The following is a 72,089-nucleotide window of genomic DNA, read 5'->3' as shown; positions in this document are numbered from 1 at the left end:
GCCCTGCTGTCTGTGACCCTATCAGAATAAACCTGTGACCCATTTTTGGTTTGTGACCCACCAGCTGAAAACCTCTGCTCTATTTTCAGACAAACAGAGGAAATGCATTTTAAACATTGTCTGTCTACAATGTGCTGCTTCACTGTCATAGAAGCCCCCTGCATGGCTCCTGGACGGGCCCTTGACGCAGGACCCACGCATACAGGAGGTTGTTAGGAAGTTCCTCTCAATTAGCATGCTTTTTGTCACTGTGGACTGACCTTAAGCTGACTGTTGTGCTTTCCTTGTTCCTTCAGTCAATGTAAACATTAATGTCCTCTTCATTTGAAGCCCTGCCACTGAGCCAAGTGTAAAAACATTGTTCATGGGATATATGTGAAAGACGTGTGTTCTGTGTAGGTGTGTTGTGAAGAAGGGGAATGTGGCGACTGTAACAACATGTTCTATTTGTTTCCTCTTATGCGTTAGACTGCAAAATCCTCTTTGAAAACAAGAGCGCATTGACTCCAGAATGGAATTTGACTTTGTTGTAACTGTCTTGCATGTAGAGGTGGTTCACGATGGTTGACTAGTCAACTACAGAGTTTTTTTTTTTTTTTTTGGAAGGGATGCATGATATATCTGTACCATATTGGTTATCGGCCAATATGGGATATTTTGGAATATTAAAATGTACCAGTTTATATTGGATATTTTTATTTGTGCATATTTTTACATTTACATTTTAATTACATTTGCCGTCATGTAACATCTGCTTAAAGGTAATCTTAAAAAATGCCCTGTTAACTGTCAGTGTCCCGGTAGCAGGACACTTGGTGTGCTTATTTTTTTGCCTTTTTACCATATGACATAATTTAGTTTAAAGGTCCCGTTCTTCGTGATCCCATGTTTCAAACTTTAGTTAGTGTGTAATGTTGTTGTTAGAGTATAAATAAAATCTGTAAAATTTTAAAGCTCAAAGTTCAATGCCAAGCGAGATATTTTATTTAACAGAAGTCGCCTACATCGAACGGCCAGTTTGGACTACATCCCTCTACTTCCTTCTTTAATGACGTCACTAAAACAGTTTTTTGACTAACCTCCGCCCACAGGAGTACACAAGAGTTGCGTTTGTAGAGTGTGTTTGTCGCCATGTCGTCGAAACGCTGTTATTTTCATCCCGCAGTCCAATCACCGGGTCTGATTCCGGCTCAAATTGATAGGGTAAAATTAAAGACATGTTTACAATAACACTGAGCGCGTGCATCTCCACGTTATGGTAAGAGGCGTGACCTTTCCGGGCAAGGTTCGCTAAACTGCTGTCGAATCACAACACAGGAACCGCTGGCACAATCAGAACTCGTTGCGTATTTCTGAAGGAGGGACTTCATAGAACAAGGAAGTCATCAGCCCGTTTTTATGACAGTGGAAACAGCGGTATACAGATAAGTAAATTATGTGAAAAATACTGTGTTTTTTTACACGCGAAACATGAACACATGTTATATTGCACACTATAAACACAATCAAAGCTTCAAAAAAAACCATGAAAAACGGGACCTTTAATCGTCATAAAGCAGTGTTGGGGTAACTCATTACCAGTAACTTGAGTTACCTAATCAGATTACTTTTTCAAGTAACTAGTAAAGTAACACATTACTTTTTCAATTTACAATAAAATATCTGAGTTACTTTTTCAAATAAGTAACGCAAGTTATTTTTTCACTTTTATTGACTGACAGCTCTCCTGTCTCCATGTTGAGAAAAAAAGTGCAGAGGTGTTGTGTGTGCTGTGTAAACATGATGGTTATTATAGTTATAGACTAAATGTGAACATGCATTTACTCATCTCACTTGCACGAAAACATTCAGTATTTATCAGAATGAATAAAAATGAAATGCAATCTCAGCATTTTATGCAAACCTGTAATAATTAACTATTAAATTACACAAATATACTGTATTTATTTAATCATACTTTGTTAACCAATGTCTTTGCTGCTGACCTTCAGTGATTCAATTCAACTATACTAATAAGCAAAAATAACCTTAGACTAGATTTAGAAATAAGAGTGTTGTTGAACTTCCTCTCCTGTATCCTATTCTTCTTTAATCCAGAATGGCAGCACAGCTGAAAGGTTTGTTTGAGCTGTGCCCTCTCCTGTACAGGCATAAATATGCATTTCCTTCAGCCTGAGGCTTATTAATTTCACTTTTGGTGTGAAAGGGCTTTTACATTTGCCGAAAATATAACTTTTTTTGATGTTATTAAAAAAGCAAGCAAGCCCAGCCCAGATGAGAAAAAGTAACGCAAAAGTAATGTAATGCATTACTTTTTAAATAAAAAGTAACTAAGTAACGCAATAAGTTGTAATGCATTACTTTTAAAAGTAACTTTCCCCAACACTGTCATAAAGTATGTATCATTTGAAAGCTAAACACTCAAAATTTATCCCATTAAGATAATTTGAAATTGAACAGTGCCTTGGAAACAGTTCTTTAAAACTGAACTAAACATACTGTATCTGAGCAAGTTGTGTTCCAAATTTGAAGTTGATATCACAAAATTTAGCCTACTATTAATAATATTGTAATGTTTTTAGTGGGCTAAATTTTGTGATATCAACTTCAAATTTGGAACACAACTTACTCAGATATACAGGCTTTGATTTTAACAATTTTACAGTCTGAATTATTTCGTAAAATATATGTTTTGTATAAAATATAAAATGTTTAGTTCAGCACATTTACTTTACAGTAAACTTAAGCTTCTATAACTTTTTTACACTTTCTTTTTTTAAGGGCATTTTTACATCTATGCTTGGGGGGGGGGGGGTGGATACAGTTATCAAGTTAATTTAATAACAGTGTTAATATTAATCTTTAGCAAATCTCTTAATGAATATCTATTTTTCACTGTACCTTATATGTTGTGATGTCTAAATTTACCTGAATCATTTATAATGATTGTTTTTATTTTATTTTTTTATTATTATTATTTTACTAAATGTTGTGCTGTGCTTTAGCAAGCTAACAGTAAAAGTTGTGTCTCTAAATTCATTGTGGCACTACAGCCAACAAAGCCCCTCTTTTATAACATTAATGCCTGTTAGACAGACTTTACACAAACTTGGTATGCTTTTAAAAATGCTTTATATGCATGGTGAAATTGTTCACTTTTCATATACCGTATGTTAACACATTTTCAACACATCAACCAGCACCAAAGTGAAATATTTCAATGATATCAATGAAGTGAATTCAAAATTGTAGTATTCACTCACCACACACTCACAGTTACTCACTTATATCCATGGCATCAGTACACATCATGTCTTCTTCTACACACACACACACACGCTCTGTCAGGGGTCATCCCCTGCTCATGCTGAGTGTGTGTGAACCCCATTAGCACATTCCCAGATAGTGGCCAGGGTACTCTTATCTCTCTCCACCCATTAATTACACTTTGTTCCCCTAAGTGATCTATTTCTGCTCCTCCCCGCCCCCGCGGCCCACTCCAGGACTATCTCCTACACCTCCACACAGCCTCACAACACACACATACACACACACACCAGATAAGAGTGCTAATGTGAGGCAAGCAAGGTCAGCCTGCCTTCCTCGCTGATGTGAAGTGTGGGTCCCGTGCATTAGCCGCTAGCCTGTCTGCCACCCGCTTTGCATGGGGCCGCTCTGAAGATGCCCCCGTAATTACAGATGACAGCACAGCGAGAGGCTGATCGCCCTCCTTTGCCTCCACTCGGGCTGGAGGAGACAGCCTTCTGAAAGCTCCACCTGGAAAGTATGTCATGGAGCACTCTTGCGATGCTAAACACATGTGAATGCTGTGTACTTAGTTTTGATGCAAGTAATCCAGCTTCAGATCACACTTCCAAGTCCACTGTGTTAGTGAGCGACGCCAACTGCAAACTATGCCAGCTAGTCAGCGAGGGGTGCTTCAACGACCTCTGCAATCACTGCTAGATGTTTTTGGGATGGACTTTAAAGACTGTACTGCCGTACTAAATCATTTTACAATTCTCAATAATATTTGGCATCAGTGATGATGCGTGAGGAAATTTTTGATGGGACCTTATATGTAAATCAGTATTGATTAAAACAAATGCAAAAAAACAAAAAACTTTAAAAAATAAAATAAATAAAAATAAAAAAATAAATATAATAATAATAAATAATAAATATAATTAAAAAAAATAAAAAATAAATATGTGTCTATATATATATATATATATATATATATATATATATATATATATATATATATATACATTTTTTTTTTTTTTTTTTCCCACATTCCCAGACGACAATGGGCTGCCCCATCAAAGTTTGGTTCCTCTCAAGGTTTCCTGTTCACCTGAATATCTTATGATTTTTTTTTTTTTTTTTTCCTCGCCAAAGTTGCCTTTGGCTCACAGGGTGCATTAAGAATCGCTTCTCCATTAAGTTTTTTTCTAAAAAAAAATATGAATTATGAAAAGCACAACACAGACCTTGAATTGGGTCACAGCGTCCACCTTGAAATGTTTTTTTTTTTTCTGAACAAAAAAAAGCTTTGAACTTGAGCCGGTGCAGTGTACATATAATAAATCTTTGCTAAATCAGTTTCCTCAATTATCGTCCTGCTGCGTAGTGTGCTTGACTCAATCACTGCATTAGCCTGTAGTTTGATTTACACTCTGTTGCATCATCCCACATGCGCTCATACCTTCCAACTAAACTGAGGCTTGAAATATGTCCAGCACAAAAATCAATTTCATGAATTAGTCTACAAACACACCCATTTCATAGACCTATCTCACTGTTAGCAGAAACAAGAAGAATCCATTGTCTTCTTTAGTTTACATTGTCTTCTTTTAGTTTCCTTAGTTGGTATAGATGATATGTGACTGCTGAACTCTCTTCGGTCCCTGACTCCTGCTGCTCCTTAAGTAAACACACTCAAACACTGTGTTCTTATTTATGTATTGATTCGCCATTGATTTCCTGTATTTCCTCACATCCCTTCTCACTCTCACTTTCTCAGTCACTGTTATCAAGGTAACAGCACCTGTAGGGTTCAGCTGAAGTGAAGATGCTCATCTAGTGTGGAGGTCTCAGTATTGGGAAGTGAAGAAATCTAGGTTGGAGAGTTACTCAAGTGTAAAATAATATTATTTTGTCATCAATTAGGTATCTTTGATTATATGGTGTGAGTTAGACCAACTGAGGTCGCTAGAGGCCTATTCAAAACAAAGACGTAGCTTGATGACGCCAAGTTTGAGGAATCCTGGGACATGTGGTCTTCACTTCACAGCCGGTGCAAAAGAATAGGGATATGACTTGGGAAGAAATCATGTTCATGGATGCGATTATTAATGTTACTGTAGTATGGAGCAGAGCAGGACCGAGTGTTGTGGGAGCTGAACGAGGCCGCTTGAGCGATTGCGCAACACACGCCTCACGAGCAGCGGAACTTTTATTATGACACCGGCGCCACTTTCGCTTTTCCGGTCATGAGTATGAGGTAACGCAGCTCTGTTTATCATATTAGATACATTTGAGAGTGTTGAAAATGTTATAATGTTACTCTGTGCGTTTGCTCGGCGGCTGCTGTGAGACACTTGTGAGAGACACACTGCAGTAAGATAGATCGATTTTAGAATATCATATTAAATGCTGGATGCGTTAATAAAACGTATTGTATGATGGAGAAAATTCTGTATTACTGTTACTAAAAATAAAGCTGCGTCTGATTATGCTATGTTAGCTGCTTGACAAAATAGTGTTTTTCTCTGAGGCATGGTAAAGCATGGTACTCGCAAAAAATCAAGAAAATTAGATTTAAACAATAAGACTAAATGTTTTGAGCTATATAACAATAATTAGTTTTCTGTCTATAAACATAACCAAACAGTTGTTCCCTTGCCTATTAAAAAACGTAATATATTAAAGCGTCTTTGGTGTTTCTATGGTTTCTACAAAATAAAACCAGAAACTGAGGATAACGCGGGTATGATGCAATTGACAGGCGACTCCTCACACGTCCCGGAGCCTTTACAAATAGTTGCAAACATTTGGGATATTGTAAGTACTCAAGTGAACAAAATATAACACTGGCCTAGTGGTTTTTGGATATTTTACTGCAAAAAAAATTTACATAAATATTGCACCTTTAAATTGATCTAAAGTGACAGTAAATACATTTTTAATGGTACTAAAGTTTTCTATTTCAAATAAATGTTGTTCTTTTGAACTTTCTATTCATCAAAGGATCCTGAAAAAATGTATCATGTTTCCACAAAAATATTAAGCAGCACAACGGTTTTCAACATTGATAATAATAAGAAATATGATTTCTGAAGGATCATGTGACACTGAAAACTGGAGAAATTCAGCATATTATGGGAATAAATTACATTTAAAAAAAAATAAAATATAAAGCATTTACTTTAAATTGTAATAACATTTTACAGCATAGTATACATATATACATATTTTTAACAGTTGTGCACTTTCCCTAACATTGCGTCGTACCCAGGTACTGTAAAGACAAGTGGCATTTTGTTGGTCATTTGGTTTTTGTCATTCTGGGCAGGCAAATCTCAGTGGTCCAAAATCCTGCTCCACATAGCTATACGTATATTAAAACACATGCAGCATTTTTATTCTTGGTGTGATTAGAAATATTACTTTTCACTTACATCTGGTTTGGACACAGTATACCGGTTTAAGGGGAAAAACACCGGAAGAAGGTTGTTGCAGGTAGGGGGTTGCCTTTTCTAAGGATTGCTATTGTTTTCTTTTTATTTTATCTGATTTGTAGCATCTTCTCATGTCTTTTTAGCCTTATGTAAATAGAGATCAAAGCCGCTTCCCGTTAGACTTTTAAATATACTGTTTTGCGCATACCTTGTCCATATTCTCAAAAAAAAAAAAAAAAAATGAAATTGACCAGAGAGTTGTGTCAAATGATGCACATGCGGTGATGTTTTAATGTTGTCAATAATTTCAGGGGAAATGTGCAAATGTTCATGCGGTCACCATCGCTAATGTCCCTATGTACTGAATCCAAATGCATTGACGGTTTTTGGAGGGCTTTTGTCTGCAGTGCCAATTTCATCAAACAGTATCTAACACCTCTCATCTCTGTATGTGCAATTTTGCAAGTGATGTGCTGTGTTATTGTACACTCTTGACACGCTGTCTTGTGCTGGTGCTAAAGCCTGTGTGAATTAACCCTCTGTGTACCTGCACAGTGTTGATCACAGATCCTCATTAATCCTCAGTTCATTTGCAGCAGTTCTTATTCCACCCTTTTTCTCCCCAATTTGTGAAATCAAACGCTCATTCATCCACTCTGTTCATTTTTTTTTTTTTTTTTTTTTTGAAGGTGAAGGTGATAGACTTAGAATTGTGATTATTTTTGATTATATTTTTGCCCAAACAGTATATTGGCCATGTGAGTATTTATAAGTAATAAAACACACAATGGTTATACCATTTTATTTTATTTTATTTTTGACAAGGGTTTCATGAAATAAAATACAGCAACCTTTTTTGAAAAATAATTAAAAAAAATAAAAAAGTTTTAAAATAGTCTAAAATAAATTTAGGGTTTGGGGGAGTTTATTTATTTATTCAAAATGAATTCTGTTTTATCTTGTACAACAAGAACTCCGATTTATTTCACATGACTGCATTATTTTTAAGTATTTTTCATTTGTATTTTTTAAGTAAATATATAGAAAAATAATGTGTTTAACTTATTTGAAAATGTAGCTTGTAGATTCCTGTGTAAAATTATAAAGCAATGTGTTAATTTGCAAATTACTTGAAAAAAGTAACCTTATTTTGTAGCATGCATTACTTGATGCACTCAATATTGAAGGCAAACATCAAAGTACCATAATGTACTTCTTTGTAAGTGCTGCGAACACGTCAGTGCTAAAGCAGAGTTCATTTATTGGTTTTATCTGAACCGTAAGGCTTCGGTCACTCTTCCACAGACCACTTAATGAATATTCTAGTACTGTAATGATGAGCAACTGGGGTTTAGGAGTTGTTTGCACTCCGGGTCTCTCCGACATTCCTGTTTATTTTTCGTTTTCCCCTCTGGAGTCGGCTCTGACATCTGCCGGCATTTTTATCAGCGGCTAACTTAATTATGCTACTGTGGACTTAGGCTATTTGACTTGCTAACAAATTAGCCCTCAAATTAGCCTTGCTATCTGTGTTTCTGCTCCGCTGTCAGGGATATGGTTTGTCATTTCTGAATTCCTCTGTGATTCTTGATTTGCTTTATTACAGGCTATTTTATAGAGGAGCAAACAGACTGGGCACAGTCAGGTTGGATAATGAAGCGCTAGTCTTCTTGCAAAGCACTAGCCTGGGCTAATGACTAGCTTTATTCAGACTGGTAAAATGGATTCAGACACCCAAGCGCCATCATTAGATTTTCTCTCCTGAATACTCACAAAGTTGCAACAGAATAAGCCACTGGCAATAGTTATGGGTGCCTTTGGTGGGTACAGTACCTGCGGTATGATTTGACTTAGTGTCCCCCAGAGTCTCAAACACTTGCGCTACACATCCCACACTGGCCCCTGCTCTCCGGTTATCTCGTAAAGACTCCATTCCAGCTCTATAAAACTTGGCGTCTTTATTACAGCTAAGTCGAGGCGCCCACTCTCAAATAAAAAAAAAAAAAGAAAAAAAAAAGAAAAAAAAAGTACCGCTGCAAGGGAGGAGCAGCTCAGGGACAAAAATGTGTTCTGGAGCTCATTCTCTTGCAGTCTTTCCTCCTTTCCAAGCTTGAATAATGTGAAAAGAGAGGAATGAAACTTCATTTCATAGCATTCGTCTTCCTCTCTCCATTCACTCACTCAGTCTTTACCCCCTCTCGCTTTGTTTCCAACTTTATAAGTGAATTGTAGGTTCTCTCAGCAGGCCCTGAAGCCACACGTTCGCTTTCTCATTTATGGATGTGTAATGAGTTCTGCCTCTGTTTGCTCTTACAACAATAACAAGTAAAGTAATTAAAAGAGGCAGAGGAGGGGGGAATAAGGGGAACCCAACGCCAGACAGGTCCTGCATTCGGGCAATTGACAGAGAGACTTTTTGATGAAACCGTAGGTGTGCGTGCATATTTTTTCCCTTTTCTATTTGCAATTTTAAGTGCTTTTTTTTTTTTTTTTCAAATGCATTAATTTAATTAGATATAATGCAAACAAAGCACGCTCTAGTTACAACGGTAATATTCGCTCTTGGCATCTAACGTTGAAGAGGGATGAGCCATGTTCTCGGAGGGCAGCGGGTTTATGCGTTGGGGGAATGATGGGTGGGGGTTGGCTATAGAGTATATTTAGATTTAATTAGTTGTGTCACGAATCGTAGCGTCTCCATCACGGAGAGCCACGTTAACACGGCGTGCTAGAACGTTGACACCTGTTCTGGCCTCGTTTGTCCTCGAGCCGACTCTCTCAGATCGCCTCTCAGATGTTCAGGCATGCATGGCGAAACCGCCAAACCGCTAGAGCATAGAGCAAACAAATATCAGAGAGCATTGGGACTGGAAATCTAACCCTTATGCCAACAGGGACACAGGTAGCAAATAGACTCTCCAGCCTCGTGCAAAGTATAGTTTCGCCCTGCTTGTGTTACTCTGACTAGTTCATTCTAGTTTGGAGTAAAAGTATAAGCACACTGTGTGTTGAACAAGTCAAGGATACAATTGTGCTGATGTGCATGTATATAAGGAAGACACACACACACACACACACACACACACACATAAAGCTACCATAGCTGCAAACAATCACGCTAAAACAATTAGAGGTTGAAATATTTTAATTACTAGAATATCAGATACTGTAATTTTTCAACAACTGTGTAATTACAACACGTAAAATGTCTGGCAATGAAATCAAATAATTTTGACAAATAAATAGAATATGCCAGTTGTGCTCAATCAATTAGGAGGCGCGATTGAATGCCACGCTACAGATGGAGACCAATTACAATCAGCACACTTTGATACTTTTTACTCTCTCCGAGTGTTACTCGCGGCGGTGCTTTGACTGCTCATTCACTCGAGCATCGTTCACTCATGAGCATTTTACCATCACACACGATTACCATTTGTAACGCTTTTGGTGAGGGGAGAAAAAGGAATTGCCGATAGCTAAAGCCTGTCTTCCTTGATTTATTGTTGACATGAATGTTGAAAGAGTGCTTGTGTTTGTGTGTGTCTGAGTATGTGTGTGTGTAAAGGAGAGAGAGAGAGAGAGAGAGAGAGAGAGAGTGTGTATGCTTGTCACTGGGACACTGTTTCAAACACTATTTGTCACAGTGAGATCAAAGAACTACTAAATTACCCTCAAAGGTATCCAGCTGAATCATGTAATGGTTCATTATAAAGATTTGGATCTGCATCTGGAAGACGTCTTAACGGGGTAGTGAAATATGAAGCTTCATTATTACAAATGCAGTGGTCAAATGGAGTCGTATGAAGTAACAGTGGCCTGGTGTGAGCGCCGGTGTGTTTGTGCTCATACTGTGAGGTGCATTGTTAAAGATGAGGATATCATAACATAGAGTGTGTATACATGAGCATTTTTGTAGGCATGAGTATGTTGTGAGGGATGTCAGGGTCGTGTGGGTGACAGCCTGCCTGCAGGAGAGTTTACACTGAAACTAGTTCAAAAGGTGCAACTCTTTCTCTAATTGCACAATTACACATGTAGAATTCATAATTATGATGCTCACAGAAAGCACAGCAAAAAAAATATACAGTCAAACCCAAATCTATTCAGACACCTTGAACATTTAATTCAATAATACAGTTTATTCACTATAGTTTAAAAAAATGGAGTTAGATCTCAGAGTTGTGTGTGTTTTGTTATGTGATATGTGAATGTATAGTATTGTCTGTTAGGATGTATTTTCTATGCCACTGTCAAAGATGAATTTCGGTTCAGGAACTAAACAAAACTCTGTCAGAAAAAAAATCATCTTAATTATGTTAGATAACACTTAAGCAAAACATGGTCAGGTCAAAGTGTCTGAATAATTTTTGGTTCCAAATTGTTATCAGTTTTACTGGTAGTCCACTGTATGAAGAGTTTTTGGGTATAAGATGTCACAGTTTACTTTATTTTGCTATCCTCACTTACATAAATGAACTATAGTGAAACCCACTAGTAAAAATATATCAAAAATATAAAAAATGTCTGAATAATGTTTGGTTTGACTGTATAAATTAGTTGTTTTAAAATATATAAATATAATTGTTCATTTTAAATCTAAAACATGCAAAAATATTTATTTACTAGCCAATGCATTTTGGTAAATAAAATGTAATTCGACAACTGAAAAACTGATTAATAAAATTTTATCGGTAACACTTTAGTATAGGGAACACATATTCACTATTAACTGTCTACGACTTCTTATTAATAGTTAGTAAGGTAGTTGTTATGTTTAGGTATTGGGTAGGATTAAGAATGCAGAATAAGGTCATGTAGAATAAGGCATTAATATGTACTTAATAAGTACTAATAAACAGCTAACATTCTAGCAATATGCATGTGAATAAGCAACTAGTTAAAAAGCCCTAAAATAAAGTGTTACCATGTTATGATAGAAAATATATCAAAGAATTTTATGTAATTAAGTTATTCTGTTGTCATAATTTCCATGTATTGTAATTGCAGCATAAAAGTTTTGTCATTGCTTTAATAATCTATTTCCCAATTGCATATTAATGGATTTTGAATAGTAGCGTGCCGTTATTTATAAGACATGAAAGAAATTATAAGCCTTGTTCCTCTTACTTTTAAGAACTCAAGAAAAAGAAAAAATCCCCCATACGAACAGAAAAGCCTGTGAAAGAAAAACAAAAAACTAAGGGAAAACCAGAACAAGAGACTTTTCCTACTTCTATGCGCTAGACATTGCTCTCTTTATTGAAAGATGACATTTAATCAATGGCCACCTCTTTAAATGGCATTCATTTAATTTGTGGGCTAGCCAGGCACGGCTGTCCTCTTCCCCATTCTTTGTGTGTCTATCCGAGCCAATGACGTAACCGTGATGCCGCGGCACACATACACTATTGATTACACTCAACACATCTTGGCAATTAAGAGATGGCAAGGTAGAGTAATAAAGGGTCATTAGTGAGGCATGCTTGTGAACCCTCATCAAAGGTGATGTCGCCGGCAGGGGCGGAGCTCCCGCAGGGTCGCCACGGGGGCTTGCCGCATTTGCATATCTGCTCGGAGACGCACTGTGGCTGACCCCGTGGCTGGGATCAGCATGAGACGCTCTCGTCGATCAGGGGTTCACCACAGGTTCAAGGTAACAAAAAGTGAACCCTTCGCCATTAATTGGTCCTGCAAAAAAAAAACAGAGAAAGAGAGACAAATAAAAAGGTTAGTTGGGAAAGGTGAGGGGGCCTGGAAGTGAAGGGAAAGTAAAGGCTGTGTGCTCCAAATTGGGTATGAATTATAAATAAGAGCAGTGGAGGCAATGTCCTCTCCTCTAGAATGGTGTTGTGCCAGGACCTACACCACTAAAGAGATTGTTTGGGCAGCAGGTATCGACTCGTTGATCGTCAGCTTGGTAAACTTGACCTGAGGCACTGATCATTGGCCGAGCTAGAAAGACTCGACCGTTCTGATACACACACACACACACCTCTTTCCCATCTCACCACAGCTATCTTCATCAATACTGCCCAGACAGGGGTCAATGTAATAAACATGGAGGTCAATATCATGGCCATCTGAGTACACTTTTGGCATGGGCCTTAAAGTTGGTCTTTAATTGGATCCCTCCGGGCAAGTTCATGCACCAGTTGCAATGCGGAGGGAAAAGAATGAAAATCGTGATTGAGGGGGAAAAGCACATCAATCTGATCCTCTTTGTTCCACACAAACTGATGCAGACGTATATCAAGGCAGTCGAACGCTTTAAGCTACGTACATTGTGAATGGTTCAAAGTGGAATTAATCTAGCCGAAGTTCTATTCAACATTTCTCACAAATAGCACAATAAATAAACAGACCAAATGTACTTCTTTGGTGCTTCCGCGCCAGGCGCTACCTGTCTGAGAGTGCTTCATTATGAGGGCTGTGAAAGGCTCTTGTGGGACTTTGAAAGGTCTGATGAGGACTTAAGGTGTGCATGTCACTTCACCTGGATCCAATGACCCAAACATGGGAATTCTTTAACCTGCTGCCACAGAGGGAAAACTGAGCCGTTTTGTGGATTAACTGATAGGTGTATCGAAGTCAAGAGAGAGAAAATTTAATCTTCCATGGATAGTGGCCATTCCATCCATTGTCCTTAAGTGCACAGTATCTTAATAGATGGAAAACGTTGTGTCAGAACACATAGCACACGACACCGAGTCCAAAGTTTTTGCTTGGCAACAGACGTACTAAACTATTTAGAGTATGAACGGTCCTCACATATCACTCTCTTAATCTAAGTGCCCTAGAGACCTCAGTAGGAAGTGTTAAAGGTTTAGTTCGGCCAAAAATTCTGTCATCATTTACTCACCCTCATCTCATTCCAAACCTGAATGACTTCCTTTCTTAGGCAGAACATTAAAGGAGATATTTTTCTTAAATGTCTTAAAAAGTGTGCAAAAATTCCACCTTTATGGGTACAACAGCTTGTCACTGAGGCAGACCCTTAAAAGGGCAACTTTTTGACCCCTAAAAGGTTCATAGGAGTAAGGGTTCTAGTTTAGGTACTAATATGCACCTATTTGGGGTACAAAGTTGTCCCTTGAGGGTACTTTCTGACAGTGTACAAAGAATGGTTAGGGTTAGATTTCAAAATCTTCTTTTGTGTTAAGGAGAAGAAATAAAGTCATACAAAGTGAGTAAATGCAACCAGAGCTCACGGCAATTCATACGTATGCTAAGAGGTGGCTAATTCATACAATATCATATGTCCTCACTCGTACGAATTCATGTTTTTTGCTAAATCGTACGTATTTTACGAGTTGACAAATTCGTATGAATTCATACGGATGACCTACCCCAAACCCCGCCCCTAAACCTACCCGTCACTGGGATTTAGACAAATTATACGAATTCATACGAATAAGGTCGTACGAATTCATACGAATTAGTCACCTCATAAAATACATACGAAATGGTCGTGAGATAGCATTAGTAAGTGATGACAGAGTTTTCGTTTTTGTGTGGACTATCTCTTTAAAATATAAATGTGATTATAAACACTGTTATGTCTGTATGTTTTCCACATCCACCCTGATGTTCTGTGTTTTGCAGGTACCGAGAAGCACGAGTTAACATCATGGAATAGCTTCCACTCCATCTTCAAGTTCTTCAGCAATGCTCTTAAGGACCAGGAGGATGAGTCCTCCTCCAGCCCGGTCACCACACGCAGCTCCCACCGTACAAAACATGAAGACTTATAGAGGGCTCACAGATCCCAACCCAGAGCCCAGCTTTGTCAACCTCTTAGTTGCTTTTCTCCACTGTTCTTTTTATGAAAGATATTCCTCCTTGAAGCCCTCCTCCCAGTGTATTGTATAACTCTGAGGAGTTCAGGGTCAGCCTGTATACATCAGAATAGCGTTTTGCATTACTTCTGGATGAGTGCAACTGTCAAAGCAATATGGCTTCACTGCTTGTGCCTCCTGTGGGCCGCTGTGTGGATTTGGTGGTGGCCTATCGGTGGCCAGATTAAGGCTGACAGGCGGCGCCGCACACCGCCTCTTGATGCACCTCTAATTATCCTGACATTGTCCTGAACTGAGCTAATGCCTGGGAAGCACCTGCACACACATGTCTGGCAGGTCCTAGTGCCTGCCTTACGAAGTCTTTGTATCTCTCTTTGATTTCCCCCCGTCGTTTCTTTTTGACCGGGGTCTTGCTTGCATTTAAAATACTGGAGCGCTTAGGAACTTTGTATATCAGATGCTAAAGGCTTACGGGTTGTTTGCTTCAAACTTATAACACTTTAACAGAAAAAAGCAACTTGCAGACTCACACATCTATTCAATGGCTATCTTAAGACTAGATTAAGAATGAACACAATGAAGTAAGCCATTGACAGCATGACAGATTTAAAGAATCCTCCTCTGTTTTTAAATCCCTTAAAACCTTGTGCGAGCATGAGGAATATCTCCCATTAACGGAGCAGATATGTCAGTCTGGGAATATCTTCCTATGTGTCAGGATCAGGAAGATTTAATGCTATCTAAAGTACAGAAGCCATTCCTTAAGATGTTTGCCGATGTAACCTGCCCTTTTTGCAGAGTCCATGACTATTCGGACTGTTTTAACACCTCGTTGTCATCCTTTGCTAAAGCATATGTTATGTTACTGTCTCAGCCAAGACAAGAAACATTGTCTTCTGGACAATGTGGTATTAGCAGAGGCTTAAAGATATGTCGCTCAGGCATGTCAACAGATCACTCTGCTTTAGCTTGAAATTGAAACTCTCAGTAAAAGGCCTCTCTGGTCTCATTACTTTTTAGAAATAGAATTTTTAAGTTCAGATTGCTGAAGTAATGTAAATAGTGCTTTATGCATATTTCATATATTATTTTTATCCAAAACAGAGATGTAACTACAACATAGAAATGCAAGTCCCCACATGCTTTCATGTTTTGAAACTATTTTTACAAAGAATTAAACTTTTAATATACCTGCAAATATTCATTAGATGCCACCGATCAACTGCAAGTTGCTTATACTGTCTAGTTAAAATGATCCCAATATTGTTGCCTTAGAAATACACACACAAAGTTCATCTTTCATTTTATTTTATTTTCCAAGCGTAGACTGACAAGCCATATGTGAATGTCACTCGCGTAAAGTGCAGCCTTAAACCAAATCGAAAACCTAATTGGTTTGTAAATTAGGACTCATTTTAAACATTAATATTTTAATCGACGAGATTCTACGTTTTATTGAAACATTCTAGTCACTCTGAGTCTGAAGAATTGTGCTGTTTGCTCCACAAGTGAAATTGTTTTAAGAAGTTTTTTTTTTTTTTTTAATTCGCTTTCGATGGGAATGCATTACATTAAAACATGATCATAGCTACTTTAACTTCACTTTTCATAAATCGTTAAAATATGTTAGACTTTCGTCTTTGAATTGATGGCAGTTTTGTGCCCTGATTACTTCGTTTCCATATCATTTGAGTGTAACAATGATCTCCATACATGCTGTAATTAAATAAAATTCTTTATAAAATTATGCTTGGCGATCTTTGATTTTGATTGTTACACTAATGAAATGTTTCATTTTTATCTATTTCTTTTTTTTTTTTTTTTTTTTTTTTTTTTTTTTACTGCATAAAACAAGCATGCAGAATAACCTGCACCTTTGCTAGCGGTTTGATAGACATATCTCACTTTGCACTTAAAGACACCAATGCACAGGGTACTCTTATTTACAACGTAATGATCGTAAAGGCATCACTTTCAACCCAAGAAGTTGTCGGGTTAAAGTTCAACCTGACGGGGGAAAGATCCTCGGAGCCCGATAAAGCCTGTTGCTCCAGCGGCTCTCCTCTCAGCTCTGTTCCCAGGGAAGGTGAGCCTGCTCGGAGAATGACTCGCTCTTCTCACGTATCAGCTGTGGAACTCTATCACGAAAGCTGATATTTGTGTCTAGATCGAGCCCAGGCCTTTACAATGAGACCAATGTTAACCAAAATAAGTGTCAGTCAAAGACAGAGAAGTATCGGATGAAGCCATGTCTATAGCACCTAGTTTTTTTTTTTTGTTTTTTTTTTTAATGTTCCAACTGCTTGTTTTAGACCTTAACTCATGAAACCCGCGGAAATTATGGCATAAGAGAGGTACAGTCACAACAAAGCAGTAATGCTGACTCAAAACTGACAACTGTACTGCGAAAATAAATAAGCCGAATGCCATGCTGTTAAATGATTTGATGATTAATTATCCTCAGGAAACAAAAAAGTTCAATGTTTGCAGGTCTGCTTTCAGTTTCTGTAGGCTATAGATCAACGAAAAATAAGGATAGAAGGAGAAATCTTTAGAGATTAAATGCGCGGTTCGTTTCATACTTCAAAGAAATGGTATAAAAAAACTTTTATATCTTTTACTATATAGATATATATATTAAAATATATATTTAAAGACTATTACAAGTGGTGTAAACGTAAAGAACGTTTCATGGTACTTTTTACAAAAATAAAAATGTCAAAATATGTGATTTGTTTTTAAACAAATGTAATGGCTTTGACTCAGTCGTGTACAAAGGGGTGTTTTTTTTCTTATAACATGACAACAAAATGGCTTCTTGCATGTTTTGTTACGCCACATTGAGTTTTGGGGAAAGGTTTTCACATATGAATATATATTTCACACACACACATATATATATATATATATATATATATATATATATATATATATATATATATATATATATATATATGATATATGATAATTTCTTTCGCAAGAATTCCAGTTACACCAAATATATTTTTTCCCCCACAAAAAAGTCACCTCGTCTTGCAATTCAGAAATAAATTTTAAAAAGAAGTTTATTCAAGTTATATGTTGTATGAAATTATTTTTTTAAGTAGCATATTTCAGTAATTTAAGCGCCATTAGGCTATAGGGTGCGATAATTACATTAAACATAACTGGGTAAAATAATTAGCCTAAACTTCTGAACAAGCATGGAGACGCTGTGCTTATAGCAGAAGTGATAAATCCAAGCCAAATATACAATTACAATTTCCAAAAAAAAAAAAAAAAAAAAAACTTTTAACTAATTTTGTGATGTTGCCTAATTATTTTAACACAGTTTAAATTTGTAAAGACTAAAGTGTTGTAAAACTTGTCTCACCTTAGAATTCTCATACTTTAAACACTATGGCAAGGTGTTCATTTCATCCTGAACACTTTTTGTCATCACACTCCCTTCCACAAGAGTCACACTTAACTGCAAAAAATAACGTCGCATTTGAAGTCTATGACGTCCTTGATTGATATTTCAATTTTATCCGCGTTTTGTCACACGCGCTTTCGTCTCCTCCCATACTCTCATGCGCCGCCAAATATGAACTATTCTCAAAGAGTCGAGCACTTGCTGAAGCTGGACTGTCACTCCTCCAGGCCCTTGTCTTCGGGAGTACTTCACCAGATCGCTGTCAGATCTCTATTTGCATAATTATATGCTCGGTTCTGAAGGGAAATCTAGCCCCCAAATTTTACGGGTCAGCAAACTGCAACAATCAATGTTTTATTGTGTCCTGAAAAAGAAAGAAAAGAAAAAACTCAAATAATAGTTTTTTTTTTTCAACTCGCTCTCAAATTCTCACTCTTTTTACCAATTCAAAATAGAGACTATCTATCTATCTATCTATCTATCTATCTATCTATCTATCTATCTATCTATCTATCTATCTATCTATCTATCTATCTATCTATCTATCTATCTATCTATCTATCATCTGCCTCCCTCACTGTCCTTTTTTTGATTGATTGATTGTTATTAGTTCATATAACACACATAGCCCACACACCCTTTCACACCCACCCACACGCGCACCTTGGCTCCCTGAAGTTACGCTTTCTCGAGCGAAAGAGCTCCGTTAATGTGTCATGAGAGTGGGAGATGTTTAGGGGTGATCACGCCACACAGTACTGGACAGCTGCTGCTGGCAGAGTCTTGGCTTTTAATGATTTCTTTCAGGTTTCTGTCTTCCCCCTTCTGTCTTGGATTCTGATATTTGTAGATAGACAAAGTGTGTGTGAAATTGAGTGGAGCACGGTGTACAAAATGGATCACACTCTTTCTTAACGGGAAAAGGGAATGCAACTTTCATTAAGTTATGTGAGGATGTCATGATATGCAAGAGCAGACAAAAACACAAAGATTGAATTTGTTCTGTGTTGCTATGCGGTGTTTTGGAAACACTTGCTCGAATTATTGCATTTTGAAAATAATTGTAGTAGTCTCACTTCTTGGGATCCCAGGTGCTTAATTTAACATGCCGACAAATCCGTAAGGAAAATAATAATAAATACAATAAAAGAGGGATATTTTTCTGGATAAATATTGCCTGCTCTTGCTTGGACAATGATAAACGGACTTTGGAATTCAACAATATGAGTAGGCGCCCGCATAAACTGATTTCAGCGTAGGTCAGAGAATATAATGTCCTGAATTCAGTTTATGTGATGAAAGGGAATGGCGATAAGGCATCAAAACAATTATTAGCTCTGAATACACTTTTATGTAAAGATAAATTCTCGTCAAAGATATTATGTGTCATAAAACAGGACAACGAATGAAAGAAAAAAAAAAAAAAAAAAAACTTTTCCCCCCCTGTAGGGCATCGCATATTCGCATAAAGCTAATATTTTTCAAAGTTTAATCTAATATATTATACTAACGCCAGCATAATACAGTGATATTTTTGTGGGCAAATTAAACATGACACGAATCTTTTTTTTTTTTTTTTAATTTATTTTAATAATTTATTCGTTGTTGTAGTGTTTTCATGATTATTATTATTATTATTATTTCATTGTTTTCATATGTTTGACCTGATATTTAAAAGGTTTGTGTGTAGAGTTAACAAAATAATTATAAATGAATACTACTAGTAGCAGCAGTCTAGTATAATAATAATAATGTTATTAGCATAGAAACATGCACATTTTGCCCATTTAACAGTTGCCAGAGTTTTTAAGGTTTATTTTTTGAGGTTTGAAAACTAAGCGGACAGTTATTCAACTGCACTATATGTCTTGTAGTCCCACACTTGTCTAAAAACATTTTTCGCCACTCAGTTCTTAATGGGGGGCTTTAAGAGCAAGGGCCAGAAGACCTGGACTTAAATCACTTGGTTAAGGTCACATAAGTAACCGGAGCGCTCGGAGCGTTACAACCTGTCATTTTACAGCTAGAGATGGAATTCCCACATATGGGTGCCAAGCGGGTCACCGTGATATCCAGCGACCCAGGGTTAGGACACGATAAAACCTGATCCTCTCTAAACAACAAGAGGCCTTTTCAATGAAACCAGACAACAGTGCCTTAAAACTCTTATTATGCGCCACTCTCCACTTGATTCTGTGATGTGAGGTTGGAGGAACGGCTGAAGGCCTCTTCAGTCAGGACTGAGAGTCAGTTGCGCGGGGTTCTGTCTCGTCAGAAGCTTATAGTACCCTGGTATTCAATCACGCATTATAGATGAGTCTCATCAAGCTTAACGGGTTCCTTGGAGGCTAAACACATTGGTGCGCGGTGCTGGTTGCTCCCACCTGAATAACCGGCGCGTTATTGCACAGCGCATCCTCATTAAGAAACGCCCCAAAAGATGAGGCTCTAAATTAAGTTATTGCCATCCAATGAACCCAAATTAGCGAGGCCACAGAGGTGCCCGTCTGACGGACTGCCGTTAAAAACAGCCTGACAGGCAACAAGGTAGACCGAGGAGAGTGTATGAGTGTGAAGGTGTGATCTATATCTCACGTATATGGGGTGATAAAATGGATGCATGGGCAATATCCATTAATTGGCTGCCGATTCGTGGCTGCACATTCGCGTTTAGGCCGTCTCTATCTCTCTTAAATTCAGTGCTGTCTCTCACGCTTTTAGAGTGTGGTGTTCTCTCTCTCTCTCTCTCTCTCTCTCTCTCTCTCTCTCTCTCATCTCCCTGACAACCGTCACTGCTTCAAACCGCTGTGTCCTTCCATTCGACTACCTGTTCTTTTATGTCTCTGTCTGAATCAGCATCCAGGATGAAAAACGCCACCCAGATTCAACGAGAGCTGATAGCATAACTTTTGATGGGAATGATGTGTACGTGACGAGGTCTGTTATACCTGGGCGAAGGCGTCTAAAATGTGCCCAGATAGTCTTTTAAGTCAGCTCGAGAACAATAGGTCTTTATTATTGTTTTAGGCGACTCCCTTTAAAGCAAATCTGTCACGGAATGAGAAACTGACGAGGTTTCCAGTGTGCAAGTAAGACAAACAGCGCTTCCTTTTCGCTTTTTCTTAGACGTCAAATGTGAGACTGTGAAGGGAAGAAACATTCGAAAAAGATAAAATAAGAACGAGAGTTAAAAATAAGTTCAAATATAGCCTATCATATTCAGTGTTCTGGAGTGGACCTGAAAGTCGGAAGGCAATGTAGCATATTGAACTAAAAAACCTGTGGATAAATAAGAAAGCAGAGCTGATAAATGATCAGATAGTTACAGTGTTTTTTTGTTTGTTTTTAACTTGAAACGGATTTTAGATTCATGCTATGATAAAAAAAAAAAAAACGCTAAAGGATAAGCTTAGTTAATTGCTATTCACAGCAACAATTTTAACAATATTCATTTTAAGAGAATTAGAAATACAGACTCTAAAGCAAATTTATGCAGTGATTAAAAGTATCCTTCTAGAAGAAAAAAAATGCATATGAATTCAATACATAAAATAATAGTGAGATTTTAATTCATGCATTGATTTGGTTTGCTGCAATATTTAGTTTCCTATTTGGTTATTTTGTTTTTTCCTTAAAGGCTTTTTTTTTTTTTAGGCTTGTGGAGGGAAAAAATAACTGAAATGAAATCAATAACTGAAACTGAAATCAAACAAATGTTATTTTTTCGATTTTCAAATAACTGGAGTCAAATGAAATATTGCATATGCGATGTCACAAATTGTTTATGCAATTTTTTTTATTGTTTTATTTTTTTTAATGCTGATATTCGTTTAGAAAGATCGACAAGTATGTGTAAACACTTATATAATACTTATATTTATTAATATTTTTCAAAATTAAAAAAAGAAAACGAGCACAGAAAACCTTTTGATATTATACTTGTATCTATATTTAGCCTATTGTCTCATTTCACGCCTTCGAATTTTTTTAGGCGAAAAAAAAAGTTTGGACATGCGCGTTATTCGTAACGATATTCAGATCACCATCACCTGTTATCTAGTGTGTTATCTCACCCTTTCTTCCCCGTCCATTAGCGGTCATGATCGCTCCATCACCGTGACAGAGGTGTGTATTTGCGCTTGGAGCACTGACTGTCAGGGTGGCTTGTTAAAGGTTGTAAACCAGTGGCAGTCTCCAGATAGAGGCGATGGCATCGATTTGAAACTTGTCCTGTCTAATTTGATAAGAGCACCCAGGCACCTCTGAATAGGACCATGGACAGCGCTCTCTGTTGACCCTGAACTCGCCCCTGTCTTTTCCGTAGGGGGACGTTCACATCCAGTTGTGCAAGTGATGTAGGTGAGTGTATGGATGAGGTAGAAGCTGAAGTTTAAAACTGCAACTGCGTTTTATCATAGCTCCTTTGGCTGTGCATAAGATAAAGAAACCTCTAAATGTCTCATATTCTCCTCTCTACCTCTTCAGGCACATACACATACTCACTCACTCACCGTCCATGCGAACACAAACCCAAAGTCAAACATAGGAACTACGCTGCGATGTAATCTGACATACGATAAGCAAGCGAATTCATACAGGAACAAAGCTGAATGGGGAGTCACGGAGAACTCTCAAGTAACGCCAAAGAGGCTGCGAGACTGTTCAGACGGAAGGGGGGTTTGCTAGTGGGGAGAGACTGTTTGATGGATCTCTACAGCTTTGAGACAGCTTGTTAATTAAAACCCCAAGAGATGAGCCTCTGGAGCCACCGTCCATATTAGAACATTGCTAACTATCCTGACAGCGAGCAATGTCACAAGCACGAGAAAGGCTTTGTACCCGTTTCTCAGCCAGATTTCGCTTTTATCCCATGCTGGTGGATCTATAAACTTATGGTTCAAATCACCCATATTTACTATGGAACAAAACTAAGAATTGCTTTAAAAATGGTACGTTTTCCTACAAACAAAGCCTAGAAATTATACCTCTTAATTAGCCTGTCTTTGGAAGAAGTTAATGAGTAGTAATGTATTAGTTATGGGTCTTTTAGACTCAGATAATATTAATGTTTCTTATTTATTTTAAAGGTTTAATTGACGCCAGTTAACGTTTCATGGGTTTTTGAAAAACTTAACGTGGTTTACAGTCTATTTACTTTCAAAGAAGTTCAATTTTACCCAGCAACAAACAAAAACAACGTAAACATACAGACTACAGTAATATGTTTTGATCATATTTGTATGAATGCTCTCATTGCCTTAAAAGTCAGTCCGGCTCTGTGATGAGGTTTGAGTGGGCCAGATAGAGGGACACAACATACAGGAAAACTGGTTTTTATTATAGTTAACGAACACAGGCTATGTCACCACCTTTACTGGATAAAATGTAAAATAAACACACAAATATAATATAGGCCTACGAATATAATGCAAACACAAAAGCGTAAAATCAACAGTGTGGTTTATCATAAAATAATAAATAATAATTGAACTGATTAATGAAGTGAATAACATGCAAACAAAATATTAATATAGCCTATAACATAAATCATGTCCTAAACAGCGGCATTTACACGTGATGATATAAAACAAAGCAGAAAACTGAACCAATATATTTCTATTATAATACCCTTGTCATGTAAAATAGAAAGCGGGGTAAAATAATCTTTTTATTTTGATATTTCATGTGTAATTTTTGTGAATCCTGTCGGACTGGTGCTCCTCATCGTCCTCTGAGCAATCTGGCATAACATTTAAACGACATCTTTAAATGTTCTTCACGTCGTGGGCACATTCATCAACGTCAAATATGGACAATCCACTATTTAGAGAAAGTGTAAGTGCTGCAATATATCTTCTTAACACTCGGGGGGAAAAAAACGCGTTTTTGTGGATATGTGAATAAATCCACTTATTTCTGTCTGTTAAAATGTAATAATATAAAATTATAGGTACGTTTTTTGAGAAGAAAATCTACCGAGACTTATAGGATTTAAAACACATTTTAGAACGCTATTCAAAATGGTATCATTGTTTTAACATGGAAATTTATTGAGACTGCAGTGCATTGAAATATTGCTGAGTGAGTTGGATACAACTTAAAATATATTGAAATCATAAATTCATAGATTATTCAAAATGATAGCTAAAAACAATTAATCTGTGGTGCGCTTTGTACGTTTTTTATGATTTACAGAAACAGACATTTTGATATGATAAAACGTTTTAATAATCCCATAAATATTTTCATAGTCTATAGCAATTAAATGACCAAATCCCAAAGCAGCACAATTTACCATATGTGATATAACATCATACAATAAAATTAAACCATAAAATACTCTAAAACAGCCTGCACAAATCTACAACTCTAATTGCATATACAAATTAACCGCATATAATCATAGAATATGTTTTATAATTATTATTTCACTGCACATTCAAATATAAGTTTCCCGAATCCAAAATGTGAATGACAAGACGAGGAAAAAAAAAGCTTCAAAACTCTGTGTAGATGAACAATGGCAAACGGGAAAAGCATAAACTGAGGACCGTTTGTTCCTCTAACTGAGGGTCCCAGAACACAGAGCGCCATCTAGCAAATAAAGGGAGAAACAAACAGCTCTAGACAGCACACTTTACAAGGCATGAGAACGCCAGAGCACCAACAAAGCCGCCATCCTCGGACCTCACAGGAATCTGAATGCATGAGAAATGTAAAAACGATATAAAACAACCTTTGATCGAACTATTGTATTTCTAGCAATAATAAAGCTAATCATTGGTCATATTGATCACTTGGAACAGAGAAAACTGTATTATGTTCAATAATTACCATAAGAACAGTACATGCTTCGCTTTAGAATATGGTGGTGACTTTGAACTGTGAATTATATTTAAAAGTTGAAGCTAACTCTGCTACACTTCTGATGAACGTTTGAATGAACGAAAGCACAGAGGATAATTATTCCGCCAATCTGTACATCTTTAAGATACACTAAGTGGAAGTTTCACAAAGTCAGCTACAAGGAGAAAATGTTACATAAATCCATAATCTGAATCGTTCACGTCTCTTATGGAATGGGAACTTTAAGTGTTCAACGCGAATACTGCAGGACTATAGCTATACGAATGAATGAATAAATAAATAAAATCTTCAAATTAATATCTACATATCTACAGAGATGACAATTTGATGTTCACCTGCAAGGTTTTCATATGCAGTTCATGCATTGCAAACGTTTTCATTATATTAAGAATCTAGTAATTCATTTTCATATCATTTATGGTATAACTGATATAAGACTTATTATTTCCTTGGTTGCTGATACTATGGCTACATCGACTACATATCTTTGACAATCCCCTCCCCCCATCCCCCAACCTTCATCAATTTATAATTTGCAACTATATATATATATATATATATATATATATATATATATATATATATATATATATATATATATATATATATATATAAATGACGCCAAAAATATATAGGCCTATATAAAAAGGAACATTTATGCAAATATATCTTAGTAATTTAATGAATTAAAGACATGGACCTCGTCCCCCAGCTTGAAATGATTGAAAGGTCCACATGCGGATTGGCCGCAGCTCGTCCAATGAGCCGTTTGACGACAGGCCTCATACAACATTTCCACATTTAGCCACGCACAATCTCTCTTGCCATTTGCTATTTGTTTTGTTTTTTTGTTTGTTTTGTTTTTATAAAAATAGTCTAGTTTCCCGTTTTATAATCAAATATAGGATTTACACAAATTTGCTTAATCAGAGGGTCAAAATGCGCTACTGCACTGAAATATTTTGATACATTGTCGAATTATTTTTAAATGTCATTTATAGCCTATAAATGTAGATTTTAGTAGGCTATGTCTTTAAAGTTTTGGATTTTGGTAGTCATGATCATTTCAACTCCCCGAGCATGTTTACGGTGGTAAAAACTAAAGCAAACTTGGAAGAATTGTCCTCTTAAAGAAACTAGCTTCCTCCGATTTTGCCGTTTAGAGGTAAGACTGAAGACGTGATGGGGTGTATTTGAAGTATGACGAGCTTTGTGGTTGACTCCTTTTCATTGCCTGGCTACAAACACGCCTGCTCTCACATAAGCCTCTCCAGACCCCTCCGCCTCCCGCCACCTTGCACTGAATGGTCAGCTGACCTCAGGGTCTTCGTCCTCTCTGTCCAGTTTTGACCGAATAAGCTACCTTCCCCCAGCCCTGCCACAACCAAATAGGATCCCTGCTATTCTTTATTGATATCATCTACGAATGCAAATGAATTTGGACGTGGGGGGGCAGGGGCTTGAATTTCAGGGATAAATACCGCACAGAGATAGCTCTACAGCGGATGGAATATTTGGGAGTGCCTTTGGTAACGGTTCAGACCTCCTTGCATTCTGATTAAACATAAAAAGGAGGAAAGAAAAGCTTAAGCAATACAAACACTTTTCTTCTCTAATAGATGGAACCACACCACATTCAGATTAATAACATAAATGGCATGGATTGTTTTAAGAGTGGAGCCAGGTCATTCTGAAAGAACGGATGAACCCACCTTCTCTCTTCTCTTCCTCGAATCCTCAGACCGACCCCCATCTTTAGACATACACAGACAATCACACGTGAGCGCGCGCATACATATTTGAGCGCATGAGAAAACTGGCTTTGTGGTTTAACCGGTGGATGTTGAGAGATGTGGCTTCTTATAAAGAAGACGCTTCCTTGCATCAGGCCTTAAAAGAATTATCTTCTCTAACAAATAACGGCTTTTTAAATATTTGCATCATGTAAAATGTCAACAACCTCTAAAATATCCCCCCCCCCAAAAAAAAAAATTTGTGTGTGTGTGTGTGTGTGTGTGTGTATACATATATAGTTTATACATTTTCAAAAATATATATAGGCTGTGTAAATGATGGGCAATGTCAGATTTATAACTGTTTGTTCTGTTTCCTATTTAAGTGGGTTCTGAAACGTATGCATTGGGCTACTGTAACATCAATGAGTAGCCTCCAAACCCCCTCTCCCCACTCCATATTTATATGTGTGTGTGTGTGTGTGTATATATATATATATATATATATATATATATATATATATATATATATATATATATATATATATATATATATATACAAAATAATTGTCTTAAAACTTAAAACACCATACAGTATGTTCACGTTACTTTTGTAGTAAGCGTTCTCCGTCATTTTACCTTTCACATTTAAACTTATAGTGCAGTTGAGGTACTACAGAAACGTATTCGCGCGTCTTTTTGGAAGTGGGGGAATGCGTATGTATTTATCAAACGCACAAATTGCGACAACTATAGGCAAGACAGGCAGCATAAAGGGGGAAAAGGCGTGGGATCAGAGAGCCGTGGCAGGGACCAACACTAGAGCAAGAGAGATAATGCCTCTGTCAAGACCGGGTCTATATAACTGGGATGAAAAATATCCCTCGACAAAACGCTTCAGTCATTTATTATGAAAGAAAATAGAAGTCATGCTGAGAAATTAGGCAAATAAAAACGAAATTAGGCCAATATTAACCACAACATAATTCACCAAGCCTGTCAGGCCGCCTGCTACGAATTAGTGACTAAAATGCTTGTTTATTTGTTTTATGTTGTGTTTTTAAAAGGAGGTAGATTAGATAGATAGATAGATAGATAGATAGATAGATAGATAGATAGATAGATAGATAGATAGATAGATAGATAGATAGATAGATAGATAGATAGATATTTAAGCCACATGACGTGCATTCTGTCGCTTCTTGTTTTTGCTGTTTATGAGGATAATAATTTAGATGTATATGAGATCTTGTACTTATTCAGTAATTACATACATTTTAGTGTGTGTATGGATATGTGAAAAATATGTATATCGAATATAGATGAAGCTGTCTGCATATGAAAAGTGGGTCATTGTTAATTTGGTCCCAGCTATTAAGCGCAACTGCAACAAAATGCTGCTGAGTAAAATTGGGAGTGTCGCTGGCTGCGGTAGTACAGGCGCAAACCATCTGTTGTGTATTATAAAAACGGGCAGTTAATATTGCTGAAAAGCCAGGACGTTATCAGGTATGTAGCAACGACATTTCTTTACTGTCCATGTGGTAAGGATCAGAAAATGTGCTTGTGTATGTCTATGGAAACATATTTGCATCACTGAATAAATGCACTAATTGCATGCGCTTTGTCTTGAAGATCTCACGATAATCTGACGTCAGCATGTTTACTGTTCTTGACGGGAAAACTGAATGAAGAAAACTGTCCTCTGTCTATCTATGAAAAGCGTATTTTTTATATCTCTGTAACAAGCAGGCTTTTCATTTCTTCTAGATGGAGTATCGAAGACTCTAAAGAATATTTATAACCGTCTCTTAAAATAAACAAATTCACGGTTATCTCCGAGACTCTAAGTTTTACATTGATTGCTGCCGAATATCGTAATCACTCAGTGTCGATCCGCTTATTAAAAATAAGAGCGAAAGTGTAGCCTATTTTATATTTCGCAGTGAAAACTACGTCTGCGTCGCCTCGAGTCGGTTACCTCTTGTTTCACGTTTCCCTTTCAAAGCAAACTTTCCGTTCACCAAAGCACCCTTTTCCGGCAATGATTTATTTCTCCAGCACACAGACAAACACGGAAAGCTGGCACTTTCGAGTTTAAATGCCACGTGTTGATTGATTTGTTGTTAATGACAGTCAGAGTCATACATACACGCACGTCGAGACATCCTCTAGTCTCTTGCTTTCCCACAGAGCTCCCTCCCTCCACCTCCGCTCTCTCTCCATCTCTATTGAGCTATTCTACCACAACGCGCGTTCACGTACACTCTTCCACAGGCGCGCGCATCCGGGAGCCCTAACACACACGCGCGCGTTTAAGGGGGACGAAATGAAAACAAATTTTCTTACTTTTTAGGAGGACATCTGCGCAATTCTTCAAAATCTTGCTGTCGCTGTCTCCACTCTTCGTCAAGACGTGTTGATAAAGTCGCTCTTCTGTGACTTGTCCTTTAATTTATGCCTTTTCTAGAGTCTGTCCTCTGTACCCAAATGCTTTGAGTGAACCGAAGTGCAGATTGAGACATATTGAGCCCCCTTTAAGGGGGATCATTTCATGTGGGAGGTTGGACGCAAAGTTTGGACCCGTGACTAGCATTCCGGAGAGACATGCATATTTTAAAACAACAAAGAAAGATAAAGACGGGACGATGGGTGGGAGTGAAAAAAAAAAAAAAAAAAAAAAAAACCGTTTGGAGAAAAAACTAACTAAATGATAAAAAGCTGTCATTGTTGGACAAAGATTTGATCGCGTTCTTTATTTGTGGCTTTACTTGCAACAATTCTCTTGTGGAAAAGTTTTCAGTGTTAAGAAACTGTAAATAGATATTTTTACATGCTTAGAAAGAATTGGCTACTTTACTTACACAGTGCCATACTTTAAGAAGATCAGTTGCTTCGTGTAATTTTTTTTTTTTTTTTTTTTTTTTTTTTTTTTTTGCACAATTGTGTCTTGTTTTTTTCTCGCAAAAATCTCCCATCTAAAAACTTTTTATTTGAAATGCTGTTATTCACACTCAGAAAGCTTGAATCCAGTGTTTTAACAAATAATTTGTATTCATAATTATATAATAAATATTTAAAACGATGTGGTTTTATTTGTCATTTTTTTCCATATCTTCTTTACTTTGTCATTGACAACAAGCCAAGTAAACTTTATTATCCAATGAAAAGTATACAGAGCAGGAGATGTATGGCGTTGAGCTAGATATCTCTTTTACTTGTCAGTGGTCGGTCATGGGTATGGAATGCTAATAAGAGACCCCCCTCTTTTTCTCTGTCCCTGTGCCGTCTCATTCCCTTTCTCTCTGCACGCAGAAGGGATCGATAGCTGACCCGATGGTTTGGCCAAAGCTTTATTTATCTGGCGAGGCAATGATATTATCAGCCTTGAACGTTATATACAGCAAACGTCTACCTAAATCAACACAAAGGGATCGCTTACACAGCGATCTGTGCTTTCTCGCCTCCCTATACCTCACACCAGGCCCGACCACACACACACTCTCGAAGTGGAACACACATACGACACAACTCTACGGTTCAACTAAGTCACGCACGCACGCACACACAATGCAAGCACAGGCGTCGCCTTATGTTACGTTCACAACTGGGGATATTTTATATCCTGTTGTGTTGGATTTGATCCACGGCTTAAGCTTGCTGGGAGCTCTGTGGACGTAGAATTATGCAGTGATCATTGAGAATGTTAACAGAAATGTAGCGTCATAGCCTGCATATGGCCTCTGTGGCACAATGTAAACAGGCAATTTGTGTAATTAAAGTGCAAAATTCCCAAGAACTTCAAACAACATTTTTTAAACAATAACTTCCACCACATTACCTTCCACATGAATTTAACACTACTTTATCCTCACATAATGTGCGTATAGATAGATAGATAGATAGATAGATAGATAGATAGATAGATAGATAGATAGATAGATAGATAGATCTTACATTAAGTCACATTAACAAGCTTAAGCAAAGAAATAACACTATTAAGTCCCATGTAGGTTAATAAATGAAATGAAACAACACGCTTGCTTTGGATATACCAGTGTGATGACCAAAGGCCTAGATCGAAATAACACAAATGTCTAACTTCGTTTTTAAGTGTCTGTTCTTCCCCTCCACACAGACAACATCAAAAACCATAAATGATGTCCGAATATCCTAAATGTGTCAGATAAACACTCGTACCTCAGTCAAGCGTGACTAAGCTAACAACAGTTACATTCCAAGCCCGCAGTGACTATTTATTTTCTGTAGGAAAACTGTATGTGTCTCAGTCCTTTGGTAGTCTTTTTCCTGAGGTAAGACTGCTATGCTAACCTCCTAACCCACTTTAGATCTAAGTGAAGAAATCGACTGAAACCACTGACTGACAATTATGAGACCATGTATGTGCATTTAAAATGTACGCAGTAGAGAACAAGCAACGAAAGTTAAATGCAAATAGTCGTGCATTAGTACACAACATAGGCCGACATACATCTCAAACAGAGACCAGAATAGCCCTTTTCTTGTTGCATTTGATTCATGTTCTTTTATGGATAATTTTTGCTTTGTTAATTAGGAACACATGGCACGAATTCAGTCCTTAGCAACTATTGCTTTATATAGCCTCAAGTCCAACAAATGTAAATCTCAATAGAATGTGTTCCTCTCATTCTGCTATTTCCCGTGAAATAGAGGGAAAAATCTTCAGGGATTTTGATCTCATTACTGCTGAACATGAAAGTGTTTTAAATTTCAGCTCAATGCGATGGTCAACACTTTAGTCGAAGCATTATATAAGAAAACAAGGGCACACTTGCCTTTGTTGTCATATTTGGATATGTTAAGGCCTTCTGACTTTGATTTTAAAATTGACAACACATTGGATATATCGGCACACATTTATAGCTAGTCCTTTTGTGAAAAATGTTTGGTTTCCAGCAACAAAGTCTCTCTACTTGTCCTCCATATAATTCCCTCGTGTATTGCGTCTTTTTTCCTAATAGCATAACCTGACCATATTTAATTCAGAGAAAACCATGCGCAATTAGACGCCATAGTCACAAAAAGTATATGGTCACTCTTGAGTTTGACTTTTTTTATGATGGAAATTCGTTTTACAGAGCTAATGTATATGGTGGGTAAGGCGATGCAAAAAATAAAACCGAGACATATGATCGTTAACTACATCACCAAAAAGCTAACAGCCCCTCCAAAGATTGTATAGATACTACAGATTATTTCACGAAATTAACACTGATCTTACACTTAGATCATATATATTTCGAATACAAATTAAACAGAATATTCGCCAGTGTGGTTTCCTGCAGCCGCTTTGGATGCTGACCCACAAATAGCTTTTAAAGGCGCTATAAGCTATCAGATTATTTAAATGAAACATATGTCAACGCCAGTATTACCTGGTAGGTTTACTGAAAAACAGTCTGAATCACGAATAATTAGGGCATAGCCAAACCCGCATATTATTTCTGTGATTAGGTCATTTTCTCTTTATGTGAAACAACTGATAACGAACTTGAATGTAACATTTTCAGTGACATTGGGGTCAGCAAAAGTTCTTGTCATTGTACTTATAAAAACACGCCTCCTTCCCACAGTAAACATCACACGTAAAATGTATTTACGTGCATATGAAGGACAGTCGCGCTTGTATGAGTATCAAGTGATTTCCTTTCATGGTTCTAACCAATCATTTGAGGCTGCACATGAATTTCTCTCTATCTCCGTACAATACATCACATTTAGTGCTCCTATCGACCGGCTTACATGCGGCATTATACATATCTTAGATTGATCACACATATAACTGCTGCTGCGCTCCTAGTGAAAACATCTGTTCTAACACAGATCCGTTCGCGATCACCTCCAAGTAATAATAGCCTGCGAGTTTAGATGGATTTGTTTTCTTTTTCTCTCCACTTCGTTTCTCAAAACTATGGTGAAAGAGGAAGAACCCCTCATTGCCTTATTAGAGGGACGACATTTCTGTATATCTTCCCTTTGACTATGAGCAAGCCTTTCAGTTCAGCCTGGGAAAAATATTAAACATTAATGCGCTGAAACAGGCAAAGATCTTTGAACCAGTCGGTAGCAACGTCACAGAAATCTTATTCTGCGCACGATGCTGTGACTCCAGATAATATATAAGACGCACGTGCTCACCAAAACGCTCACATAGAATAAATATGCCAGCAAAAGTAATCGAATGCCTGCATTTGTAACATATATGGTATTCTATAGAGGTTATTTCAAAACTCGTCTTGACGGGCTTGGCATTTTGTGTCAACATTGCTTAACAAAACGTTTTTATGAAACAAACCTATGTGTTTTTGTTGGCCTTCCTTAGCAAACAGAAATATGAATCCATGTAAAAGCACACCCCAAATACCTGCCATTAGAACAGCTCATTGATAGCATGAAGAAGATTGAATTTGCTGAGAGCGAGACAGTGTTGCCTATTTCCTTTTTAATAGTATAGTCACCATCACACAACTTCACGCGACCCTTCTGCACAGGCATATCATGGATTGAGCAAAAATGAAAGGCAACATCCAATAAAAAAGAAATAGCGGAAATATCAAGACGAAACAAACAAAATGTATTTGAAAATGATATATTAAAAGTGCTTTTGACTTTTCATGTCTTTTATCTCTGACTGATGATTGACTCAACACACACACTCGCACACACATACGACCAAGAAAAAGTTTCACCGGTGTCCTCTCCTTTAAAATGTCCATGAGGTCAGATTTGCCGAAGTTGCATGTCCATAGCATCAAGTGGGGGAAGGCTCAACCATCAGTGAAATTGTCATTGCGATTAGACTGTGTCTTATTTGTCTAATGTTTTTCTTTATTTTTAAATTCTCACTTCAATTTTAATTCTTGGAGAACATATCTTCAACAACATATATCGCACTCATTATAAGAAGCAAAAGGTTATATCAAAATCATTAGTATAGAATCACAGAAAAAACTGGTTTAGAACCAGAAAAAATACAAAACAGAGATACATAGACACAGGACATTTCTTATAATTGCTTGGAAATTTCTTTCCCGCTAAGTCTTGCTCATTTACTGCGCATATGATGTTCTTCATTTTATTTGTACGTATTTTGTTCTTTACAAAAGAAAAAAAAAAAAGAAGAAAAAAAAAGAAAAGAAAATAAAGACTAGTATTTTACAAAATGGAGAGTGTTCTTGATGACGACGATGGATTTGCACGGGAGTACGTCCAGTTCTTTAATCTTTGTACATTACATATTCCATTTCGGTCCCAGAAGACAAAAAAGAGTGTCTTCCTAAGTGGTCAGAAATTAGGTCCTATATATATAGTCTTCTTGAAAGGGCTTGCAGAATTTTGGTCCTTTAGTCTTTTTGTTTCACTCGCTCATTCGGATCATTGAATGGACATGTAGGGCCAGTTGAAGCTGCTCCCGGATAATAACATATCCCTGATGAGGGTTTCAATGGGAGTTTTACCTACCAAGCGAACGAAGAACAGCTGTTCAATTACTGACGAAGAGACAGTGCGGAGAGAAGGCAGTCGCAGTAAAAGCTTGCCAAAGCGACTGGGCTGGTTCGGGTACTGGCTCCTCACGTACTCCTCCAGGGCGCACTGAGACTTCTCTTGCAGGCTCTCGATGTGTGCAGCATCTGACAGGCCGCAAGCGTCTGAGTAGACAAAACACAGCACAGAAAAGAGGCCCAGGTTATCATTCAGCATCAGCATTACGTGTTGTTGACAAAGTGAGATGAACAAACACGAGCCCAACATCATGCATCACGCAGCGTATGAGGCTGCCTGTAATATAAATAAACAATACGACTGTGCAATCCCTCAAGAGTAACAGAACGTATTCCCTGCGTTGTAGGGGACATACCACATGCACGCTCACAAATCAGACTAAACAAAGAGTACGAGGACGAGGGTGCATAGTAAGCTCGACTGAAGAGGATCGACTGGAGAAGGCGCTCGTGACTGTGTCAAATATGGAAATATCCAGCTACATATTTGACAGAGAATTTGGCATGGTAATAACCGAATTATAAACCAATTGCTTTCCAGATGCTACCGAGTCATTTCTCGTTCGATTCCCTATACCAGCAGTTGCCTCTGCTGTGAGTTTGAATGAGGAGGCAAGGCCGCTGGAAGCAATCACATTTATTACCGTGGACTTGCCTGAGGACACAATCGCCTAAATTTCAGAAAAGGACATGTATTTTACAGAAAACTGCTCAAGGTCGATAGTGTATGTCAATTAATGACGTTACGTCAAACATGTTTGCAAATAGCTTACCGCACGAACGCCAGTGCAGTAAACACATAGCTCAACCATTGGAACTGCTAGAGTCAGTTCAGCCAAACGTCCATTCTCTTGAACACTTTCGCCAGGCCAATACGTATTTTGTCAGCATTCTAATATGGCGGCTGTGTTTAAGATATTCAAAATTAGAGTTTACGTTTTGTTCAGTTTAAGATTTAAAGTGTAAGGTCTTGGTGTGCAACATGCCTTGGCGACTGATCCTAATTGGACTGGACTGGAACACACTGCGGTCAAATACAATAACCTTCTGAACTTCTGAACTGTGCTAAGTCTTTGCAAAAATCTCTCAGTAATGTGACCTCATGGGCCACTTTCCGCTGCAGCCAGCATGTGCAGAAAGCACTGCTATAAAAACAGAGGCAATTCAGCAAAATACAATGTAATGTGTTTCGTATGTGTAGGAATGTTTTTAGTAATACTTTACGATTTACACTTAATCAGAAAGAACTCGAAAGATACAAAACCAAGGGGCGCATTATGAATTATTAATCCATGACGTCACAAAACTTTATGCAGCACTTCAACATAGCAACAAATCAGAAGATAGCCTATAGTTATTATCGAAACATATTGCTTTTACGTCTTACTAATTAGGAAATCCGGATTTACCGAAGTGTCTAGAAGTTGTTCTGATTCGCTACCAAGTCCATTTCTGAGTGCGTTGTAAACAATTAATTGTTAAGAATGGCAAGGAAGGTTCTGTGTGAGACTGACGTCATTCAGAATCAAATAGCCTATAAAGTAACATTTCGGTCTCAAAGATCAGATGTTCAAAACATAACAAATGTTTTTTTTTTTTTTTTTTTACATTTTTGTCATGCTGTACATATGCTAATCAACACTAACGTATATTCTTGAAAATTAAGGCAATACACAAAGTGTAAACCGAACCGTGGCCTACTTAAACTTAGGGGGAAAAGACTACAAATTATTGTTACACTACAGAACATAAGCTAGTCTTTTTTTAGACACGTTTTGTTATTTATATATCGTATATATATATATATATCGTATACATCGTGTGTGTGTTTAGTCTGGCCCTTTGCTCAACAATCAAAGAGTAGTGGTATTGACTACTTAATTTTCTTTGTCAAAACGTAGCCTATATAATTCCAACTGCTAAAATAAATATATTAAAGTTGATATTATTAAAATACGCACATAACAGGCTAATTTTACGTTATATATATATATATATAATATAATATATATATATAATATAATATAATATAATATAATATAATATCAAAAACAACAGTCCGGTTAAATCGTAACAATGTTATATGTATTATCGTCTGTATATTATAAACATCAATTACAATGCTAGAGATGTGAGGGTAATTTGGTGCCATCAATGTTTTGGTAAAATTACTATAGCTTTTTTTTTTTTTTTGGCAAATTAACCCGTCATTGAATAGTCAGACACCAGTATGACGGATATTTCTACGAATTCATAGCCTACTAAATATCATTTTTAAATATCACCCTAGCTTAAAAGCAGTTATTAATAATAGAGTCATCTTTTCTCAACAGAGAGGGCCTCAGATGCATATTTGTGTCTGCACACTGTGGCATCGTGTACAACTGTGAACAGTGGTTGTGCAGATTTAGGAAAGATATTCTAAACGAGATCTACACTTGATTGTGCAAATATTTGCCTAAATAATTTCCAAACACATAGAATTACTTTGAAATGCATATTCAATTCCATGCATAAATGACATTTTATGCTTTATTGTCATCCTCCACTAATATTGCAAAATAGTCTATAATTACTATAATATTATCGGTTGACTACAATAATATATGACATTTTGTATTACATTAAATATTAAATATTTGTGGATGTCTTTTAAATACATTTAAAATAGGCCTACCACTTTATTACTTGTGCGCTAAAGAGATTTTACAGTACAAAGCCAGCTTGAGGCCCACTATTGAGCTATAGCTTCGATGCCGAAGCTTACCACCCCGTATTGCATTGCCCCCTTATGTCTGTAAGGCCTTGTCTAACACACTCACCTGATGTGAAGAGCACTATTGCCTTAATGCAGCTGTATTCTGCAGAATCGACGTGCAGTGCTTTGAGCTTCTCGACCTGTTCCTGGAAGATACGAATGTGATCCATGAAGGCTACGACGCGGTCCGCCGACATAGGCGAGGCGTGCAGGCCAGCAGCGGCAAGCAGTGGGGCCACATGTAGGGGCATGGAGCACTGAGCCGCGTTTAGCACAAATAACTCGCTCCATGTCAGTCTGAGTAGAGACACCTGGTCGGTGATCTGCAGGTCGGGAAAGAAAGGGATGTTCCTCGCCCATTCCACAGCACTGAAGAGCAGACGAGCCGCAAGCTCACAGATGTTCTCGATCCCCATAATATTATTGGGCTGCATGCACTGGCTGCCATAGCGAGACGTAGGATAAGGCTCGGCCCGAAGTAGTAACGAGATGTATCCGGAGAGATAGCAATGACCATTCAGAGGATCCCCATTCGTTAGCGCGTACTGGCCCGGGTTCGGTTGGGTTGGAGGCATTCTTCCTCGCTGAACCGCTGACAAAAAGAAAGAAAGGGAGAGGAAATGTACATCCAAACTGAGAAACATCATTGATGTGGAATCTTTACTTCGAGTGCATGAGTAGTCTGGACTGCTGTTTAACATCTTCGAAAATAAAACTAAATTACAAACTATTTACGGCACTGCGTTTCGAAAAAAACAAACAAACAAACAAAACAAAAAAAAACCAATACTTTCACATGGTCCTTGAAATCATACTAACCTCGTCGGTTAATAGGTGGTAATGTTTACCTTTGTTTATGAACTTCAGTTGCTAATATATAGACATACAAACACTCTCTAGCTCTTTCTCTCTCTCTCTTTGTCTTCACACACGTACACATTACGATTTTTTATGTTTTTGTTTGATATACATTGTTTATGAGGACCGAGCTTAAATCTCGACTATTCAGTAACTAGTTCAATGCCAGCAGCCTCTTTCTTATTACAAATGCTACACTCTAATACTTTGACATAAATGCCTGTAATATACATAGATTTGTGTGTAGTAGACTAATAAGTTTACAGGCAATTTAATGATTAAGATAGCCTACTAACTCTGAAAAAAAAAAAATGTTATCTACAATCGAGCACGAATACTTTGTTTTTATTATTGATAAACAAAAATGCACATGTATTCTATAGGCACTATCTTACGGTGAATCAATTCTTATTTTAAGACAATTTAGAGGTTATTAATAACAGTTTCGTTCTACTCAGTTATTAAGAGTAGACTTGCAAAGGCCATTGTTCGCATACAGCTTAGGCTGAGAGGGGACAGACAGGCCTCTAAACGTTTACTCTAGGCTACGACGTAAAAACAGACACACTTCTTATTTTCAAAGATAAAACTATACCCCCTTATTTCATTTACGTATACAATATGGGGTTAGTGTGTGTAATAGGCTTTTCGGCAGTCTTGTGCAGTCTTTCAGCACGCACGCGCGCACACACACACACGCAAACATACACACACACACACTTCATCCTTCTTTCTCTCTTTTACATACATATAGTGTTCGTGGATGACTTTAATATTCATGTAATTGTCTGAGTTGAAATGGGTGCATATGATGCTTGCCTATCTGAGAACAATATTACTTGTATTAGATGCATGCTGTTCCTGCCTATGCGAGCGGATTTACTACTGCTTGTACGCGCCCTCTGACACTCTTTAGTAAGCAATCAAAGCAAATTTATTTCGCGTTTGTATGTGTACAGTGTGAGCTTTATGTAACTGGCTCTGAACAAAAAAACTGTGTGTAGCAATAGTGTGTTGCGTTTAGAAAAATATATTCACCTTCCCGCCGCATGCCCACTTTTAAACACTTCTTCAGCCGACAATATTGGCACTGATTACGATGGTGCTGGTCAATAGGACAGTTCCTGTTGGCACGACATGTATATGTTAAGTTCCTTCGGACACTCCTCTTGAAGAAACTTTTGCATCCTTCGCAGGTGAATTGACCATAGTGCTTGCCGCTCGATTTGTCCCCGCAAACAACACATTCTATATGCTGTTGACTCTGTCCAGAATTCTGGCTGCCCTTGTCGCCAGCCGTCCCTGGTGTGGACGGGGGTCCTGGCTGACTGGGTGTCTGCGGAGTGTGTGGTGCCGCTGACGCCGCCTGCTGTTGCTCCCTCGCCGGCTGAGCTGCTGGATTGGGGCCGCTCGGAGGTCCTCCGGCCACGTCTTCCTGCGGATCTCGCCAGACGCTAACTACCATTGCCATATCTCGGGCCCGAAAAGTGCTTTCAAGCGAACTGGTCGCTCGGATATCGGAGCAGGGAAAAGGGAAGTCTTGGACGAACGGCAGCGCGAATTCAAATCGGAGCACTCAATCTCATAAGGAAAAAAGTAGAAGCAGAAAATGATCAATACATTCAAAATACCGCAGTCGATAGAAAGGCACCCGATCAGGATATGCAATTGTCGGGAGGCCAGTTCCAAGGTAAATTGCAGTCAGCCATTCGGGAACCCAATCGTGAATAGAGAAAGCGATCCCAGACGTAATAAAAAAATCAGTTTTCTTAAAAAATACCGCAATAAAAATTCTTCACGTTGAAGCAAAAATAGTAGCTTTCTGGTGGACCGGAGATCCAAAGTGCTGTGCAAAATAAATTCCCCTCTTTTTTCTTCCTTGCTCCTCTCTCCGTCTTCGCGGTTGAAGAGGAGGAAACACTGAAGAACGGATTTCTCTATCTATGTTCATGAATAAAGCTCATCTGGTCCGGCGAAAGAAAAAAAAAAAACAACGTCGCCCGAGTGCCTATGTAGTTTCACCTCTCCAGTAGGAACAGAGCAAGGATAAAAAGAAAAAAAAAACAACTAATGGAATATGTAAGAAGCAGAGACTCAAAAAAGAATGCGTTTTAACGGGAGTACCAGCGGAGCAATGTTTCCGAAACGGAGATCTGCGCGAATGTCTGTATATAGTGAACTTTGACACTACTATTGAAACTGACACGTTTCTATGGAGATCGCTGCGCCTTATATGGTGCTCGTGTCAAGGAGCCAAGAGAGGGGCTGCTGGCAACTGATAATCAAAGGCGACTGACTGGTCAGAACCCTGCATCGGGGGGGAGAGAGAAAATGGGAGGCTAAGGTTAGCCAAGCCTCCTTCACTCCATTGGTTAGAGTCCTCGCTCCTCGCTACCTACGACTGAGGGCTCTGACAAGCACAATTTACATTGCGCTCGCCCCTGCGCTGCTATTTACTTTGAAACCCGATTAGAATGGACCGTCTATTGTCACAAAAAGAGGAAGAAACCCCAGAAAGAAGCGGCGAAAAACGGGATGAAAGCAATGAGCGAACTATACGCGCACGTGAAATATAAACAAATGCTGGTGCGAGCCTCACAAAGTTGAAAGTGTTTTGTTCAAAGCTGTAGTCTTAATTACAAAAATACCCATTACAACGTCCAGATTTGAACTATGAAGGTCCCATTGACATTTTACGTAATTTGACAGAACAATACCGGCTGGAAATTGCGTATCAATGCATAAACCATATTTTCACGGGTCAATAATATACATAGATCTCAGTAAAACGATAAAATAAATAACATATAAAAACCGTATTGGAACGCGCGATGACTACCACTAGTTTGACTAGAGAAAGATGTCAGTAGGCTATAACGGAATGCTTTCGCAGTGATAGGAAACAGATCAAGCAGCCATCCAAGGCACAAAAGAGGAATCAGAATATTATGATATTGGAAAGTATAAAAATCCATCGTTCAGTGTGTTTTAACAGATTATTAACGAGGGAAGTTTTTGGTATAATGCGCAGGGAAACCGGCTTTTTGTGCATGAATGCCGAAGGCTCCGCTGTACAGGCTTATAATGTCTGGATCGGGCTGCCATCTAGCGTACAGTAGACAATTACAGCGACATAAAAAATGAGTAATTTATTGTCATTTTAAGCATGTTCCTAAATGTAGCTCAGAGACGAATTACGCTGTGGGATGAATATTGTCTGATTTTTATTTTATTTATGTATTTATAAGACACATATGATTTCAAAGTCTTACTTTGATCATGATCTAGTGCAACTTGATTAACATTAAGCCTGTTTTATTTAGCAATGCCAGTACTTAGAAATAATTTCTTTTTGCGGAGAAACAAGTTTTGGTCTCCTGTCAGTTGACATAACCGAGATGTTTAAAATAAAATTAAGTATTAAATAAACCTCTTAGTAGCTTTTATAATGACAAACACTTTCACCAGAACTTTCTTATGAACTCTGCATCAAAAGTCAAAAACTGTGCGATAGAAGTTAAGAGGAGGCAAACACCGACATCAGTCCGTTTACGAAACCCTTACAAATAGGTAGCCTATTTTCAACTCGACCGCGGAGCTTCCTCCGTCTCTCCTCACACCGATCCGCAGAAACGCACGCTGCTGTCCTCTGTTCTTTGCAAAGGTGAAACGAATAAGATTAAAAGGAACAAAGAGAAACTTCTTTAAGTGTACCATCAAGGTTTTACTCCACAGACAGGGAAGAGAGCGAGAGGGGAGAGAGGGAGAGGGACAGCGAATGGGAACACAAGGCACGCATGAAAACAGTATTGAAGAAATGGTAAAGTGGACACTTGGACATTCAAAGTGCGAGCGCCCAGCGACTGGTGGGTATCACTTTGGGATCGGTGGTTTCTCAGTTTTGAAAGGCAAGTACTTTTTCACTTTATACAATCCCAGTATTAGTTGAAATTCATATAAATATCTCGCAATGTACGTAAACTTGTATCAAACTAAAACCTCAGATACCTATCAAATTAAAAACGTGAGACTGTCAGGTGAAAGCAATGCGGATATAGACTACGAGAGATCGGTGGACAGAATTCTATCGATCACTTGCACTAGCCTACTTAATTTTAAGGAAAAAAAATAACGTTGTGGTGATGCTGAACATGACTGAACGTTTGACTTTAAGAAACGCCTTTTCACCTGTGTTATTCGTCTTGTATGATCTCGTAATGGGAAGATCGATAGCAGTCTGTTTGTCTAAGTGATAATGTCAACGGATTAAAAGGACGATTATACGATAGACATGTTCAGAATAAAGTAGGGCTGACGCGCGTACATAAACATTTAAACAATTTTAAGAAAAGCAAAAAAAAAAAAAAAAAAAAAAAAAAAAAACTAATGAAAGAAGTATAAAAGTAATATATAAAAGTAGCATATGTCTGCCTCAAAGGATTATTTTCTCAGGACTTTCATTAAATTAGGTATCAACATACTTAAATGCAATTATAGCACAATTAAAGACAGGGAGCACATTTCACTATATATGACTATTATTTTTGGGGATCATATATATATTTTACTTTAGGCCTTGTATTCATCAAAAAGCTTTTGTTAGTCATGAGTTGTAATGAACGTTTTATTCATAAAAAGTAAGTAAAATAAAGTGCAAAACAATGTTCAAAAAGTTAGCTGCAATGTTTCACATGACAACATTATCATTATAAAATAATAAAATAAAATTAGCTAATCATAATCATATGACTATGAGTTATGTTACATATGAAATCAGTGATGGTCGAAGAGATGCCTCTTAATGCTGTGATGTTTTGATGTGTGATAAAATAATAATAATATTATTAATAATAATGATGATAATTAATCGTTTCACAGCACCTCATGCAATTTGTAATATGGTGTTATATTTCTTAATGACCGTGCAACCTCGTTTTAAATAGCAATAAACAACATATACCATTTAGTCTAATGCATGCTCCCTAAGAGCTGCTCGAGTAATAAAATCCCACGAAATGCGGACCTCCTACCAAGTGAGCACGAATGTAAATACGCTCGGGTTAGATGGCATAAACTCTAAGGACACAGCAGGGATAAAATATTTCACCTTCCTTATTTTATCAGACACATATGATATTACATTTAACCAACGTCCCATTGAAAACAATAAATTGTATAATTTTTGTTTACTTACAATTACAATTTTTACAGTAAACTTCTGAACCTAAAACATTAACCACACTAAATGGTTAGGTTTTGTAGTTTATATCTCTCCCTCTCTGAGTACAGATACACTAAAGCTTCCCTTGAAACTGAATTGCTTGTATATCACAATGACTGGATAATTTATACTAAAGACATATCTGAATTGTCTGTTGCTTGATACCAGGCCTTTCATGAGCAATTTTATAATTTATGCAATCATTACATATTTAAAATTGTATAATAAGTAGGTTTAAATATATAGGCATATATACTAATAGCAAAAATATGCATTACAGAAATATAAACTTGCACAAATACAGAGTAAAAAAAGTAATCAACAAAGCAACTTCCTGCAAAGTAGAGGATCAATACCTTGCAAGTAACACAACACGTTGTGGTTAAAATTTACATGTGATAAACATTTTGTGGAACATTTGCTTATACTATGGTTTTAAAGATATAGCTACGTTATGAGTGTTGCATTGAAGAAAAGACACTCAAGAGACATTTTGTTCTAGTTGGGTATAGAAATATTTTGCTCTCTGTGATAATCTCACAGTTTTTAAACACGTTGCCTCTCTAATGCGATGGTGGGTTTTGTCACTTTGAGTAGTAGTGGGTTGAAAGGGAAGAGGAGGGGGCTTTTGTTCAATTTGATCCCTAACTATTTGGGGGCTCAGATTGGTGTGAAAGGGACGAGAAGGTCACTTGAAATCGCCTTTTATCCACTGCCATTTTCTCTATGGATCAGCAACTTTCAATGGACATCATCTAATCGCTCTTAATGGAAAGGGTAGTGGGGATAGTTGTGGAAAATATCTTAAACTACGCCACTTAATATTACTGCATGAGCTATTTAAAAGACGTACTCATTAATGTTTCGCACAAAATCACCCTAGCATTCCCCAATTGTGTTTAAGGAAGGCCCAACGCTTCCATCATGCTTTGGCCATATCCTGATGTTCGGATATTTCAGATATTTTAAAATTTTGCTGAATATTGCCTATAGGCGTCATAAACACCATAGGAGTCACTGTACGTCTTTGGTCAAAAAAAAAAAAAAAAAAAAAAACTTTCTTTAACATCTCTTTATTTACAATGCACGAAAACAGGCGAATCATCTAACTGCCAGTGTGGGGCTCTGTTGATGGCCTATGATTACGGTGGCCGACGGGGGATGAAGAAAAACAGGTAGGAAAATATTATTATTTTTACCGGTTTTTTTCTAAGTGGCCCACAAAACTAAATGCACTGTCAAATTTCGAATTAATTATAAAACAGCGTTGACTGTAATTGTCCAAAACGGGGGAGAATTTTCTTTCTAGTTAGCTTGTGGTAGGAGATTAGTAAGAGAGACTGTCAGTTTATGCTGGAGGTAATGGCTTTATTGCTCACAAACCATCATCTATTTAGAGCTTATGTGCTAATTGCCTTGGATGGCCTCATAGACCAAGATCATAAATCTGTTAACAGTTAAAACAAGCCCAGACCCACAATAATTAGGCTAACTTACGCTTCTGACATTCCCTCAAAAAGCATGAAAACCACAACAATGACACTAAAGTACACGTATAGTATGCTGTCAGCAAATCCTTAAGCAGCTAGATCCATTTTCAGACGTTAGGCCCTGTAGACATAAGCAGGAACTTAACAGCACAGACAAGATTCATAAAAGTCTTAAAATAATGCATTAAAAATAAATATTTGTAATGACAGTAAAACTGTAGCCTAGGTGTCGACTTGTCTACGTGTTAGGCTACTTAATTTGTTTGAGCAAACATATTGGGAAATATTTAATAAAGATAGCAAGGGCTGGATTTCCCGAAGCAAAAGCAGAAGAAAGTAAAACGTCAGGTGCACATAAGCAGCAGGTTACTTCATCTCTACGTTTTCTCAAAAAATAGAACGTAGCGTTTGTAAAGGCCTATAGGCTACAACTCTAGCTTCTTTACATGGATTTAAACGTATCTTTCCCCTTGTTTTAAGTTCATCGGTGGCAAGGGGACATTTTATAAACAATATCAATGCAAACTACATCCGAGAATAAAAGAGTGTAAAATCGCATTGAAAGCGCCTCTAACTGTGCGCGCATGTCACGTGACAGATCTGGATTTACTTGCAGACACGCTATAGCCAAACTTTGTGCAGGTCTTCTTTGATAAACATAAATAAATAGCCCAATGGCAAGAGAGAGAGGCTATATTCTTAATTATGTTACTGATGTCAGAACAGATAACAACATGTACTCCTGTACTATATTATAAATGAATTAATCGTTCAATATTTTCATTAACATCTACAGTATGAAGTCAGCATCAATATTTCTAAAATACTATTCTACCAAAGCCATGATCCTTTATTTGACTAAATTAAGAAACATTTAATAACTTTTCAACACCTGCACAATATGACGCGCAATTACTTTAGGCAGTTTCACACTTTTCGTTTTGAAGAGACCAACTCTTCGAGATACTGGGGAAGTCAAGGCCTTAGTTAAGCACGTTTGCACCTGACCACCCCTGTAAACGATGCACAAAAAGTTCTAATAACAAGAGGTGTATGTGCTTGTTTGTCAAATAACGTACGAACGTTAGTTAGCCTACTTACGATAAGATTCCGGCCTGCAACCAGCCTAGTCGTATGTATGGCGTTGTGGTAATATGGTTTTTATTATTGAAGATAGTCATATATCCTACTGTAACATGAATAAATAAATAAATAAATAAATAAAATTCTAAAATATTTAAATCCAGATCTATTAGTAGCCCATCATTTTATAAGTTGTTAGTGCAAGGTGTTCACTGCTATTTGTTTTAGGAAACAAGGGGTTTAGTTAGTTCTGTAGGAATTTAACACAAAAACTGTCCTACATCTCCATAATTTATAATCCCACAGAGATTGCCCAGAAACCAAATGTCCACCCTACATTTATCTGCTTAAACCTTTTGCCATCGCGTTTTGTTATGGTTTTTACAACGAATGTCCGAGCAAGTGCAAAGCCTAAAGCACACCGCTTAACACGAGCGGAAGTATTCTTTGCAGAGAAGAGCAAAGATAAGCGACTGTATTTGAGGGGTAGAGCTTTTGTTGTGAGAGGTAGAGAGTCACCTAGCGTATTTATAATGGTCTGTTTAAACCGACCCGCAGCAGGAATTTAATTGGAATTTCGTCTGTCTTAGGCACATCCACGCTGGGAGACAGAAGAGATTAATTGCTTTAAATAGGGTGATAATGTACACGTGCAGGAGGAGTACAGATAAAGACACCTAATGTCTGACTTTTCCAACATCATTTTCATTTTATATTTCATTAAACAATGTTTTACCATTATCTAATGGTAAATATTATTAATATTCCCATAATTACTATACACATGCCACACACAGATAAACATATCAGGTAGGTTTAGTGATAGAAGTGACAGGAGATGCGAAAAGATCAGAAGCAATATTTAGCTCAAACATGCATGTTTACTATAAATAGTCATACCACATTGTTTTTTTTGTTTTTGTTTTTTTAAATTTAACTAGGTGCTATAAAAAAACTATTACTAGATTAACATTAACTTCTAATTTTTGCTAAATTTGCTTTACTTATTAATCATTTCTCGGTATTCCAAATGCCCCCAAACTATATAAGTAAACACTCACTCTAAAGTAAACTTAAAAAAAAAAAAAAATTAATCTCCCTTATACCTTCAAACATGCAGCTTGAAGTGTCAACATGTAGGCTATATATTTTACAGTATCATTTCTAAATAAATAAAATAGCTTCCACCACTTCTCCTTATAAAGTGAAAGCAACAGTTTTATGGAGCAATGCTGAGTCATAATTGAAATTAGGTTGTGAGTAATTTTCACTTTGCTGAGTAGTTAGTCACATTAGGGTTTTAAGGCAAATACTAGCTGGTTGTTTGAGTTCCAACAGGGAGCTAAATTGATGACTCACTGAGTTCAGAAATCTTTTTCCCAATGAGTGTCCAGAACGGCTGTGTATAGTCAGGAGGAAAAAAAAGATGCTCAAAATCAGACAAAGATGCACTGGCTCTGTCCTTGAATATGCATCTACACGTTAACAGGAGCTTAGATCATTTATATATTATACAAGATACATTACAAGGAAAAAAAATCTAAACAGAGAAAACAGAACATGTGCATACAGGTGTGCGCAAATTAGGTATTGCAACATTAAGGGATTATTCCAGGTTATTACCTATTTTTGACTCATAGTCATGTCAGTGTATTATCGTGGGTGTGCACCATTTCTATTATTTTAATATGCATTGTTAACTGCTTTTACAGTTTTACATCTGCCAATTTTTTGTATAGTTTGTGGAACAGTAAGCATTTAAGTACATTGATGATCTTACTTCTGGAAATGTTTGTCAAGAGCAACATTAGTTCCCTATACTAAAAGTTTTGTCACCAATGACCAGTATTATCTCTTATACAATGATCTATCCTGTGACCAATAGATTTGGCTCAACTGTGCTCAGATTCATAAAACAAAGTGTGAACATACAAAAATATATCAACATATCAATAATAGCTTTCTTATCACATCATCTGCATAATATAATGAAACAACAGAACAGAAGTCACTTACATTTTCTCCCTTTAGTCATCAGACTCTATTCACGGATTTGCTGAAGATGTTTTTTTTTTTTTTTGTCAGGATTCATAACTAAGAATGAACTACAGAAATAATTGTATAAGGCGTGGTGTAGTGTATGTAAACAATGCATATCGTACTGGTAATCTGTTTAGTCTCACTTCTAGTAGCCTTCAGTCATATGCTCAACAATGTCAAGCATCCTCAGTCACAGCAGATCCAGCTCAGGCCTTTCATTATGGATTTAAATAACAAAACCTGATACAGGAATCAGATCAAGAACAGCACTCATGATTTGCCTATATTATGTCTTTCCTGTCACAAAGCAAGACGTTTCCTCATCATTTCTATCATTATGTTTTTGATGAATAAACTTGAACACCGCTACTGTCATGTCCACTTCCATGTCAAAGGCAATGAAATAGGAAAGATAAGGCAGTTTGGTCACCAAATAACAATTTGTCCCTCTATTTTCCTTTGCCTCTCCTTTTTCACTCTTTTTGTCCCTTTTTAGCAGAATATGTCCATAAGCTTAGTAATAGATAGTTGCAGTGACAAGGAATTCACTCCTTGTCTGTGCATCTACTACATTTCCTAGTAATTGCTCCATAAAGTCAATAGTTTGAATTTAATAAAGTCAATCTTTGAATTTGACTCTCTCTGCTTCTTTTTGAAGAAAGTGAGCTGTAAACTTTCAGCTAAACAGGACAATTGCACACTCTCAATAAGCATAATCTTTTTTTTTTTCTTTTTTCTGTGTTTCTTTTTCAGATTCTCAAAGATGGGCAACTGAGATATCTGCAGGGTTTAGGTGGAAAAACACATGATCATGGTTTGATTGTGCTTAAACATACACACTTAGAATGTAAAAACAGCACCTGCATCTCTGTTTACACGTCACACTCTTGAGTATCAGTTCTATCTGTCAGCAAAGGAAAATAATGCAGCCATGATTCCTGAACATACATTCCTCAAAGCAATCTCTTCACCTCATAAAACACCAACTTTTGATCAATATAGTCAGGTTACCAGAGCTCTTATTTAAAAATCTGTGAAAAAGCATGTTTTCCAAAGTGAAAGAGGACCGATTACAGACAGCTGTGGCACTCCAAATGTGCCTCTCCACCCCATGGTTAGGACAGCAGTTAGTGAGGGACTTCCTGCATGGAAAGCTGTGTATGTTTTCCTTCAGTGAATTGAACATCCTGCAGATCTTAAATTCCAGTCAACAGTAAACTCCCTGACCTCTGAGCACAAAATTAGGCACATCATATAAGCAAGAGACAAAAGGGAAAGGGAAAGGAGGGACTGAAAAACAAAACAGAAAGATAGAGATACAAAAGATGACAAATTAAGAATGAGAGATAATGCAATTTTGTATACACATTTTCTTTGTAAGTTTGTATGAAAAGGATTACAGGAAAAGGACACTAGTTTACATGATTAATTATAAGCTATATGACTAAAACAGTTACATTTTCAATAGCATTATATAATATATATAATGTAATCAGGTTAATTTAGTCAAATTAATATTTTTTACCAATTTATTTATGTTTCCACTTGAAACAAATTTGTGGTTACATGATAACAAACTTTTTTTTTTTTTTTTTTTTTTTTGCAGTATAACTAATCACAGGAAAAATGGGACAATGAATAAAGCAACCCATATAAATAGATCTAGTCATTGTATTGTAATGCTCGTAAACATCCAGACTCTTTTTACATATATGTGAGATCCATTACTCTATTATGACACATGCATGCAATATTAGGGATCATTCTGTATTATACCATTCTGAAGTCTGATGTTTTCTATGTCTGAAAACACAATTATGTTTTTAGCCATGAAAGTGTCAGATTTCATCTTTTATTACATGGACAGGGTTGTCAGTTGCAACATATGCGGTGAACCCTATCTGCCAATGTGTTTATTGAGCTATTATCAATTGACTGATGAAACAAACTACTCACCAGTCAACATATGTTTCTAATTTGCTGGATTTATTTGATTTTAAACCACATGTTTTCTGTTTTAAGTGATTATGAAGGTTTGCAAGAGAGCTTTCTTTGCGGATCACAAACAATATGATTTTACAATTGTATGTTTTTGGCATTAGGGGCAGTGGCAATTTTGTCCTGGGGAGATGAGAGGCATTTTTTTCCCTTCTATGAGGTATATTTTACTATTTAATAAACATGGAAATAATAAAGTTAATAAATGTAACTTATGCCACCTCATCCCACAATCACAAAATATATTAATTTGCTATATATTCAGTTTTTATTTTTTACCTCCTTCCTCTTGTCCTGAAATATCCCCTTATTGCTAGTCATCTATAAGAAAAAGCTTAAAGGTAAGTGTCATCCCCTCATTACCTTGAAGAGCTTGTTCTGCCTTATTTATGTTCCCCACTCCCTGTGGTTTAGTTGTGTAGCAGCACCACAAGTACACAACAACTGATAAATTTAGAGATGCCATCCTATAATGTAAATACTAAATGCAGAGCAGTAATCTTCTATGTATTTTTTATATGCAGAATGTATATGATGTTGAAGTTTGATATATTTGAATGCCTCCAAATAAATTACTTTGCATATGTGCATATTAACATCTTTTCTTCTGTTTCTCATTGCCTGCGTTTCTCTTTGTCTGAAATCATATGCTTTATCTGGAGTATTACTGTGTACAGCTCTCAAAGGACAGAGATGTTTCCCAGAGCAGATCACATGACCCTATCATGTGCTATCATAGAAGTTGTTCTCTTATTGGTTAGTTACTCCACAATGCCACATTTGCACATATCACAGTATTTTTAGTTTTAGATATTTTTTGGGTCGATTTAGAGATTGGGTGCTGGAAGATGAGGTTATACATAATGTTAATCTTTACATGTGGTTATAACAGTGTTTATTTTTCCTCTATCATTTTCCTTATTTTGTTGATGATGACGACACTTGCTCTGCTTCAGGAAGCAGGTCTCCAAAGAAATGCACTCCTGCATCACAGTGCCTGATCACTGGAACAATGTGAGTGAATGTTTAGCTTTCTGAACAAAGCGACACCACATGATGTGGTGGGTGGAAAAGAAATCTCAATGCCCCTCTGTCGTATTCTTTCTCTACTTTTCAGCTCTACCATGTCTGTCAGTGCCTTCTTTACTGGCATTTAGGTGGTGTCGCCGATAATCAAGAAACACCACAGACAGTCGACTATGACGTGACCTTGGAACACATTCCGTGCAATGACCATTATAAAATGCTACGTCTTTCATCTCTTTCCCTTTAGACATTGGGCTGCGGGATTGCAGCTGTGTGGCGGGTGCCACCACACTGTTCATGTCTTGCCTGTATGTGTGTGCCTGTGTGTGCGAGCGAGCGATCCCTTGGGGCTCTCTCCCTCAGCCCTGGCTCCCTGATTCGGTGTGTAAAAGCACCCCTGAATGATGGATTACTGTGTCAGTGCGGCCTGCGAAGGATTAATTTGTTTCATTGATTTCTCTTTAGGCAGAATGCCAGCGTTTGCTGCTTCCCACCTCCTTCCCGGAGACTCCCGGCCATAATAGACGGTAATGGCCTAAGACAAATCAACCCGTTTCTTGTAAAAATAGCAGCAAATAACCCCTGACTTTGCCTCACGAGCGTAAACCAGAGAGAAGCTCGATTCTGACAGCCACATTCACAGCGGGCATTAACCCCAGGAGAAAGCTCGCGCTCCACTTGAACAAAGCCATAAGTCTTGAATACTTACATCCCCCACTCACAGCTCAGAATGGATTGGTAATGACCGACTGTCTGGCTGTGCAGGTTATATGCGCTTTGCCTCGGCCAATCACAGGAACGAGTGACCTCAGAGATGTTTACAACACCATCCTGCCAAGCAACAGTTTCTGTGCATTAGTTGAACACATGGATATCATATTTAAGCACCACAGTGAGAAGCCTAACAAATGTAGCCTATAAACACTCACCCCTGACTGTGTTTGCTAGCTCAGGGGCTGTTGTTGTGATGTTGCAGGCCTGGGCAGAGGATGAGAGAGTGTGTGGAGCTCTGGCCAGGACCCTATATGTGGACTCTGAAGGGCTTGGAACACATAATATGCAGAAACACACACACACACAAAAAGATTAAACAAAATGTACAGTCAGAGCTGATGTGCATCCTCAGTCAAGTGGTGATTCCAAATCAGTAGTTTAGAAATGTTCTGTCTGAGTGCAATACTTCAAATTAACTGTAGGCAATTACACATTGAACATGTCACATGATCATGAGTGCCGTAATTCTCCTTATAAAACAGGTAACTAATATTACATCACCCCAGCTAAAATGGCCCGTGTTTGAATATTTTCAAGTGAAAACGCATTGCTTTGTAACATTTATATGTATGCATTTGGCAAACACTTTTATCCAAAGCGACTTACATTGCCTTCAAGGTACACATTTACATTTTTATCAGTTCTTGCTTTCCCTGAGAACCAAACCCATGACCATTGTGAGCTACAGAAAAATAAGCCTGTGATATTACAGACTAGTTTCTCTTTGTCTCGCTTTCTTTTTTTTTTTCCTTCTTTCTTATACCATGGTAAGGACAGAATAGTTTATAAGGAAAACAATACAGTCATTTAAGAACAAACTAAAGATATTTCAATTTCATATTTGACACATTTTAAAACATTTTTTTTTAAAAAGCATCCATTCTTTTTATATACATTTTTAAATAAAACCTTTGACTAGTGATATTAAATGCAGTGTAGTCCAGTAATTTATGCTTACAAGACAATAAAGTCTTACACAGATTAAATTACGGTGGTTCTTCACCCCTCAAGTCTTGAATGACCAATTCGACACCTTGCATACACAATATGATTGTGTCTTAGTTTTAAAAGAGAAAAAAGTACATTTCAGTTATACAATTTTGTTATGAATACACTCATCCTATTCCATTTACCATTTTTTTTTTTTTTTAAAGATGTACTCTTTCAGTTTTGAGTTCCCCATCTCTGTTTGTATGAGCAGAATCATTTACTGTCCACTGAAGGCACTGCAGTGTGAACACTCAAAAGACTTTTTTTTTCCCACAGACCAAATCAATCCTAATGCCCTTTCAGCTCTGTCTAGAAACAAAGTCCTTCAACACTGATGCTGTGGGTGGAATTAGGTAATCTCAGCTATGATACTAACTCATTGCTAGCCTCTTCCCAGGCTCCTTGCTGTCAAGAGCTGTGTTCCTCTCAGAAAAACAACAGTTCTCAGGGGTCCTTACATCCTTAAGTGGCTCCAGAAAAGGTTAGTTGTCAGGTAATTGTCCAGCTGCGGTTTGGCTTATCTTAATCACAGTGCTTCAACATAAGCCTGGGTCTGTGTTATGAAGAGGCTAACGGTGCTAAAGGGGTGGCTAGCTGGGGGATTTTGTTGTTCTTTTTCTCTTTTTGTGAATGCCTGGTGTGCTGAGATAGCCAGAGCAAAGTATAGCAAGTTAGCGTCAAGCTACAAAACATAATGTGGACAAAGTGTTGGACTACTGTTGATACACACAACAATATTTCATGCAGAAGAAAAACAAAAAGAACAAATGGAACGGAAACACAGCAACACCTTTGAGCCGTGTAGAACCAAACAAGCAAGTCAAGGCGCAATCCATTTGTCGTGGTTTGTTATGTATATCTGTAAAGTGCAGAAACTTGAGGCTTTGTGAAGCCTTTGATGTTGGCACTGAGTCACTCTTTAAGGGGACAGGTTGGAGAAAACTGTATTCAGGATCCATAACGCTATACAGGGTCCTTTGGTAACATTAAACAAAATAACAACAACTAAGAAGGCCTTTTACAAGGGTCAGCAAATGCAACCAAACATCTATTAACTCAGTACTTCGAAGCCAAATTAAAATATACAAAACAAGCACAGATCTCTGATCATAGAAGCGCTAAAACTGTAAACCGAGTTCATTCAACCTTTGCAGCATTTATTCTGATAGTAGTTTGCAGTGGTGACACATAGTCTGCTGTCATTTTGCTCCAACGACGTCAAAGGTCGAACACAAACTATAAAATATTTGTCGGGGGTCCATCAATAATCCTGACATGCGGACCCATACAGAGGCAGAATGAACTGTCTCGACAAAAGCATCTGGTACACATGTTGACCCAGAGGCCAAAAGGTTAGCAGCCAGACTCCTCTACCCATCCCCACTATGCTTTCATATGTTCATTTGATGGTCGCTGTGGCAATTATAAAGGTATACTTCAGCCAGGTCTAATGGACTAGGGGCAAAGAGCAAAGCCTTTACAGTGGGGACTCAAGTCAAAGGTTAGCATGGCCATAAGACTGATTATGGAGCATTCGATGAAATGGAAAGACGCGGGCAGCGCACATGCTGAACTGCTCATCTTTATGCATATCTTAACTATGAACATGTCTTATGGAAAACACATTAATGATCATTTTAGTTGTCATGCAGTAGATGTTGTTTTTGTTGTCTAGATTGCCACCGGCTTTTAATGACTATTAAATATGAATGGCCAAGGTCATGAGGGTCACAGTCTGCATTTAGAGTGTATGACCAGTGCCACATGTAAAGGTTAAAATGGAATTGCTTGTGCCAAGTTTATGAAGAGCCCCATTTATGCAGGCCAGCAGGGGTGATTTATGACCAGAGATAAGAGGAAGGATGGGTGGAAAACTCTTTCTTTTTCAAATGCAATCAGCTTCTGTAAATACGTAGCTTACTTATATCCATCACGCTGTCACAGGGAATCGCCGTTCCTTTGCTTAGATGAAATAACAGCTTTTGTCTGGGTACCAACAACTGTGCTTTTGAAGAACAGTTGTTTTATCATTTTGTATGTGTGTGTATGTGTGTGTGTGTATGTATGAAGCTCACTTTCCAAGTTCCCTAATATATTAGCCTATGCAATTACATCATTCTAAGCATACCATATCACAGCATATTTAAAAGTAATCAATCATTTAATTCTTTGTGTAATCCATTGTAACAGCAGTACTACGTAAGCAGACGGCATAGTTAAAAGGGTGGATAGTCTCCTAAAGCAGACTCTGTTCATTCAATTGGTCATATAAAAGCAAAACTCTATTTTACTTGGCAACTGATTCAGAAGCGACTGCGTGTCTCATCATTTCTACCTGCCCCCATAACTAGTTAAAGTTATTGCATACTTGGTCCGGTTTAATTAGGTAAATTCATTTTGATTAAAACACACTGGATTTTTTGGCATTCCATAATGTGTCCAAAAGGTACATTTGATCTGCTATCAGAGCAGCCACATATTCACAGCTAAAACTGGGATGTTTTGTCACTGAATACCACAGCCAAGAACATTTGTGGATCTTTGGCCCTTAAATCTGAAAACCACTCAGTGGTATGATCTTTGTGAAACTGCACCCCAGTGGCTCAGGGTCTGGCTGAAATGGAAAAAAAAGAACGAGAGATGTGCTTTGAACTCTTTGCCAAAACGGAAACACGGTCTAGTGCTGCTCATTTTAACGAGTCGTAAGAACTATTTTTGTTCCCTCATACAGTAATAAATTTGGTCTTTCCTTTTTATGTAAGCTTACTGTTTTTCTAGGTGTGGATCAAAGGGTGATAATTCGGAAAACCATACGCATCAATACATTTTACCTCATGCCTTTCAATGTCACACACAAATCCTGTTTAATTTTTACTATATGTTGCACTTGGACTTCAGCAACCAAATTCAGCGGTGAAAGAATGAAAATATATGAAGCACTGTGGGAAAAGTCAAACAAAAAAGTTAATACAACAAACCCAAATATTGGTTTGATGACTGACATTTGAAATAGGACACAGGGTGGATGTAACTTAAGTCTAAGTACACTCTTCCCCCTTTTTCACACACCCCTCTGGGGTGACTGTTATTAATGCTATTTCCTCTCGTCATATTATGTCATACGGGACATTTAAAGAACATCATCTTCTGTAAGGGCCCTGCATTCTGCCAGTAGTCAGAGTACAAATCATCATCAGACCAGACAGAGTCATCATCACTGTCCTCCTATATGATATAAAGTGCTGTTCATCTCTCTTCTAGTTCTTTGGAAGGGGTTTTTCATTTTCTTTTCTTTTCTTTTCTTTTCTTTTCTTTTCTTTTCTTTTCTTTTCTTTTCTTTTCTTTTCTGCAGCATTTCATATCATCATATTGTTTGAAATACATCTAGCCTAAATGATTTGTATGAATTTTGTATATGAGCTTGTGTGATGTTTTGTCTCTTATTAAAACAGATCAGCTACTCTCTAAAGACTTCCCACCTGGCTGTTTGTTTGTGTGTTCAGGGAACAGAGCTTTACATTAAAATATGATTTTATCAATAGTGTGATCAATAGTGTCAGCCTGCCATTGTGTAATTATTCTGGCCTCATGTATCAATAAAACAGCAATAAAGCTGTCATGGTTGATCTCTTGGTTGTGAACATGCTGAAAGCAGTCAAAAAACTTTTCAAATGCCTTTTTTTTGACAAACAGCACTTTATCTATCCTTATCTCTATCACTAAAGAAAATCCTAACATCATTCAAGTGTATGGCCATCAATGCAAAGCCAATAAACCTGCACATTGGATTTTGTCTATTAATGGAAGAGAGCATCAAGACCCTGAGCATTTTAATGGCATCAAAAGTTGTCAAGGATAAGGCTAACGTTACATCTTATGTGATACCACACGAGCAATGTTAAAGGGTTAGTTTAGTTTTAATAATGTCATTTATTACTCACCCTCATGTCGTTCCACACCCGTAAGACTTTCTTTCATCTTCAGAACACAAATTATTATATTTTTGTTAAAATCCGATGGCAAAGTGAGGCCTGCATAGCCAGCAATGACATTTCCTCTCTCAAGATACATTAATGTAGGCTACTAAAAACATATTTAAATCAGTTCATGTGAGTACAGTGGTTCAATATTAATATTATAAAGCGACGAGAATATTTTTGGTGTGCCAAAAAAACAAAATAACGACTTATTTAGTGATGGCCGATTTCAAAACACCGCTTCAGGAAGCTTCGGAGTGTTATGAATCTTTTGTGTCGAATCATGAATCGGATCGCGTATCAAACCGCCAAACTGCTGAAATCACGTGACTTTGGCGCTCTGAAACGCTGATTCGACACAAAAGATTCATAACGCTCCGAAGCTTCATGAAGCAGTGTTTTGAAATCACTATATAAGTCGTTATTTTGTTTTGTTTTTTGGCGCACCAAAAATATTCTCGTTGCTTTATAATATTAATACTGAACCACTGTACTCACATGAACTGATTTAAATATGTTTTTAGTACATTAATGAATCTTGAGAGAGGAAATGCCATTGCTGGATTTCAACAAAAATATCTTAATTTGTGTTCTGAAGATTGACGAAGGTCTTACGGTTTTGGAATGGCATGAGGGTGAGTAATAAATGACATTTTTTTTTTTTTTTCATTTTTGTGTGAACTAACCCTTTAAGACAAATACCATGCTTGCGTGTGATATTGTTTTATACAAAATTTCCATAAACAATAAGTTTATATTGAGTTACTTACATTTTGGATACAATATTGGCAGTTAGTTCGTGTGTTTTGCTCCTTCAACGAAAATAGTTTAAAGCGTTTAACTGTCACTGGTCTCCTAGCAACACAAGCTTCATTTCTTTTCCTAATGAATCAGTAATTTCGAACGAATGAATCAGTAATTTTGAACAAATCATTGACTAAATGACTCGATGATTCACTAATAAATACAGTCACCTGCCGCCTCCTATTGGCGTAAATATGTAATATGCAGAAAGAATAACTGAACGATCAACACTACTATTACAAGCTTTCCTCGTTTTTGAGCCTTTTAGCCCTGAGTACAGCTTTCGTCATATGGCTCAGGAGCGCTCGTACGACGCGAGTTTGAGTTCCGACTCGAGGTTAGTTTCAGTTTTATGTTTGTCCTGTCCAAATAAAGGAATATAAGATGCTATGCAGTTGTTTATCAGCACTTTTGGAATGCTGCATAGCCAATCAAATTAGAGTTATGAAACTAAATATTTAACATTGCGATTTCTGCAAATGGATGGTTGGATGGATGGATAATGGTCCTGTTTGTCACAAATTGATGTCACTACAGTCTACTACATTCACACTCAAACACATAGAAATACAACTACCATACTAACACATTACAGTGGCAGGAGCGTCAGAACCAATGAGGCAGTATCAGTGGATTGTGTTTCACACTCTAGCTCTCCTGGGACAAAGTGGCCTCAGCCAATAACACTTAAGACCCCGGTACAGAAAAATGCAAGATCTTTTATTGCCACTCATCATTCATGTAATATCTGGCAGCATTTGTGATTACAGAACAAGTGATTGACTAACTAGACACTCGGGTAGTGAGTTACGACCAGGCTTACCTTCTAGTTCGACGTGAGACATCTGCGTCGACAATAACTCTTCCTTCCCACTTCAACAGTAAATCAGAGAAAATGCCAAAGACGGAACAGTTAAATAATAACCTCAGATTTATTGTAAATCTGTCACAAAATTAGCATTATGGTGAGGCCACTTCACGATGGAGAGAAAGAGGATGGAGAGTTGATCGATAGGAAAGTAGATGAGAGTATTGATATAGTGCAAGAGAGAGAGAAACCGAGAGCACAGGTAGGTTGATCGACCACTTGCACTGGAATCAATGAAGTCAGACAGAGTGGAGAGAACTTCCATCCATGGGTGACGAGAACCTCAGGATTTCAGGAAAATTTCAGGAAATCAGGATTTCATGTAAAGTGACTTCATCTCCAAAAGAGAGATTTTATAACTTACAACAACAAGGTTTGATATGGTTTAGACTTTATATTTTATACATTGATCAGACACTTTTAGCAAAGTAACATCTAAGTAACATTTTCATTGGTTTGTGTGCTCCCTACTCCATGCTATGCCAGTTGAGCTCCAGAAGTTAACATAGGAAAACACTGTATCACATTAGCATTCACTGATTTCCACTCACATAATATCAATTGTTGTCATTCTCATAATTCTGTCATCATTACTATCATTTACGTATGCATTTGGCAGACATACCAAAGCAACTTAGAGTGCATTCACATGCATTGGTAGGCTTTGTGCATTTGAATGGGAATCAAACCCATACAGATGGTTGTTCAAAGAGATTTAGCTCCCATTTAATACTGTCATTGTGGTGATCTACAGTGTAACTGTGTCTAATTCAAAACTTACAAGCAAGTTTTTGACACTCATTACAAAGGACTAGTTGATAAAAACAATCTGTTTGTAAATTTAACAAATGACTGTGGAAATTAAACATAACACCAAACATACAGTTATGAAATAAGTGACTAATATCCCAACTAACAAAAAATATGTTCAAAGAATGTTTTGCTAATGTTTCCATTAAAGGGATAGTTCACCCAAAAATGAAGATTCTGTCAATTACTCAACTTCATGTCATTCCAAACTTGCATGAGTTTCTTTCTTCTGTTGAAGACATGAAGATATTTTGAAGAATGTCAGTAACAGTTGACGGTAGTCATTAGCCCCTTTCACACAGCAATCCCGGTGAATTCCTGTAAAATTACCAGAATGACTTTACCGGTAAATACACAGATATGGTGATCTTTAAATGCTGTGCCGTTTTCTTCATACTCCTGCATGAGGAGAAGCACTTTAGTCTCACTATCTGTTCAATTTGACATTTTTTGACATGGAGCGCGTTTTTGCTCTTAAAGGTGCCCAAGAACGTTCTTTCACAAGATGTAATATAAGTCTAAGGTGTCTCCTGAATGTGTCTGTGAAGTTTCAGCTCAAAATACCCCATAGATTTTTTTAAATTAATTTTTTTTTAACTGCCTATTTTGGGGCATCATTAACTATGCACTGATTTACACTCGACGCCGCCCCTTTAAGACGCCCTGCTTCCTGCCACACGAGCTGTCAACTATATTACAGCGCATTTACAAAGTTCACACAGCTAATATAACCCTCAAATGGATCTTTACAAGCGTCATGCATGCTGTATGCATGCTTCGAATTATGTGAGTAAATTATTTATTTGGATGTTAAAAGTTTTATTCTGAGTGAATCTGAGGCTGGGCTCCGTGGCTAACGGCTATTGCTACACTGTTGGAGAGATTTATAAAGAACGAAGTTGTGTTTATGCATTATACAGACTGCAAGTGTTTAAAAAATGAAAATAATGAATACAGTAAGAAACGATGGTAACTTTAACCTCATTTAACAGTACATTAGCAACATGCTAACGAAACATTTAGAAAGACAATTTACAAATATCACTAAAAATATCATGATATCATGGATCATGTCAGTTATTATTGCTCCATCTGCCATTTTTCGCTGTTGTTCATGCTTGCTTACCTAGTCTGATGATTCGGCTGTGTGCAGCTCCAGACGTTAAAGGTCCCCATCTAAAAATGAGGGGGCCGCTATATATATATATATATATATATATATATATATATATATATATATGACACTAATAATGACTACAATGACACTAATAATTCTTAATTTCTAAAAGAAATGCAAAATCAATCGGTAGGCTAGTTATTAATAGAATAACGAGACACAAACGCGTTTGACCCCATTTATTTTTGATCACAGTGCATACTACATATACAAACTTTTACTCTCAAAGTGCGCACATTTGTAGAAATACACGTTTACCTCGGATTTCATTAGATAGAATTTCTAGAACATGTACGCAGGATTTCATAATTACCGTGGTCATAAAATGTAGTTTTCTAGGGGGGTACGGGGGCATGCTCCCCCGAGAAAATTTAGATTTCCCTGTTGCACATATGTGCATTTTTAAGACGTTAAGACCAACAAATTGGATAACAATAGCTTTAAAACCATCACAACAAATACATGCATGCATGCACAGTTTTGAGGCAGCTTTAATCGCATATTTGGCAATTTCATTTTCAAACGACGGTCATTGCTCGTAGTTTCTATTGCGCTTTATTTTAGCTATAATAAAGTAATTCATGTTCAGTTCACTGTTGTTCAACTGAAGCTCCCTCGTCGTCACCTGCACCTTTTCCGCGCTCGTTTGACTTGCGCCTGGCGCTGAGGCGAAGTCAGAATGCGCCTCTGAAAAGTGTCCCGTTTGTTGTGGTCGTAAAGAGACAGTTCTATATAAACGCAGCGTTTTACTTGGCAATGTTTTAAAAAAACGATTTTTATTTTTGGTATTTTATATGCTCTGTTGGTGGTTTGTGGAGTAGCATCACTCGGGAGGGATATATATATATATTTTTTTATCCCCACCAGGGATACAAATAATTCAGCAGAGGCAAGAATACATAGACCAGACCATAAACCATTTTGATTACACTCATGCTGATATTGTACTATTTGATGATCAGTAGTGGTTCGCTAAATATAATAATTCAATAAGCATTTAGGCTACAATAAGCTTAACTTTTAATATATAACTTTAAAAATATATATGAAATAATAAAAATATCTAGATAGCTGGCTGACTAAAGTAGGCTAAGTTTGAAAATGATATCATTTGTACATGGAGTTATTATATAAAAAGATAGGCTAGGCCTACTTAATTTCTTTACAATTTATAGGTGTTGTTTTAACAGTCAGCTATGTACGTTTGATGGTTAATAGCTTCTAGCAACATTAAATCCAGGAGAGAAGACAATTCTAAAGAAAAAGCATGTTTGATTTACATATAACAAAGTTTGAGCGCGCACGCAATATCTGCGCGAGAGCGAATAACGCCACGGAAACTGCCTCAAATTAACTATAAATACGAGACGAAAGCTGTGTGCGCTGCAGTCAGAGGTTCTTGATTCTCTAACGACTTTTTATTGGTTAAAACGAATGGAGAGTTAGGAGCCCGAGCACCCACCGGATTTCACTGCATTGAGATGTGCGTCCTGGAAACTGCTTTTTGGGTGAACTATCTCTTTAAGTTAAGTTAAGTTTAGAATGTATTATTGAATGTTCTCTTCTTGGTTATGCAAACATTACGTGAGCATTCCTTTTTATCATTTTACAAACATTATAGAAATGTTTCAAAATGTACAGAGAAAATTCAAAAGTAACAACTAGCTATAACATTAGAAAAATAGATAAACATCCAACTAAAATGTTCCATGAACAAAGTACAATAATGTTTTTGTGCTAATGTTTTGAGAACATTATTAAAAACCAGATCGCTTTGAAAGAATGTTCTGCTAACATTACTGGAAGAATGTTTGTTCATAAATTTGAGAAAACCTTGCCAGAATGTTCACTGTTAGCTGGGATGCCCTCTAACTTGTTGCTAGTGTTGTGGGTGGATCAAACTGTATAAATCAAACCAAAAGAAAACATTAAAAGACAATAAGGAGCTGTTTTTATATCTGTATTGTTGTGCAAATCCATTCAGAGTAGTCTATATGACAAATCCATTTTTCACACATATTTATTAAAGCACAGACCCTGGAGTGGTTTTTCAAACATGAAAATTTCTCACCACAAAACATCTCAGAGCAGCAGCTGTGCACATCCACTGCTAACATTTGGAAGCTTCTGTTCAACAGTGGAAAGCAAGGATCTGGTCAGAAGCTCTTGTAGCAGCAAGTAAAATACTGCAAATTCTTAAAAATGTGTTTTTAACTTATATGGACCTTTTAAGCTCCCTTCTTTTAAAGCTGTGCATTACCCCCGGTTATATGTGGTGGTCCTGGCAGAGCAGTTCACTGGGGGTGGTTTTTAGATGTCTGCAAGACAGAATTGGACCAGCTGACGTGGATACATCTCTTTAGTCTGAGCCAGAGGAATACACTGCCTGTTTCACGTAGCTCTAGGCAAGTTTGCATGAGAGTCTTGGAAACTGAGCCAAGATGGAGGTTGTTGTGGACAGTTTGAGAGGATTTGCCGTGTATAGGCTGGGACAGAGGGCTTTTATGACTCAGGGATACCTTGACTGTTATGGAATACTGTAATGAGAAATACAGTTTAAAGATGGAAACACACAACAACATAACCATAAGTATCTCCCAACAGACAGACACAACAATGCATAACGTGCTTTCCCTCTTCTATTGCTCACCTGTCCATTTCCATCTTCCGTCTCCTCCCGAAGGCACAGAAGAGCATCTACCCCTACATCTGCGTACCGTATATACACACAGGAGACACGTCATTCGAGTCTGGGTCTACATTCTGCAGCCAGTGTAGACAGCTGCCTGACTGCTCGTTTCTTCCCTCGGCTCCCCCTGGGACCTCCTCTCCTGCCATGCCTCTCTCGGAAGGTGATTGATGAGAAGCCATTTCCGTACTTCTCCCTCGCAGACAGCACCCGGCTCTTCTCCACTGATGTACCATGTGAAGACTTCTCTCGGAGGGATGGGTTTCTCTTCAAGCCATCAAATGAAGCGTCCATGCGCTGGAAGTTGTGCCGGGCCGGCTGCAGCCGCAGCAGTGGACCAGACTAAAGCCGGTGACGGTGGTGTGGTTGAGTGAAGACTCGTCTAGCCAACCTGTGTGAGGATGGGAAAGAAGAAAGCGGAGGAAAAGGTGTGTGCTATAAGCATTAGGCAGTCTCCAGTGCTCCACAAGACAAGGTTTGTCTAGCTTGGATGTATAGTGGTCACGCAGAATGAGAGACAGATATGTAGGCAATGACTCAGGGAAACCCAGTGAAAAGAAAATTTACCAATGAAATCTCTTTAATATATATATTTTTTTCTCAGCAATGAATTATAGACCACTGCCCGTCAGATGTTACTCGTGAGAAAGACCCCAGTAATTTCACATGTGTCTCCTCTAGAGTTTCAAGAGATCTGAAATGTGTATCAAAATTTATTTAAAGGGCTAGTTCATCCAAAAATGAAAATTGTGTCATTAATTACTCACCCTCATGTCGTTCCAAGCACATAAGACATTCTTTCATCTTCAGAACACAAATTAAGATATTTTGATGAAATCTGAGAGTTCTATGACCCCTCCATAGACATCAATTTAATTACCACTTTCAATGCCCAGAAAGGTAGTAAAGACATTGTTAAAATACTCCATGTGACTACAGTGGTTCAACCTTAAATTTATGAAGCAATGGGAATACTTTTTGTGCACAAAAACAAAACAAAAATAAGAATTTCTTTGCTTCCCTGTCATTCTCTTACGCTGTTTAAGTTGTAGAGACTGTGCAGCGCTTCGGGTTCTGCGTCACAACACTGACTCAGTATAGGCCGACGCTCTACACACGAGCAGCACGACGCATGCTTGTGCTGCTGACACAGGAACCGGCCAATGATGAGTCGGCATTCTGACATAGAACTTGGAGAATTTTTTTTTTTAAATATCTTATTTTGTGTTCCACTGAAGAAGAAAAAAAGTCATACAGGCTTGGAAAGATATGAGAGTGAGTAAATGTTTTTTGGGTGAACTATCCCTTTAAGAATGAGAATTCCATTAAGTTTCATGAGCTATGAAAGAGCAACATCTGAGCGATTAGAGGAACACAGTGCTAAACACTCAAAGACTTAAAAAATACAGATGGAATGAACAAATAAAACAAACCATTTAGACACACAATATAAAGTAAGACAAACAGAGACAGAGCAAAGCAGAGCAGCACAGCACAGCACTAAAATATAAAAATAAAGTCTCTCAAAGTAGTTTACCCACATATCAAAGTGATGTAACACATATTATCATGGCAGGATTTCCCCTTGCTCATCACATCAGTTACTCTGGACTAATAATAGACTTCAATGAAGTGCATTGTTTTAGCACATGCTAGGTGGCTAACAAGGCCTTCAGTATTAAACTACTAGAATTTTGTGTACATAAAAAGCTAATGAATACAATAATGATACAATATACTTCACTTGTTTTCTTTTCATTAACTTCCCTCCCCTCTTTTCTGTCCTGACTTGGCAAAGTGGGCCGTGCCCATCAAAGGCTTTGATGTGTGATCATCTGATGCGATGCCCCTGCACTGGGTAAAAGAACAGCCTGTGTGATGCTGCACAACAACATTTGACCCCATTTAAAAACTTGATACCAATTAAGTAGGATTTTACCCATAAATAATTTAGCAGGTTGTATCTCTCTCCCACTCTCTCTTTCTCTCCCTCAATCTCACACTGCACTCTCACAGTGGAAAGAGACTGGCTAATGAAGCGCTCACTTGGGTGAAAGTGGAGCAGACAGGCTGACTATGGCCCATTTTTATCAGCTTCTCTAAGTGATTCATTTCTAAACTTGATATTTATTTTGTGGTAAATTATTCTATATACTTTGGCCCATCATCTTCTAACTGATTGGTTTAGCTCATAATTCTTGCAGAATGGTGGAAGACCAATGAACAAAGTGAGAAATAAAGACAGTGACAGAGAAAGTGTGAGACTCAAGACAGCATTTCCAGGACATCTTGATGTTCAGGTCTCGCTTGAATGGAAAGACCAGATCAAGACCAGGTCACTACCAGTATCAGAGAATTTTTTATTTTTTTTTTAAATAAATTCTGATAACCCTGGAAAACAAATTGGTGTAGAAACAGTTTTCACTAAATTACAAACAATTTCAATAAATTCTACAAAGAAACGGCAAGTAACACATCGAATTAAATGTAAAATTTTGAAGTAGAAAAACTGAAATAGTATTTTTTGTAAAATGTAATCCAATACGAATTATTTATTTTCTTAGAAAAATAATTTTTACAGTGTTTTCTTTTTTTTTTTTAATTTTTAAAATAAAAATGTTTTCAAGTATTTCTGCAATAGGGTGAACATTACTTCAGGTTTTTTCAAATTGCCTAAAGTTTTAATTATCAGGTAAACAGTACGAGTGGTTTTCTCCCTCACTTTTTGTCAGTGTTGTTGTTTGATTAATATTAGGAACATAATAGACAGAGCCATTTTTGGTTTTAACAAACCAGATGTGTTTAGATTGATACCTCACTAGGTGAACTTTTTTACTAAGAAGTGCTTTTGACGGTTAGTGTTCACAGTTGCATTACTGCACAAATGAGTAAAGACAACCCACAGGTACTGCGCTGGTACTCAATACTACTGATGCTGTGGAAAGATTTCTATGGTTACATTATTTTTATTTATTGAAGTACTGTAACTTTGATATCAATATATGAAGAATTAAAAGACAGCATTAGTAATAATCAATCAAAAGTTAAGTAGGGATAAAAAATGGGTGCAGAAGCTGGATTTTATTAATGAGAGTGGGACTTGTGTTGTGCAGGACTGAAGAGAAAGATAACTTGTGTTTGAGTGCTTGAGTCTTAAGCATGAGCATATGCGCTTGTGTTAATGTGTGTATGCGTGTTTGTCTGAGTTACATACTTGGTTGCTGTTTTCTTTTGCTTGAGCACTATCAGTGGGGGATAGTTGCTGTCTTCTTTGAAGCGAGCTCCAGTTTCTGTGAAATCAGATTCTCTATTCCCCTTGCTCCTCTCTGCAATGCCAGTGAAAACACATACAGGCGCACACACACCCCATCTATAAGGCTTGGCTTTTACAAACACTGAAGAGCATGCCTATCTACATTTTTATCCTGCTTCTTTTATTTCACTCCTTGAGACACTTCTCATTATTTTAATATCATAGTATCATGATTACAAATTTGTTCATTACATAATACAGTAGTGCCATTTTAAAAACTATTATATGTAGTAATCGAATTCATTACAAACAAAGTGAACAATGACTTCATTGTAATTGAAGTGTGCAATTTTTGTCACTAACATCATTGTTTTATGTTTTATTTATGAATTCAATTCAATTCAATTCAAATTTATTTGTATAGCGCTTTTCACGATACATATTATTTCAAAGCAGCTTTACAGAAAATGGATGTCAACATTACAATTTAAAGAATGTAGTTAGCAAATAATATACTTTAGGTAATTAATTACAATCATTGTTAGCAGTTTAACTGGAGGTAGAAGCAAAGAGCTCCTGGAAAATGAATTACATTAACAATAAATTAGGATATAGAGATTGTGCAATGTGAATGTTGATCCAGATGATTGCGTCTTCTGAAGTCCTCGCAGGAGCTGGCGCCGTCTCTTCACAGGTGAGGTCTTCTTAAGAGGCTGGATCCAAACTGAAGCTGAAGTCCTCTCTAGTCACCTCAGGGCGGGTGTCCCGAGGTAAAACAGAAAAGCAAAAGGAGAATAATTAGCGTAGCTGCTGTTCATAACTTTAAGCAAAGATAGTCATGTGCAGTTGATCTGGTATGAGATGCATTATGTGAATGCTTGGCTAAAGAGATGCGTCTTTAATCTAGATTTAAACTGGGTGAGCGAGTCTGAGCCCCTAACATTATCAGGAAGGCTATTCCAGAGTTTAGGAGCCAAATGTGAAAACGCTCTCCCTCCTTTAGTGGACTTAGCTATCCTAGGTACAACCAGAAGTCCAGAGTTTTGTGACCTTAGAGAGCGTGAAGGATTGTAGGGCGATAGAAGATTGGTTAAGTACACAGGAGCTAAACCATTTAGAGCCTTATAGGTCATTAGCAATACTTTATAATCGATACGGAACTTAATAGGTAACCAGTGTAGAGATGATAAGATTGGTGTTATATGATCATATTTTCTTGACCTGGTAAGAACTCTAGCAGCTGCATTTTGTACTAATTGTAGCTTGTTTATTGATGAAGCAGGACAACCAGCTAATAATGCATTACAGTAATCTAGTCGAGATGTCATGAAAGCATGAACTAACTTTTCTGCATCAGAAATAGATAACATTTTCCTTATTTTAGCAATGTTTCTGAGGTGGAAGAAGGCTGTTTTTGTAACATATGAAATATGATTTTCAAAGGACAAGTTGCTGTCTAATATAACACCCAGGTCTTTAACTGTCAAGGATGGAGTAACAGTACATCCTTCTAAATGCAGATTGTAGTCTGAGAGATTCTGTGTACAGGTTTTTGGTCCAATAAGTAATACTTCAGTCTTATTGAATTGCAAAACACTCATGTCTTCCATTGGTCAGACAAACAGACATTCGTATTCTAATGATGCTGTTTTAGGCAGGTTGGGATGCTGAACCAAACAGATCAATGCTTTGAAAGCACCACAGATTGTTTACATTTTTGGGGGTGTCAATCTGCTCTGGCTTACTTATAGTTGTCACTTTAACACATAAGAATAAAGAAAAATATCTCACACTTCACTTTTAAAGATTAGTTCACCCAAAAATGATAATTCTGTCTTCATTTTCTCACCCTCATGTCCTTCCAAACATACACTCACCGGCCACTATTAGGTAAACCTTGCTAGTACCAGGTTGGAAGGACCTTCCACCACTTCCCAGAGGTGCTCTATTGGATTGACATCTGGTAACTGTGGAGGCCATTTATGAGTATAGTGAACTCATTGTCATGTTCAAGAAACCAATTTGAGATGATTTGAGCTCCTGGAAGTAGCCATCAGAAGATGGGTCCACTGTAGTCATGGACATAGTCAGCAACAATGCTAGGTAGGCTGTGGTTTAAACAATGCTCAATTGGTACTAAGGGGCCCAAAGTGTGCCAAAAAAATACCCTCCACACCACTACACCACCAGCAGCAGTCTGAGCCATTGATACAAGAAAGGATAGATACATGCTTTCATGTTGTTTACACCAAATTCTGACCCTAACATCTGGATGTTATAGCAGAAATTGAGACTCATCAGACAGGCAACCTTTTTTTAATCTTCTATTGTCCAGTTTTGGTGAGCCTGTGCAAAATGTAGCCTTAGTTTCCTGTTATTATCTAGCAGGATAGGCACCCGGTGTGTCTTCTGCTACTGCAGCCCATCTGCTTCAAGGTTGGCATGTTGTGTGTTCAGAGATGCTCTTCTGCAGACCTCGGTTGTAACGAGTGGTTATTTGAGTTACTGTTGCCTTTCTATCAGCTTGAACCAGTCTGGCCATTCTCCTCTGACTTTGGACATCAACAAGGCATTTTCACCAACAGATATGTCGCTCACTGGATATTATCTCTTTTTCGGACCGTTCTCTATCAACCCTAGAGTCCTAGTAGATTAGCAGTATTTGAAATACTCAAACCAGCCCGTCTGGCACCAACAACCATGCCTCGTTCAAAGTCACTTTAATAACTTTTCTCCTCCATTCTGATGCCCATTCTGATGCTCAAGTTTGAACTTCAGCAGATCCATGTCTATATGTCTAAATGCACTGATGTGATTAGCTGATAAGATATTTGCATTTACGAGAAGTTGAACAGGTGTATCTAATAAAGTGGCCAGTGAGTATAACTTTCTTTTTTGTATTATATGGAAACTCAGTGGGGTCAAACAGGTTTGGAATGGCATAAGGGTGAGTAAATGATGACAGAATGTAAATTTTAGGGTGAACACTCATTTTAATTTTTGAAATTGTAACCATCTACCAAGCCAAAGTAGGCAGAAAAGCCTGAGCACAATAGTTCTCCATAATTCTCTCAGAACCAGGGGTTTAATGTAGTATTCACCCCACACTTGACCTGCTTTATGCAGCTATACAGTAGCCCCTCCCCCCTTTGCCCACTTTTCCACCCTCCCTCTCCTCCAGCGAGAGGTAGGGCACAGGGCGGAGGGCATGCCAAGCTGGTCGACACTTTTAAGCAAAGATTAAAGCTCTTCCTTTTTAATCAGTCATTTGGCAATGTGCTAAGCCTTTCCTATCCTGCCACTGCCGTAGATCAATTTTTAATGCAACTGTGCACAGAGCAGCCGTCTGACAGTCAAGAAAGGCAGTATTTACAAAGGGTCTATTTACAAATATGGGAGCGCAGAAAATCTTTGCGGGCCACAATTGATCACTCTTAAGGAATATTAAATGAATCTTCTGTCATGCACTGCGACCTCTAAGAGTCTTAAAGTGTGAGTATGTGGCAGCTGTGTGATGTAATTTTATATGTCTGCATGTATATATATATATATATATATATATATATATATATATATATATATATATATATATACACACACACACATTCTATTTTTCTATTTATTTTTTAAAATGTGCAACAATAACTTAGAGGCGCAAACTGGAAAACACCTGATGTCGGTGTGTTGTGCAGAAGTTTTTTTTTTCTTTCTTAACAGCTCTACTCTGAATTTAGACTTTTTATAAACAGTGTATGTATGCCCTGTAATGATAAATTAATGAAGGAGTGCCATACTTTAAGTTATGCATGTTTTTTGGAGACTTCATATCTGAACTGGAGTGCTGAACATTTTGATTCAAAACTAGGCTAAAGATGAGTTTTTGATTCAGTGCTGTAACTTTTAGTTCATATGCCTCACAAGATTCATAAGGTGCCAGGATATTATTTAAAAATAACCTTATAACTATGCACACCTTTACATTTTTATAGGCTTGCCGCAAATTTAGCTCAAAATTACCTCAATCGGCTTTCGCTCTGTCATTCAGCACCCGGCACTGCATTGATCTTCACAAAATTGACCTGGTTTCCTTCAGATCAATGCTCTATTACATGCCATCATTCTGAGGTGAGTCACACCGGTGAAGAGTTCAGCATTTTGTTGTTTAACCTCTGTCCTCTTTGTGCATGCTGTCTGATCAAGATGCTAAATTACACAGGAAGCAACAAAGCCAGAAAAAAATGACTTTATGGAAGCTTACATATAAACCAAAAAGGGATGCATGGAACACAGGCCCATTAAATAACCGCTGTAATTTACTCACATTTTGAATGATTAACAAGGCTACAGATGCACAAAAATACTTTCCACCCCTTGGCCAAAAACACACATAAAAGGTGATGTAGTTGGAATAATGAAAATTCAGATATCATTCGAACATGCTTTTGAAAGAAAAAGTGGTATGAAAAGAAACAACCTTGACCTCAAAAGTGTAACATCAAAGTAAGGCTGAAGATAATCAGTCCAACAGAACTCGGTTTAAAGGGTAAGCGTTTTATTCAAAGTATCTTCAATTGCAAAGTTGTAAATATGATGCTTATCAAAAAAATAAAAATAAAATAAAATAAAATGCTGCAATAAAAGTTATATATAAAATGTATTTGATTTACTTAAGTCCCCTTTGCTTACCAAGGCTGCATTTATTTATTCAAAAATACAGTAAAAAAAAAAAAAAAAAAAAAAAAAGTAATATTGTGAAATGTGATTAAAATTTAAAGCAGCTGTTTTATATTTTATTATATTTTTTATAGGTAATTTATTCTTGTGATGGCAAAGCTGATGTTACAGACATATATTCGGAGAACAGATCAATTCAAAGGATGATGTTTATTGGCAACAGCAGAATGATAACAATGATGCAGGTGGGTAAACTGGATGATAGTTAATGCAGATGCAATCGTGATGATACTGAAACAGTCTTTGTCTTACAGATGTAGGAGGTCATGGATGGATGGATGGATGGATGACGGAGGGATGCGCACACACACACTCAACTGGAGGCAAGTAGTCACACGAAGACACTGGAGCATGAAGATGAGGAGAACACGCTGGAGGATCGTAGGAGGTAAGTAACAGGAGATGTAGGAGATAAACATTTGGAGAATATCACTTGGAAGTTGCTGGAGAAGGTCCTCTACATACAAACGAGACTGGACAAGTGAGTGAAGCGAGGTGTGTGCTTAAGTAGGTGCAGTGATGGTGCAGATGAGGAGCAGGTGCATGTGATTGCCAATCAGGAGAGGTGATGGTGAAATGTGTGCAGGTGAGAGCCAGAGGATGATGGGTAATGGAGTTCATGGAAGGTGAGACAGGTGGTCACCGTGACAGTACTCCCCCCTCCCGGTAGGTGCGTCCTTGTACCGTAGATAGAACAACCAGGGAGGGAAGGTGGGCACCCTGGAGACCTTACAGGCTGGTGAGAGTGGAGGTGCAGAAAGGTAAGAGGCCTCCAGGGCAGAGCCGAGAGCTCAGGAGGCAAGGTGGAACTGGGGACGCAGGCAACCAGGGCGGATCTGGCCGTTCAAGGCACCATGGCAGCGCGGGCAGTTCAGGACGCCATGATGGATCAGACAGTACAGGGCACCATGGTGGATCAGACAGTACAGTGCGCCATGGCGGAGCTATGTGTTTCTGGACAGGAGTGGAAGCTTGAGCATGCTCGTGGGCTGGAACGGGCTCAGGGACTGAGACGAACACAGGAACTGGAGCCGCCTCGGGGCTCGGGATGAGGCAGGGAGCCGCCTCGGGGCTCCGGTCGAGGCAGGGAGCCGCCTCGGGACTCCAGTCGAGGCAGGGAGCCGCCTCGGGACTCCGGTCGAGGCAGGGAGCCGCCTCGGGACTCCGGTCAGGGGTTGAAGCAGACACTGAAGCGAACTCAGGGGTTAGAGAAGACTTTTGAGTAGACCAAGAGGCTGAAACCATCTTAGCTGAGGATACAGGAGTGGCAGCCATCTTGGAACAGGAGTTCTGAATGGTGGCCATCTGAGGATGACGATGTTGTGCTGGCTGGAAAACATATGAAGGGATAAAGCTCTCCCAACATATGGTGATCTCCTCTCTACAGTCCAGCCCATCTCGATCAGGGAGATCCCGGGGGTCGACATAGTCGGCCCCAATCCTGTACAACGCCTTGATGGTCGCATCATCCAAGGAACTCTCTTGAACAAGACAATAG

General features: G+C 37.7%; 2 protein-coding genes and 1 long non-coding RNA gene across 8 annotated transcripts in view; 2 read left to right on the top strand and 1 right to left on the bottom strand.

Annotated features, from left to right (window-relative positions):
- The window catches only part of fam172a (family with sequence similarity 172 member A), a 209,896-nt gene extending 193,667 nt beyond the window's left edge, over positions 1 to 16,229 (top strand). For 3 of the 4 annotated variants that reach the window (XM_048189169.1, XM_048189172.1, XM_048189171.1), the window contains exon 11: positions 14,289 to 16,229. In XM_048189169.1, coding sequence (XP_048045126.1) covers positions 14,289 to 14,437 — 149 coding nt within the window. In that variant the 3' untranslated portion in view covers positions 14,438 to 16,229. The remainder of the gene's footprint in view (positions 1 to 14,288) is intronic. The other variant, XM_048189173.1, reaches the window with a different exon arrangement.
- Positions 16,230 to 32,966: 16,737 nt separating this feature from the next.
- On the bottom strand, positions 32,967 to 51,662 carry nr2f1a (nuclear receptor subfamily 2, group F, member 1a). Of its 3 annotated transcripts, XM_048189176.1 has the most exons (4): positions 51,445 to 51,662; positions 51,225 to 51,346; positions 36,864 to 37,391; positions 32,967 to 34,188 (listed from the first exon to the last, which is right to left on the bottom strand). In XM_048189176.1, exons 3-4 carry the CDS (start codon positions 37,372 to 37,374, stop codon positions 33,914 to 33,916), a joined length of 786 nt encoding a protein of 261 aa, XP_048045133.1. In that variant the 5' UTR covers positions 37,375 to 37,391; positions 51,225 to 51,346; positions 51,445 to 51,662; the 3' UTR covers positions 32,967 to 33,913. The 3 variants fall into 3 exon arrangements, with proteins under 3 accessions (XP_048045133.1, XP_048045132.1, XP_048045131.1); XM_048189175.1 differs by lacking the exons at positions 51,225 to 51,346; positions 51,445 to 51,662 and adding an exon at positions 38,696 to 40,204 and having other exon boundaries at positions 36,864 to 37,388; XM_048189174.1 differs by lacking the exons at positions 51,225 to 51,346; positions 51,445 to 51,662 and adding an exon at positions 38,696 to 40,201.
- Positions 43,969 to 53,998, top strand: LOC125267492. The gene is made up of 5 exons (XR_007184685.1): positions 43,969 to 44,053; positions 48,245 to 50,245; positions 50,446 to 50,503; positions 50,763 to 50,896; positions 50,981 to 53,998. It is a non-coding gene; the product is annotated as an uncharacterized LOC125267492 (long non-coding RNA).
- The last annotated feature ends 18,091 nt before the right edge of the window (positions 53,999 to 72,089 follow it).

Source organism: Megalobrama amblycephala, linkage group LG4, assembly GCF_018812025.1.
Source record: "Megalobrama amblycephala isolate DHTTF-2021 linkage group LG4, ASM1881202v1, whole genome shotgun sequence".
NCBI lineage: Eukaryota > Metazoa > Chordata > Actinopteri > Cypriniformes > Xenocyprididae > Megalobrama > Megalobrama amblycephala.
The sequence above is the reverse complement of the archived record's forward strand: the minus strand, read 5'-3'. Positions and strand labels throughout refer to the sequence as shown.

Coding starts and splice junctions, on each gene's coding strand:
- nr2f1a (XM_048189174.1), bottom strand. CDS start 39,128: ATGGCAATGGTAGTTAGCGTCTGGCGAGATCCGCAGGAAGACGTGGCC. Junction 37,392..38,695: donor AGTGGGCATGCGGCGGGAAG/GTGAATATATTT, acceptor TCTTTTTGTCAG/CGGTTCAGCGAGGAAGAATG. Junction 34,189..36,863: donor AATAGTGCTCTTCACATCAG/GTGAGTGTGTTA, acceptor TTGTCTACTCAG/ACGCTTGCGGCCTGTCAGAT.